At 44.3% G+C, this 72,089-nt stretch overlaps 4 protein-coding genes across 7 annotated transcripts in view; 2 read left to right on the forward strand and 2 right to left on the reverse strand.

Moving 5' to 3' along the window:
- LOC124045469 (solute carrier family 25 member 33) overlaps window positions 1–57 on the forward strand; it is a 21,237-nt gene extending 21,180 nt beyond the window's left edge. Inside the window, exon 7 of the mRNA XM_046364774.1 lies at window positions 1–57. This exon is cut by the window's left edge and continues 1,171 nt beyond it. The gene's annotated coding sequence lies outside the window, so the exon portion shown is untranslated.
- Window positions 58–19,230: 19,173 nt separating this feature from the next.
- si:ch211-150o23.3 lies at window positions 19,231–26,301 on the forward strand. 3 transcript variants are annotated; one of them, XM_046364777.1, is made up of 7 exons: window positions 19,231–19,896; window positions 20,127–20,513; window positions 20,779–21,087; window positions 21,409–21,525; window positions 21,729–21,926; window positions 25,196–25,385; window positions 25,745–26,301. In XM_046364777.1, exons 1-7 carry the CDS (start codon window positions 19,863–19,865, stop codon window positions 25,848–25,850), a joined length of 1,341 nt encoding a protein of 446 aa, XP_046220733.1. In that variant the 5' UTR covers window positions 19,231–19,862; the 3' UTR covers window positions 25,851–26,301. The 3 variants fall into 3 exon arrangements, with proteins under 3 accessions (XP_046220733.1, XP_046220734.1, XP_046220735.1); XM_046364778.1 differs by having other exon boundaries at window positions 19,231–19,887; XM_046364779.1 differs by having other exon boundaries at window positions 19,233–19,896; window positions 25,233–25,385.
- Window positions 26,302–31,463: 5,162 nt separating this feature from the next.
- Window positions 31,464–43,591, reverse strand: LOC124044981 (emerin-like). Of its 2 annotated transcripts, none has more exons than XM_046364186.1 (7): window positions 43,385–43,591; window positions 42,781–42,885; window positions 42,391–42,425; window positions 42,015–42,091; window positions 41,846–41,893; window positions 41,147–41,203; window positions 31,464–32,244 (listed from the first exon to the last, which is right to left on the reverse strand). In XM_046364186.1, exons 1-7 carry the CDS (start codon window positions 43,578–43,580, stop codon window positions 32,022–32,024), a joined length of 741 nt encoding a protein of 246 aa, XP_046220142.1. In that variant the 5' UTR covers window positions 43,581–43,591; the 3' UTR covers window positions 31,464–32,021. The 2 variants fall into 2 exon arrangements, with proteins under 2 accessions (XP_046220142.1, XP_046220141.1); XM_046364185.1 differs by having other exon boundaries at window positions 31,464–32,256.
- Window positions 43,592–64,603: 21,012 nt separating this feature from the next.
- LOC124044982 (trichohyalin-like) overlaps window positions 64,604–72,089 on the reverse strand; it is a 19,089-nt gene continuing 11,603 nt past the window's right edge. Inside the window, exons 8-12 of the mRNA XM_046364187.1 lie at window positions 68,288–68,425; window positions 67,875–68,010; window positions 66,997–67,595; window positions 66,229–66,345; window positions 64,604–65,836 (exon numbers count right to left, since the gene is read on the reverse strand). Of these exons, the coding sequence (XP_046220143.1) occupies window positions 65,636–65,836; window positions 66,229–66,345; window positions 66,997–67,595; window positions 67,875–68,010; window positions 68,288–68,425 (1,191 nt within the window). The 3' untranslated portion in view covers window positions 64,604–65,635. The remainder of the gene's footprint in view (window positions 65,837–66,228; window positions 66,346–66,996; window positions 67,596–67,874; window positions 68,011–68,287; window positions 68,426–72,089) is intronic.

The raw sequence follows: 72,089 nt of genomic DNA on the forward strand, positions 1-72,089 counted from the left end.
AACGACAACGTGAATGCTTATTTGACCAGTGGCTCAATAAAATTGCATCAATAAGTGGTTTGGTTCATTTGTTTTTGAATGGTGTCATACTACAGTAACCTGGTTGGAAAATATAGACTTGTGGCGTTATGGATTTCACTTGGTGGTCTACAGTAAAAGATGGACTGGATTTTTTTGGTGTTATGGATTTCACTTGGTGGTCTACAGTAAAAGATGCTGAATGTCAACTGGATTTTCTCACTTCACAACCCCGTACCAAACTACACTTTTACATAGTGGTTCAATCAAAAGTGAAAACCTTATGCAAAGACTGAGAAGGGTATATATATATATATATATATATATATATATATATATATATATATATATATATATATATATAATATGCCCAACTCTTATCAAATGTAGTTTGATCTGATTTACTAGAACATCCTCATAACAAGTTGCATCAACTTTTTGTTTGGAATGGACCGTGGACACTAGAATTCTGTGAATACTGTGGACACTAGAATACCGTGAACACTAGAATCCCGTAGACACTAGAATACCGTGGACACTAGAATACCGTGGACACTAGAATACCGTGGACACTAGAATACCGTGAACACTAGAATACCATGGGCACTAGAATACCGTGAACACAAGAATACCATGAGCACTAGAATACATTTACATTTAAGAATACCGTGAACACTAGAATACCGTGGACACTAGAATACCGGGAACACTAGAATCCCGTGGACACTAGAATACTGTGAAGACTAGAATCCTGTGGACACTAGAATACTGTGAAGACTAGAATCCTGTGGACACTGTAAAATACTGTGGACACTAGAATCCTGTGGACACTAGAATCCTGTGGACACTAGAATCCTGTGGACACTAGAATCCTGTGGACACTAGAATCCTGTGGACACTAGAATATTGTGAACATTAAAATACTGTGGGAGCGGCCTCCCGTCACCACAGACCCAGGTTTGATCCCAGTCTGTATCACAACTGGCCGTGACCGGGAGTTGCATAGGGTGGCGCACAATTGGCCCAGCGTTGTCTGGGTTTAGGGGAGGGTTTGGCCGGGTGGCCTTTACTTGGCTCATTGCGCTCTAGCGGCTCCTTGTGGCGGGCCGGGCACCTGCAGGATGACCTCAGTCATCAGTTGAACGGTGTTTTCTCTGACACATTGGTGCGGCTGGCTTCCTGGTTAAGCGGGCTGGTGATTAAAAAGCACAGTTTGGCAAGTCATGTTTCGCCTCTCCCGAACCCGTTGGGGAGTTGAAGCGATGAGACGATCGCTATTGGTTATCACGTAAAGGGGGGAAAATACAACAACAAAAATATATATTACGGTGGAGACTAAAATACTCTAGACACGGTAAAATACTGTGGAGACTAAAATACTCTAGACACGGTAAAATACTGTGGACACTGTAGAATACTGTGGACACTGTAGAATACTCTAGACACGGTAAAATACTGTGGACACTGTAGAATACTGTGGAGACTAAAATACTCTAGACACGGTAAAATACTGTGGAGACTAAAATACTCTAGACACGGTAAAATACTGTGGAGACTGTAGAATACTGTGGACACTGTAGAATACTGTGGACACTGTAGAATACTGTGGACACTGTAGAATACTGTGGACACTGTAGAATACTGTGGACACGGTAGAATACTGTGGTCACTGTAGAATACTGTGGTCACTGTAGAATACTGTGGACACTAAAATACTCTAGACACGGTAAAATACTGTGGACACTGTAGAATACTCTAGACAAGGTAAAATACTGTGGACACTGTAGAATACTGTGGACACTAAAATACTCTAGACACGGTAAAATACTGTGGAGACTAAAATACTCTAGACACGGTAAAATACTGTGGAGACTGTAGAATACTGTGGAGACTGTAGAATACTGTGGACACGGTAAAATACTGTGGTCACTGTAGAATACTGTGGTCACTGTAGAATACTGTGGAGACTAAAATACTCTAGACACGGTAAAATACTGTGGAGACTGTAGAATACTGTGGACACTGTAGAATACTGTGGACACTGTAGAATACTGTGGACACTGTAGAATACTGTGGACACTGTAGAATACTGTGGACACGGTAAAATACTGTGGTCACTGTAGAATACTGTGGACACTAAAATACTCTAGACACGGTAAAATACTGTGGACACTAAAATACTCTAGACACGGTAAAATACTGTGGACACTGTAGAATACTCTAGACACGGTAAAATACTGTGGACACTGTAGAATACTGTGGACACTAAAATACTCTAGACACGGTAAAATACTGTGGACACTGTAGAATACTGTGGACACTAAAATACTCTAGACACGGTAAAATACTGTGGACACTGTAGAATACTGTGGACACGGTAAAATACCATCTTAATGTTGTTTTTTTTTTACACTATAATTACTTACCAAGAAGATCATCAGAGTCTTTTACACCAGTTCCAGTCTGGCATGGGTTTGCTCACGCATGTCACATAACCTACCGCAAAGAGACAGAAACATTGCTGATTCCAAGAGACAACTTAAATGTGTGAAAATATATGCATCATCATTTACAAGTGATGAAATGATACAACTATCAACAATAGTAATATTTGAAAACTTGAACTATTATCACAGTGTAGACTTAAATAAATACGCAGAGTGGACAAAACATTAGGAACACTGTCCTAATATTGAGTTTGCGCCCCCTTTTGTCCTCAGAACAGACTCCATTTGTCACGGGCATGGACTCTACAAGCAGGGCCAGGTTAATGCATCACCTTACCGGGGCTGAAGCCCCTGGCCCCAGGCCCGTGGGGGCAAGGGGTTTTCGAAAGCAGTCCACAGGGATACTGGCCCATGTTGACTCAAATTGACTAGAGCTCAGCGTTCAACACCATAGTGCTCACAAAGCTCAAACTGGTGCGGCTGGCAACTACTACCCTGGTCAAAGGAACTGAAATATTTTTGTCTTGCCAATTCACCCTCTGTATGGCAACACACACACAATCCATGTCTCAATTGACTCGAGGCTTTAAAAATCATTCTTTAAACCTGTATCTTCCTCTTCATCTACACTGATTGAAGTGGATTTAACAATAAGGGATCATAGCTTTCACCTGGATTCACCTGGTCAGTCTGTGTCATGGAAAGAGCAGGTGTTCCTAATGTTTTGTACACTCAGTGTAGACTTAAAATAATACGGTCCATTACAAAGAATGTCATTTTACTTACGTAACATATTGTCTTTCATCTCTCTCTCTCTGCCCTTTTTTCTGTTGGGAAAAAAAAGAGTATGAATTGGTGGGAGAATTGGTGGAGTACACAGTCGTTTTACAATCAGACAGAAACTAATCTAAAATTTAAACATTTTTTAACCAGGCAAGTCAGTTAAAAACAAAGTCTTATTTTCAATGACGGCCTCGGAATAGTGGGTTAACTGCCTGTTCAGGGGCAGAACGACAGATTTGACTGACAAGATTTGTACCTTGTCAGCTCGGGGATTTGAACATGAAACCTTTCGGTTACTAGTCCAACGCTCTAACCACTAGGCTACCCTGCCTCCTCTACACTCTAACCACTAGGCTACTCTGCCGCCTCTACACTCTAACCACTAGGCTATCCTGCCGCCTCTACACTCTAGCCACTAGGCTACCCTGCCGCCTCTACACTCTAACCACTAGGCTACCCTGCCGCCTCTACACTCTAACCACTAGGCTACCCTGCCACCTCTACACTCTAGCCACTAGGCTACCCTGCCTCCTCTACACTCTAACCACTAGGCTACCCTGCCGCCTCTACACTCTAACCACTAGGCTACCCCTGCCGCCTCTACACTCTAGCCACTAGGCTACCCTGCCGCCTCTACACTCTAACCACTAGGCTACCCTGCCGCCTCTACACTCTAACCACTAGGCTACCCTGCCGCCTCTACACTCTAACCACTAGGCTACCCTGCCGCCTCTACACTCTAACCACTAGGCTACCCTGCCGCCTCTACACTCTAACCACTAGGCTACCCTGCCGCCTCTACACTCTAACCACTAGGCTACCCTGCCGCCTCTACACTCTAACCACTAGGCTACCCTGCCGCCTCTACACTCTAACCACTAGGCTACCCTGCCGCCTCTACACTCTAACCACTAGGCTACCCTGCCGCCTCTACACTCTAGCCACTAGGCTACCCTGCCTCCTCTACACTCTAACCACTAGGCTACCCTGCCGCCTCTACACTCTAACCACTAGGCTACCCTGCCGCCTCTACACTCTAACCACTAGGCTACCCTGCCACCCCTAAATTCAATAGAAGAGTCAAACAATCCAGGGGAATCTACAGCGCCTTCAGAATGTATTCACACTGTCACACCCTGACCTTTAGTATTCTTTGTTTTCTTTATTATTTTGGTTAGGTCAGGGTGTGACGAGGGTGGTTGGTTTAGTTTTTGTATTGTCTAGGTGTTTTTCCCTGTCTAGGGTTTTTGTATATCTATGGGGTTTTAGTATGTCTAGGTATATGTAGGTCTATGATTGCCTGAATTGGTTCCCAATCAGAGACAGCTGTTTATCGTTGTCTCTGATCGGGGATCATATTTAGGTAGCCATTTACCATTTTTGGTTTTGTGGGTTATTGTCTATGTGTAGTTGCATGTCAGCACTTGTGTTATAGCTTCACATTAGTTTTGTTATTTTGTTAGTTTGTTTTAGTGTTCTTCTTGTAAATAAAGAATGTATTCATAGCACGCTGCGCCCTGGTCTTCTCGTTATGACGAACGTGACACATACCCCTCGGCTTTTCCCACATTTTAATATGTTACAGCCTGAATATAAAATGAATTCAATTGAGATGTTGTGTCACTGGCCTCCACACATCACATTATGTTAAAGTGGAATGATTTCAATATTATTTCGTGATTTTTTTCTCGATATTTTTACAAATTCATTGAACATTTTAAGCTGTGATATCTTGAGCCAATAAGTATTCAACCCCTTTGTTATGGCAAGCCTACATAAGTTCAGGAGTAAAAATGTGCTTAACAAGTCACAAGTTACATGAACTCAATAATATTAATGGTGTTTAGCATGATTTTTGAATGACTACCTCATCTCTGTACCCCACAAATACAATTATCTACTGTATAAAGACCCTCATTCGAGCATGAGAATTTCAAACACAGATTCAACCACAAAGACCAGGGAGGTTTTCCAGTGCCTCTTAAAGAAAGGAAACCATTGGTAGATAGGTATAAAAAAGCAGACAATGAATATCCCTTTGAGCATGGTGAAGTTATTAATTACACTTTGATGGTGTATCAATACACCCAGTCACTACAAAGATACAGGCAGTCACTACACACATACAGGCGTCCTTCCTAACTCAGTTGCCAGAGAGGAAGGAAACCACTCAGGGATTTCACCAATGGTGATTTTAAAACAGTTACAGAGTTTAATGGCTGTAATAGAGGAGAAAACTGAGGATGGATCAACAACGTTGTAGTTACTCCATAACACTAACCTAATTGACAGAGTGAAAAGGAAGCCTGTACAGAATAAAAATATTCCTTAGCATGCATTCTGTTTGCAACAAGGCACTAAAGTAATACTGCAAAAACTGTGGCAAAGCAATTCACTTTTTGCCTTGAATACAAAGTGATATGTTTGGGTCAAATCCAACACAACACATTACTGAGTACCACTCTCCATATTTTCAAGCATAGTGGTAGCTGCATCAAGTTATGGGTATGCTTGCAATAATTAAGCACAGGCAAAATCTTAGAGGAACATCTGATTCAGTCTGCTTTCCACCAGACACTGGGAGATTAATTCACCTTTGAGCAGGATAATAACCTAAAACACTCGAGTTGCTTACCAAGAATACAGTGAATGTTCCTGAGTGGCCAAGTTACCGTTTTTGACTTAAATCTACTTGAAAATCTATGGCAGAGACCTGAAAAGGGTCTATAAATGATCAACAACAAATTTGACAAAGCTTGAAGAATTTTGAAAAGAATAATGGGCAACTGTTTCACAATCCAGGTGTGGAAAGCTCTTAGAGACTTAACCAGGAAGACTCACAGCTGTAATCACTGCCGAAAGGTGCGTCTACAACGTTTTAAACAATTAAAAAAATATATGTAATCCATTTTGAATTCAGGCTGTAACAACAACAAAATGTGGAATAAGTCAAGGGGTATGAATACTTTCTGAAGGCACTGTACATGAACATTTCGTATGTGTACATTTATGTAAACATTTTTAAATACAATTGTGTAATGATATAAATTATATGATATCTGCCTTACTCAGTTCCTTGATGAAGTTGTCATCTAGCTGACCATAGCAGCTTACCATTCCTTTCAAAGTATGGTAGAGCCAACAGCTCACAGCAACTGAAAATATGGAATATATAGCAATCAGATTTAACTGATATGAAAATTAGAGAATATCGTGTTGTCTAAGTACTTACAGAATATATTGCTGTCCAAGTACTTATAGAATACCTTGTTTTCTAAGTATTCATAGAATATCTTGTTGTCTAAGTACTTGTATAAAATACTGCTGTCTAAATACTTATAGAATACCTTGTTGTCAAGGTACTTATAGAATACCTTGTTGTCTAAGTACTTATATAATACCTTGTTTTCAAAGTACTTATAGAATACTTTGTCTAAGTACCCCCAGAATACCTTGTCTAAGTACCCCCAGAATACCTTGTTATCTCAGTACTTATAGAATACCCTGTTGTCTAAGTACTCATAGAATACCTTGTTATCGAAGTACCTGCAGAATGCCTTGTTATCTAAGTACTTATATAATACCTTGTTGTCTAAGTACTTATTGAATAGCTTGTTGTCTATGTACTTATAGAATAGCTTGTTGTCTATGTACTTATAGAATAGTTTGTTGTCTAAGTACTTATAGAATAGCTTGTTGTCTCAGGACTCATAGAATACCTTGTTGTCTAGGTACTAATTTTCACATTTCTCTTCAGCAACTTGATAAATAGCAGGCGGATTGGACTTCAGAACTGTAGGGATGAATCAACACCACACCACTCCAGGAGGTAAAACTTCAAAATGCGATAATATGTCTGACCTGGATCATCAAAGATCAACGCAAACAACGACGTAATGAACGTCTGAGCCTTTATCAATGAGCCTTATCAATGAGCCTTTATTAATGAGCCTTTATCAATGAGCCTTATCAATGAGCCTTATCAATGAGCCTTATCAATGAGCCTTATCAATGAGCCTTTATTAATGAGCCTTTATCAATGAGCCTTATCAATGAGCCGTATCAATGAGCCTTTATTAATGAGCCTTATCAATGAGCCTTATCAATGAGCCTTTATCAATGAGTCTGCCCATAAAACAACCTGCAAGAGAAAGACTGACTTAAATCAATGATCACCTCGGCGAATATAGAGTACACAAACACACTTAACAACAGGTACAGTATACTGTATACAAACAGACCATCACTTAAAAGCAGATACAGTGTATATATATATATATATATACACACAAAGACCATTACATAACAACAGATACAGTATACTTTATACAAACAGACCATCACTTAAAAACAGATACAGTATATATATATATATATACAGTGGGGCAAAAAAGTATTTAGTCAGCCACCAATTGTGCAAGTTCTCCTACTTAAAAAGATGAGAGAGGCCTGTAATTGGCTCGTGGCTCGTGGCTCGATGACTCATTGCGAGCTCACAGAACAGGGCTCCGGGCAGCCGAGCGGAAATGGAGGAAAACTCGCCTCCCTGCGGACCTGGCATCCTTTCACTCCCTCCTCTCTACATTTTCCTCCTCTGTCTCTGCTGCTAAAGCCACTTTCTACCACGCTAAATTCCAAGCATCTGCCTCTAACCCTAGGAAGCTCTTTGCCACCTTCTCCTCCCTCCTGAATCCTCCTCCCCCCCCCTCCTCCCTCTCTGCAGATGACTTCGTCAACCATTTTGAAAAGAAGGTCGACGACATCCGATCCTCGTTTGCTAAGTCAAACGACACCACTGGTTCTGCTCACACTGCCCTACCCTGTGCTCTGACCTCTTTCTCCCCTCTTTCCAGATGAAATCTCGCGTCTTGTGACGGCCGGCCGCCCAACAACCTGCCCGCTTGACCCTATCCCCTCCTCTCTTCTCCAGACCATTTCCGGAGACCTTCTCCCTTACCTCACCTCGCTCATCAACTCATCCCTGACTGCTGGCTACGTCCCTTCCGTCTTCAAGAGAGCGAGAGTTGCACCCCTTCTGAAAAAACCTACACTCGATCCCTCCGATGTCAACAATTACAGACCAGTATCCCTTCTTTCTTTTCTCTCCAAAACTCTTGAACGTGCCGTCCTTGGCCAGCTCTCCCGCTATCTCTCTCTGAATGTCCTTCTTGATCCAAATCAGTCAGGTTTCAAGACTAGTCATTCAACTGAGACTGCTCTCCTCTGTATCACGGAGGCGCTCCGCACTGCTAAAGCTAACTCTCTCTCCTCTGCTCTCATCCTTCTAGATCTATCGGCTGCCTTCGATACTGTGAACCATCAGATCCTCCTCTCCACCCTCTCCGAGTTGGGCATCTCCGGCGCGGCCCACGCTTGGATTGCGTCCTACCTGACAGGTCGCTCCTACCAGGTGGCGTGGCGAGAATCTGTCTCCTCACCACGCGCTCTCACCACTGGTGTCCCCCAGGGCTCTGTTCTTGGCCCTCTCCTATTCTCGCTATACACCAAGTCACTTGGCTCTGTCATAACCTCACATGGTCTCTCTTATCATTGCTATGCAGACGACACACAATTAATCTTCTCCTTTCCCCTTCTGATGACCAGGTGGCGAATCGCATCTCTGCATGTCTGGCAGACATATCAGTGTGGATGACGGATCACCACCTCAAGCTGAACCTCGGCAAGACAGAGCTGCTCTTCCTCCCGGGGAAGGACTGCCCGTTCCATGATCTCGCCATCACGGTTGACAACTCCATTGTGTCCTCCTCCCAGAGCGCCAAGAACCTTGGCGTGATCCTGGACAACACCCTGTCGTTCTCAACCAACATCAAGGCGGTGGCCCGTTCCTGTAGGTTCATGCTCTACAACATCCGCAGAGTACGACCCTGCCTCACACAGGAAGCGGCGCAGGTCCTAATCCAGGCACTTGTCATCTCCCGTCTGGATTACTGCAACTCGCTGTTGGCTGGGCTCCCTGCCTGTGCCATTAAACCCCTTCAACTCATCCAGAACGCCGCAGCCCGTCTGGTGTTCAACCTTCCCAAGTTCTCTCACGTCACCCCGCTCCTCCGTTCTCTCCACTGGCTTCCAGTTGAAGCTCGCATCCGCTACAAGACCATGGTGCTTGCCTACGGAGCTGTGAGGGGAACGGCACCTCAGTACCTCCAGGCTCTGATCAGGCCCTACACCCAAACAAGGGCACTGCGTTCATCCACCTCTGGCCTGCTCGCCTCCCTACCACTGAGGAAGTACAGCTCCCGCTCAGCCCAGTCAAAACTGTTCGCTGCCCTGGCCCCCCAATGGTGGAACAAACTCCCTCACGACGCCAGGACAGCGGAGTCAATCACCACCTTCCGGAGACACCTGAAACCCCACCTCTTTAAGGAATACCTAGGATAGGATAAGTAATCCCTCTCACCCCCCCTTGAGATTTAGATGCACTATTGTAAAGTGACTGTTCCACTGGACACTGGATGTCATAAGGTGAATGCACCAATTTGTAAGTCGCTCTGGATAAGAGCGTCTGCTAAATGACTTAAATGTAAATGTAAATGTAATTTTCATCATAGGTACACTTCAACTATGACAGACAAAATGAGGGAAAAAAATCCAGAAAATCACATTGTAGGATTTTTAATGAATTTATTTGCAAATTATGGTGGAAAATAAGTATTGTTTTGATTTTTGGGGAGAAAAAAATGTAATAAAATAAAATAAAATAAATATAGCATTATTATATCGTTGTTTTGATAATGCATGATGAAAAGACTTTGAGGCTAACGTATATACTTTAGGATATATATACAACCTCAAGATGATCTAATCCATGATGTATAAATGTATTATAACCAAGACATCTGCCATTTTGTCCTCCTCACCTTTGAGCTGTTCTGTGGGGGCCTGTCCATGTGTGTCCACACAGGCATTGATACTCCTGGCACATGTCATTTTCATACAGCCTGAAATATATATGTATATATAAATATATCAACAGGTTGATGACAACACAATTGAATTAAACTAGCATATGCTTTAGTGTACACGGGGAATAAAATGAATAGCCTGGTCCCACATTAGAAACAGACTGGCACTCATCCAATAAGGATGCATTGTCGTTCACCCGTAATATCAGAATGGAGTACGGGAAACTCTATTACTCCACAGTCACCTGGAAGCCCAGCTAGAGAAGGAAGGAAATAGTGAGTTTGTTATATGTGGAACATGGTAATAACATTCATGATCATTTTCTCTTTAACTTTTGAGTGACAGTAAGAAAGATTTAGTGCTGTTTGAGATGGCAAAGTAACACTGTTCAAAACCTCAACCACATACCAGTTAATGTTTCTCCATGTTTAGTATAATTCAGATACAATAGATAAAGCCGTTATGCCCAATGTTACATTGTAATCACTGTAATAGCCTTATTCACAATACTATTAAAGTGAAAGGAGAATTACCACAGAGTAAAAGGAGAATTACCACAGAGTTAAAGGAGAATTACCACAGAGTAAAAGTGGAATTACCACAGAGTAAAAGGAGAATTAACTCAGAGTAAAAGTGGAATTACCACAGAGTAAAAGGAGAATTACCACAGAGTAAAAGGAGAATTACCACAGAGTAAAAGGAGAATTACCACAGAGTAAAAGGAGAATTACCACAGAGTAAAAGTTTAATTACCACAGAGTTAAAGGAGAATTACCACAGAGTAAAAGGAGAATTACATTACCACAGAGTAAAAGGAGAATTACATTACCACAGAGTAAAAGGAGAATTACATTACCACAGAGTAAAGGGAGAATTACCACAGAGTAAAAGGAGAATTACCACAGAGTAAAAGGAGAATTACCACAGAGTAAAAGGAGAATTACCACAGAGTAAAAGGAGAATTACCACAGAGTAAAAGGAGAATTACCACAGAGTAAAGGGAGAATTACCACAGAGTAAAAGGAGAATTACCACAGAGTAAAAGGAGAATTACCACAGAGTAAAAGTTGAATTACCACAGAGTTAAAGGAGAATTACCACAGAGTAAAAGGAGAATTACATTACCACAGAGTAAAATGAGAATTACATTACCACAGAGTAAAAGGAGAATTACATTACCACAGAGTAAAGGGAGAATTACCACAGAGTAAAAGGAGAATTACCACAGAGTAAAAGGAGAATTACCACAGAGGAAAAATTACCACAGAGTAAAAGGAGAATTACATTACCACAGAGTAAAAGGAGAATTACATTACCACAGAGTAAAAGTGTTTTATCTTCTTCAGATGCTGCGTATGAGCAGGTGTCTTAGTCTGCTACGGTCGGTGCCTTCCCGAAGCAACCTGCAGTCTATGGTCGAGTCTCCAGTCAGTCCTCGCTACTACGAGTGGATTTAAGTTTTTCCTGTTTTGTTTTCTCCTTGATATTTCCAGGATTATTACTTTTGTCATTTACTGGAATAAAGACTCTGTTTTCGTTAAGTCGCTTTTGGGTCCTCATTCACCAGCATAACAGAAGGATCCGACCAAGAATGGACCCAGCGACTACGGATTCTCGTAACACTGCCGTCGAGATCCAGGGAGCAATGCTCGGCAGACACGAGCAGGAATTGTCTGCTGCTCGTCATGCCGTTGAGACCCTGGCCGCTCAGGTTTCCGACCTCTCAGGACAGTTTCAGAGTCTTCGTCTCGTGCCACCAGCTACTTCCTGGTCTTCCGAGTCTCCGGAACCTAGGGTTAATAACCCACCATGTTACTCTGGGCAGCCCACTGAGTGCCGCTCCTTTCTCACCCAGTGTGATATTGTGTTCTCTCTCCAACCCAACACATACTCAAGAGAGAGAGCTCGGATTGCTTACGTCATTTCACTCCTTACTGGTCGGGCCGAGAGTGGGGCACAGCTATCTGGGAGGCAAGGGCTGAGTGTTCTAACAATTACCTGAACTTTAAAGAGGAGATGATACGGGTTTTTGATCGTTCAGTTTTTGGTAGGGAGGCTTCTAGGGCCCTGGCTTCCCTATGTCAAGGTGATCGATCCATAACGGATTACTCTATAGAGTTTCGCACTCTTGCTGCCTCTAGTGACTGGAACGAGCCGGCGTTGCTCGCTCGTTTTCTGGAGGGACTCCACGCTGAGGTTAAGGATGAGATTCTCTCCCGGGAGGTTCCTTCCAGTGTGGACTCTTTGATTGCACTCGCCATCCGCATAGAACGACGGGTAGATCTTCGTCACCGAGCTCGTGGAAGAGAGCTCGCGTTAACGGTGTTCCCCCTCTCCGCATCGCAACCATCTCCTCCCTCCGGCTCAGAGACTGAGCCCATGCAGCTGGGAGGTATTCGCATCTCGACTAAGGAGAGGGAACGGAGGATTACCAACCGCTTTTGCCTCTATTGCGGTTCTGCTGGACATTTTGTCAATTCATGTCCAGTAAAAGCCAGAGCTCATCAGTAAGCGGAGGGCTACTGGTGAGCGCTACTACTCAGGTCTCTCCATCTAGATCCTGTACTACCATGTCGGTCCATCTACGCTGGACCGGTTCGGCTGCTTCATGCAGTGCCTTGATAGACTCTGGGGCTGAGGGTTGTTTTATGGACGAAGCATGGGCTCGGAAACATGACATTCCTCTCAGACAGTTAGGGAAGCCCACGCCCATGTTCGCCTTAGATGGTAGTCTTCTCCCCAGTATCAGATATGAGACACTACCTTTAACCCTCACAGTATCTGGTAACCACAGTGAGACCATTTCCTTTTTGATTTTTCGTTCACCTTTTACACCTGTTGTTTTGGGTCATCCCTGGCTAGTATATCATAATCCTTCTATTAATTGGTCTAGTAATTCTATCCTATCCTGGAACGTTTCTTGTCATGTGAAGTGTTTAATGTCTGCTATCCCTCCTGTTTCTTCTGTCCCCTCTTCTCAGGAGGAACCTGGTGATTTGACAGGAGTGCCGGAGGAATATCATGATCTGCGCACGGTCTTCAGTCGGTCCAGAGCCAACTCCCTTCCTCCTCACCGGTCGTATGATTGTAGTATTGATCTCCTTCCGGGGACCACTCCTCCTCGGGGTAGACTATACTCTCTGTCGGCTCCCGAACGTAAGGCTCTCGAGGATTATTTGTCTGTTTCTCTCGACGCCGGCACCGTAGTGCCTTCTTCCTCTCCCGCCGGAGCGGGGTTTTTTTTGTTAAGAAGAAGGACGGTACTCTGCGCCCCTGCGTGGATTATCGAGGGCTGAATGACATAACGGTTAAGAATCGTTATCCACTTCCCCTTATGTCGTCAGCCTTCGAGATTCTGCAGGGAGCCAGGTTCTTTACTAAGTTGGACCTTCGTAACGCTTACCATCTCGTGCGCATCAGAGAGGGGGACGAGTGGAAAACGGCGTTTAACACTCCGTTAGGGCATTTTGAGTACCGGGTTCTGCCGTTCGGTCTCGCTAATGCTCCAGCTGTTTTTCAGGCATTAGTTAATGATGTACTGAGAGACATGCTGAACATCTTTGTTTTTGTCTACCTTGACGATATCCTGATTTTTTCACCGTCACTCGAGATTCATGTTCAGCACGTTCGACGTGTACTCCAACGCCTTTTAGAGAATTGTCTCTACGTGAAGGCTGAAAAGTGCGCCTTTCATGTCTCCTCTGTCACATTTCTCGGTTCTGTTATTTCCGCTGAAGGCATTCAGATGGATCCCGCTAAAGTCCAGGCTGTCAGTGATTGGCCCGTTCCAAGGTCACGTGTCGAGTTGCAGCGCTTTCTAGGTTTCGCTAATTTCTATCTGCGTTTCATTCGTAATTTCGGTCAAGTTGCTGCCCCTCTCACAGCTCTTACTTCTGTCAAGACGTGCTTTAAGTGGTCCGGTTCCGCCCAGGGAGCTTTTGATCTCCTCAAGAAGCGTTTTACGTCCGCTCCTATCCTTGTTACTCCTGACGTCACTAAACAATTCATTGTCGAGGTTGACGCTTCAGAGGTGGGCGTGGGAGCCATTCTATCCCAGCGCTTCCAGTCTGACGATAAGGTCCATCCTTGCGCTTATTTTTCTCATCGCCTGTCGCCATCGGAACGCAACTATGATGTGGGTAACCGCGAACTGCTCGCCATCCGCTTAGCCCTAGGCGAATGGCGACAGTGGTTGGAGGGGGCGACCGTTCCTTTGTCGTTTGGACTGACCATAAGAACCTTGAGTACATCCGTTCTGCCAAACGACTTAATGCACGTCAAGCTCGTTGGGCGTTGTTTTTCGCTCGTTTCGAGTTCGTGATTTCTTATCGCCCGGGTAATAAGAACACCAAGCCTGATGCCTTATCCCGTCTCTTTAGTTCTTCTGTGGCTTCTACCGATCCCGAGGGGATTCTTCCTGATGGGCGTGTTGTCGGGTTGACTGTCTGGGGAATTGAGAGACAGGTTAAGCAAGCACTCACTCACACTGCGTCGCCGCTCGCTTGTCCTAGTAACCTTCTTTTCGTTCCTGTTTCCACTCGTCTGGCTGATCTTCAGTGGGCTCACTCTGCCAAGTTAGCTGGCCACCCCGGCGTTCGGGGTACACTTGCTTCTATTCGCCAGCGGTTTTGGTGGCCTACTCAGGAGCGTGACACGCGCCGTTTCGTGGCTGCTTGTTCGGACTGCGCGCAGACTAAGTCAGGTAACTCTCCTCCTGCCGGTCGTCTCAGACCGCTTCCCATTCCTTCTCGACCATGGTCTCACATCGCCTTAGACTTCATTACCGGTCTGCCTTCGTCTGCGGGGAAGACTGTGATTCTTACGGTTGTCGATAGGTTCTCTAAGGCGGCACATTTCATTCCCCTCGCTAAGCTTCCTTCCGCTAAGGAGACGGCACAAATCATCATTGAGAATGTGTTCAGAATTCATGGCCTCCCGTTAGACGCCGTTTCAGACAGAGGTCCGCAATTCACGTCACAGTTTTGGAGGGAATTCTGTCGTTTGATTGGTGCTTCCGTCAGTCTCTCTTCCGGTTTTCATCTCCAGTCTAACGGTCAAGCAGAAAGGGCCAATCAGACGATTGGTCGCATATTACGCAGCCTTTCTTTAGAAACCCTGCGTCTTGGGCAGAACAGCTCCCTGGGCAGAATACGCTCACAACTCGCTTCCTTCGTCTGCTACCGGGCTATCTCCGTTTCAGAGTAGTCTGGGGTACCAGCCTCCTCTGTTCTCGTCCCAGCTCGCCGAGTCCAGCGTTCCCTCCACTCAGGCGTTTGTCCAACGTTGTGAGCGCACCTGGAGGAGGGTGAGGTCTGCACTTTGCCGTTACAGGGCGCAGACTGTGAGAGCCGCCAATAAACGTAGGATTAAGAGTCCTAGGTATTGTCGCGGCCGGAGAGTGTGGCTTTCCACTCGTAACCTTCCCCTTACGACAGCTTCTCGCAAGTTGACTCCGCGGTTCATTGGTCCGTTCCGTGTCTCCCAGGTCGTCAATCCTGTCGCTGTGCGACTGCTTCTTCCGCGACATCTTCGTCGCGTCCACCCTGTCTTCCATGTCTCCTGTGTCAAGCCCTTTCTTCGCGCCCCCGTTCGTCTTCCCTCCCCCCCCGTCCTTGTCGAGGGCGCACCTATTTACAAGGTACGAAAGATCATGGACATGCGTTCTCGGGGACGTGGTCACCAGTACTTAGTGGATTGGGAGGGTTACGGTCCTGAGGAGAGGAGTTGGGTTCCATCTCGGGACGTGCTGGACCGTTCGCTGATTGATGATTTCCTCCGTTGCCGCCAGGGTTCCTCCTCGAGTGCGCCAGGAGGCGCTCGGTGAGTGGGGGGGTACTGTCATGTTTTGTCATTGGTTATCATGTCTTGTCTCTGTGCTTCCCTTCTATTCGTTTCCCTCTGCTGGTCTTATTAGGTTCTTTCCCTCTTTCTATCCCTCTCTTCCCCTCCCTCTCTCCCTCTCTCGCTCTCTCTCCTTATCGTTCCGTTCCTGCTCCCAGCTGTTCCTCATTTACTCTTTTCACACCTGTCCCCTATTTTGCCCTCTGATTAGAGCCACTATTTCTCCCTCTGTTTTCCGCTTCTGTCCTTGTCGGATCCTTGTATGATGTTCGCTGTTCTGTGTCCTTGTCTCGCCCTGTCGTGTTTTATCTTCTTCAGATGCTGCGTATGAGCAGGTGTCTTAGTCTGCTACGGTCGGTGCCTTCCCGAAGCAACCTGCAGTCTATGGTCGAGTCTCCAGTCAGTCCTCGCTACTACGAGTGGATTTCAGTTTTTCCTGTTTTGTTTTCTCCTTGATATATCCAGGATTATTACTTTTGTCATTTACTGGAATAAAGACTCTGTTTTCGTTAAGTCGCTTTTGGGTCCTCATTCACCAGCATAACAGTAAAAGGAGAATTACATTACCACAGAGTAAAGGGAGAATTAGCACAGAGTAAAAGGAGAATTACCACAGAGTAAAAGGAGAATTACCACAGAGTAAAAGGAGAATTACCACAGAGTAAAAGGAGAATTACCACAGAGTAAAAGGAGAATTACCACAGAGTAAAAGGAGAATGATCGTCAGAGTCTCTCTCTGCATGGTTTCACTCAAGTCTGCTCTCAATCTGTTCACATTTAACATAAATAAATAGATGATTATTAAATATGAGAATATCTCCAAAAACCTTGATAAAATGCAGAGACATTTTAAGAAACGAATACCTAATTCAGCCTCTAAAAGTCAGTGTGGTGCGTTGAAAGCTGATAACGCCTATGAGACTTTTGGTTTCAGTTATGAACTTACGAACGCGAATGCTGTGGTCATTTGACTAGCTGTATAACATTTTTTACAACCCGTTATCTGCAATTGACAGTCAGATGATTTAGTGGGATGACAAAGCTCTTTCAGTGATTGGTGGGGGACTGTCTGTATCAAAGGAGCATCAAGAATGTTTGTTCTCCTAAGATATTTTTCATCCATCAATATGGCTACCCTTACCTACAGTACCTGCACACGGGTCATTACTTTCTACCAAAGATGGGCTACTTTCCTGTGCAATGGTTCGTCCCACTGAGGTATACACTGAGTATACTAAACATTAGGAACACCTCCCCCCTTTCGCCCTGAGAACAGCCTCAATTCATAAGGGCATGGGCTCTACAAGGTGTTCAAATCAAATCGTATTGGTCACATACACATATTTATCAGATGTTATTGCGGGTGTAACGAAATGGGTTGTAAGCGTTCCACAGGGATGCTGACAAATGTTGACCCCAATGCTTCCCACAGTTGGCTGTATGTCCTTTGGGTGGTGGACCATTCTTGATACACACAGGAAGCAATTGAGTGTAAAAAAAAACAGCAATGTTGCAGTTATTGACACAAACCGGTACCTACTACCATACCCTGTTCAAAGGCACTGAAATAGTTGGTCTTGCCCATTCACCCTCTGAATGGCTCACATACACAATCCAAGTCTCAGTTGTCTCAAGGCTTAAAACCCCTTCTTTTACCCGTCTCCTCCACTTCATCTCTACACTGATTTGAAGTGGATTTAACAACAATAAGGGATCGTAGCGTTCACCTGAATTCACCTGGTCTGTCTGTGTCATTGGAAGAGCAGGTGTTCTTAATGTTTTGTATACTCAGTGTTGACCTGTAGCTTCATCCTCGACATACAGTATGACATGGATACGTTGTAGCAGAGTAGCTAGTGGTGAATGAGTGACCTCTGTCTGTGGGATGGGAGGATGATCACACTTAAAAAAAAAAAAAAAAAAATTTGTGGGATGGTCATTGGGTGTATTCATTACGCTTTATGCAACAGAAAACAATTACAGTTTGAGAACCAAACGGAAGTGAACAGAGCAAACAGAACTAAACAGGGAGGGACCTACATGGATTTGTCCAATAGAAAATCTTGTTTTTTCATTGAGAAACACTTCCATTTGGCAACAGACGAAACGTTTCGCTACATAATCGGTGTAATGAATAGACCCATCGTCACAAGCCAGAGGAAAACATTCAGTTCAATTCAAAAGGGGCTTTTATTGGCATGGAAAACATATGTTTACATTTGCCAAAGCAAAAATAAATAGATTAATAAAGAAAAGTGAAATAAACAATCTGAAATGAACAATAAACATTACACTCACAAAAGTTTAAAAGGAATAGAGTAATTCCTTCTGTAGCTCAGTTGGTAGAGCATGGCGCTTGTAACGCCAGGGTAGTGAGTTCAATCCCCGGGACCACCCATACGTAGAATGTATGCACACATGACTGTAAGTCGCTTTGGATAAAAGCGTCTGCTAAATGGCATATATATTTTAATTCAAATGTCATATCAAGGCTATGTAGTTTTTAAACAATGTGATAATAATAGAAGCACTAAAGGGGATGTGTATTAACATAAATATGGGTTGTATTTACAGTGGTGTTTGTTCTTCACCGGTTGCCCTTTTCTTGTGGCAACAGGTCACAAAATCTTGCTGCTGTGATGACACACTGTGGTATTTGACCTAATATATATGGGAGTTTATCAAAATTCAATTTGTTTTCAAATTCTTTGTGTGTCTGTGTAATCTGAGGGAAATATGTGTCTTTAATACAGTCGTATATTTGGCAGGTTAGGAAGTGAAGATTAGTTTCCACCTCATTTTGTGGGCAGTGTGCATTTTGTGGGCAGTGTGCACATGGCCTGTCTTATCTTGAGAGCCAGGTCTGCCTACAGAGGCCTCTCTCAATAGCAAGACTATGCTCGCTGACTGGCTCACTGGGTCACTTTGTGGAAAGTCACAAGTTTTCCTTAATTTTCGGTCAGGTGACAGTGGCCAGGTATTTTGCCACTTGTGTACTTTCTCTCTATTTTAGGGCCAAATAGCATTCCAGTTTGCTCGTTTTTTTTGTTTTTGTTAAATTGTTTCCAATGTGTCAATTAATTATTTGTTTTCTTATGCTTTAATTGTGTTGCTGTCCTGGGGCTCCGGAGGTGTGTTTGTGAACAGAGTCCCCAGGGCCAGCATGCTCAGGGGACTCTTCTCCAGGTTCCTCTCTGCGTGTGATGGAAGGTTTGGGAATCGCTTCCGTACGTGATGACGTAGAATACAACGCGTCACGGACATGTGTCTAGCTAGTTTTCGTAAACAAAAAAAATAATGTCTGAAAGGATTTGCGCCTTGAAGTGATTATATATGGATGATAAAGAATACTGTATCTATAATGTTAACTATAGCTACGCCATCCACCCCATTAGCTAACTAGAGTAACTATATGCTAGCTAGTTAGCTAGCATGCTAGCTAGCTCGTTTTTAACCATCATCTTCGCCTTCTCTCTCAAAAAAAAAGTTTGATATTAAATGGACATTTATTTTAACGACAGGGGGTAGTGCTCTCCGTTTAAAATGTTAAATATCCGTGATTAAATGTGAAAAGAAGGACCGCGACGGACTAAACACGTATGAAGGAATATAGCTAGTTAGCCGACGCCAGTAGGTATGCTATAGCCAGTTGTACGAGCTGAGCACACCGAAACCATTCGGCTAGTATTTGCGCCGCGATACTTTGACTTGTTAACCAGCCAGCTATAGTGGTGTCAAGTTGAAGGACTCCATTGTCCGGTGCATTTTGAGTAGTCTGTTCCCCAGAAAATCGCATCGAGCCGTCATCATCATCATCATCATCATCTCTCGAATGGAACGGTGACAAAGATGCTGAAGATTCTCCTTGTCCTTTGTACGCTCGGTCAGAGATTATTTAAATGTTTTTGTTCTGTGCCTGATGATTATATGGTGTAATTTGTTCATTCTGGAACTAGCTTTAGTATTTCAATGTGCTCTTTTGATGTAATGAGCAAGTGTCATAACCATTACTGTAAAGGTAATTGCTTTGTACTGTAGCAATGACTCTTCTGCAGTATTTTCACGGTTATAGTTCTAATGTTTTCCTCTCTTCGTTATGCTGTTCCCATACAGGCTGTGCTCTTGCTACTTGGGATGGAGTCGATGCAGACGGTGAATTGCTCAAAATGATACCCTCTGCAGATGGCGTGTCGTTCATCCGGCTCGTCAACGGGGACAGTGAGTGTTCGGGGCGTGTGGAGGTGCTCCAGAGAAACCAGTGGGGGACGGTGTGTGACCACGGCTGGGACCTGAGGGAGGCTGACGTGGTGTGCCTGGAGCTGGGCTGTGGGCTGGCCGAGAACGCCCTCCGTGGAGCTGCGTTTGGCAGGGGCTCCAGAGAGATCTGGCTGAGGCACGTCCAGTGCTCTGGCCACGAGGCGAGCCTGACGCGATGTCCCAGGGTCCTCCACAGTTACCTCACCTGCACCCATAATAATGACGCTGGGGTGAAATGCTCAGGTGAGACTGAGGCCCAGGAGGATAGCCTGGTACCAGATCTGTTTAAACAGATCCCCAGGCTACAGGAGACAAGGACACCTATAATAGTGAGGATTGGTTATGGGACAGAAAACATTTCCATGTTGGAATACATATGAACAAACAACGATTAACAATTGATAATATACGTGTGGTGTGATTGTGTTTTTTTTGTTTGTTGTTGAGACAATGTATGTGGCTAGGAACTATCCTAATGGATATATAACATACCTTTTGTCCCTGACAGGTACACTGTTGATGCCCACCCTGTCCCTGCTCTCCCCTCACACTGTCTTCTCTGCCGGGGAGGCGGTTCGCTTCAGCTGTACTGTGCTACTGGGCCACCACCTGAATGACTTCCACCTGTATAAGAGGGGCATAGCCACCCCGTTGGTGACTCAGAGGGTGGACTCTGCCCAGACCAGGGTGGAGCTGACTCTGTCAGACCTGGAGGCTACCCACCAGGGCAGCTACAGCTGTCTGTACAGGATCAAGGGCAGCTCTCCCTCCTCCCTGCTTAGCTCTCCACCCAGCAACTCTATCAACATCACTGTGGGTGAGTTATCTGGGGCCTGTTCAGTTCGATATATAATGGAAGAAAACAAAGCGGTTTGCTACGTAATGCGCTAAAGTTCAGTGTTCATATGTGCAGGATAGATAGTAGTACTGCCCCATTTCACTCCATTTTCAAAACATGTTCTCCTTACTAAACACTTAACCAAAACGACAAAAGGTATTGTCTGAAGTCCTGACATCTTTTCCAGAATCCAAAAAAATGACTCGACTGTGACTTGTTTTTGTAATTTGGATCTATTCTGTAACTCAATGACGGGGTCAAATTGATCCCCGACCCCTTGTTTCTCTCGCATCTCACCAGTGGAGCTGCACACCCCTCGGCACTGGCACAACACGTCCATCGAGGCTCCCACAGGCTCTGTCATCAAAGGCCACAGCTTCAACATCACCTGCTCCACCGAGCAGCAGTACCCTGGAGGTAACTTGATTCATTTATTTGATTCATTTTACAATTTGCCTAGTCCTGGAGTAATTTCAATTTAGAATCTCCTGTTGGCAAGCTTTTTTAGTCTTTGGGCTAAGCTGTGCACGGGAAAACCGGTCCGTAGAGCCAAGAACAAGCAGTACATAGTTTTTTGTAAATGTAGCTATTTAGTCATATTATCTTATTTCCTTACTAAGGTTCTTTCCAGCTGCGTCTGATCCGTTCCAACGGCACGGTGCGACAGTCGCTGCCCGCCCTCTCTCCCTTCGTCACCTTCACCTTTTCAAACGCACAGCGCTCCAACGAGGGCTACTATTACTGCCTCTACAAGGTCCAGCTGGGCGGGAGAACCTTCATGTCCCGGGAGAGCCAACCGCTCCCTATCTCCATCAGAGGTGAGGGCATACTAGTCAGCATCTAGGGCAGTAGCCTGGTCCATCGGAGGTGAGGCCGTGCTAGTCAACATCTAGGGCAGTAGCCTGGTCCATCGGAGGTGAGGCCATGCTAGTCAACATCTAGGGCAGTAGCCTGGTCCATCGGAGGTGAGGCCGTGCTAGTCAACATCTAGGGCAGTAGCCTGGTCCATCGGAGGTGAGGCCATGCTAGTCAAGCATCTAGGGCAGTAGCCTGGTCCATCTGAGGTGAGGCCATGCTAGTCAACATCTAGGGCAGTAGCCTGGTCCATCGGAGGTGAGGCCGTGCTAGTCAACATCTAGGGCAGTAGCCTGGTCCATCGGAGGTGAGGCCGTGCTAGTCAACATCTAGGGCAGTAGCCTGGTCCATCTGAGGTGAGGCCATGCTAGTCAAAATCTAGGGCAGTAGCCTGGTCCATCGGAGGTGAGGCCATGCTAGTCAACATCTAGGGCAGTAGCCTGGTCCATCTGAGGTGAGGCCATGCTAGTCAAAATCTAGGGCAGTAGCCTGGTCCATCTGAGGTGAGGCCATGCTAGTCAACATCTAGGGCAGTAGCCTGGTCCATCTGAGGTGAGGCCATGCTAGTCAACATCTAGGGCAGTAGCCTGGTCCATCTGAGGTGAGGCCATGCTAGTCAACATCTAGGGCAGTAGCCTGGTCCATCGGAGGTGAGGCCGTGCTAGTCAACATCTAGGGCAGTAGCCTGGTCCATCTGAGGTGAGGCCATGCTAGTCAACATCTAGGGCAGTAGCCTGGTCCATCGGAGGTGAGGCCATGCTAGTCAACATCTAGGGCAGTAGCCTGGTCCATCGGAGGTGAGGCCATGCTAGTCAACATCTAGGGCAGTAGCCTGGTCCATCTGAGGTGAGGCCATGCTAGTCAACATCTAGGGCAGTAGCCTGGTCCATCTGAGGTGAGGCCATGCTAGTCAACATCTAGGGCAGTAGCCTGGTCCATCTGAGGTGAGGCCATGCTAGTCAACATCTAGGGCAGTAGCCTGGTCCATCTGAGGTGAGGCCATGCTAGTCAACATCTAGGGCAGTAGCCTGGTCCATCTGAGGTGAGGCCATGCTAGTCAACATCTAGGGCAGTAGCCTGGTCCATCGGAGGTGAGGCCATGCTAGTCAACATCTAGGGCAGTAGCCTGGTCCATCAGAGGCCATGTAGTTTGGGCAGTGCCTGGTCCATCGGAGGTGAGGCCATGCTAGTAGGCCTACTCCTATGGTTGTTGAGTAGCCTGCCATCGGAGACAACACAAACATAGCCTGGTTGAGGCCAGTCTCAACATCTAGGGCAGTAGCCTGGTCCATCCCATGCAGTCAACCTTGTGGTCCATCGGAGGTGAGGCCATGAGTCAACATCTAGGGCAGTAGCCTGGTCCATCGGAGGTGAGGCACCAACATCTCAGGCCTGGTCCATCGTGGATCAACATCTAGGGCAGTAGCCTGGTCCATCTGAGGTGAGGCCATGCTAGTCAACATCTAGGGCTAGGGCATCGGAGGTGAGGCCGTGCTACAACTCTAGGCCTTGGTCCATCGGATGGGTGTCAACATGAGGCCTGGTCCATCGGTGAGGCCATGCTAGTCAACATCTAGGGCAGTAGCCTGGTCCATCTGAGGCCTTGCTGGTCAACATCTAGGGTAGCCTGGTCCATCTGAGGTGAGGCCAGGTCAACATCTAGGGCAGTAGCCTGGTCCATCCCATGCTAGTCAACATCTCAGGCCTGGTCCATCGTGGATGGGTAGTCATGAGGCCAGGTTCTACTAGCCTGGCCATCCACCATCAGGCCTGGTCCCAGATGTGGATTGGTGTCATGAGGCCAGGTTACTAGGGCACCACCTCAGGCCTTGTGGATGGGTGTCATGAGGCCAGGTTACTAGGGCACCACCTTGTGGATGGGTGTCATGAGGCCAGGTTACTAGGCCCACCTTGTGGATGGGTGTCATGAGGCCAGGTTACTAGGGCACCACCTCAGGCCTTGTGGATGGGTGTCATGAGGCCAGGTTACTAGGGCACCACCTCAGGCCTTGTGGATTGGTGTCATGAGGCCAGGTTACTAGGGCACCACCTCAGGCCTTGTGGATTGGTGTCATGAGGCCAGGTTACTAGGGCACCACCTCAGGCCTTGTGGATGGGTGTCATGAGGCCAGGTTACTAGGGCACCACCTCAGGCCTTGTGGATGGGTGTCATGAGGCCAGGTTACTAGGGCACCACCTCAGGCCTTGTGGATGGGTGTCATGAGGCCAGGTTACTAGGGCACCACCTCAGGCCTTGTGGATGGGTGTCATGAGGCCAGGTTACTAGGGCACCACCTCAGGCCTTGTGGATGGGTGTCATGAGGCCAGGCTTACTAGAGCACCACCTCAGGCCTTGTGGATGGGTGTCATGAGGCCAGGTTACTAGGGCACCACCTCAGGCCTTGTAGATTGGTGTCATGAGGCCTGGCTACTAGAGCACCACCTCAGGCCTTGTGGATGGGTGTCATGAGGCCAGGCTACTAGGGCTCCACCTCAGGCCTTGTAGATTGGTGTCATGAGGCCAGGTTACTAGAGCACCACCTCAGGCCTTGTGGATGGGTGATTGGTGTCATGAGGCCAGTCTACTAGGGCTCCACCTCAGGCCTTGTGGATGGGTGTGATGAGGCCAGTCTACTAGGGCACCACCTCAGGCCTTGTGGATGGGTGTGATGAGGCCAGTCTACTAGGGCACCACCTCAGGCCTTGTGGATGGGTGTGATGAGGCCAGTCTACTAGGGCACCACCTCAGGCCTTGTGGATGGGTGTGATGAGGCCAGTCTACTAGGGCACCACCTCAGGCCTTGTGGATGGGTGTCATGAGGCCAGTCTACTAGAGCACCACCTCAGGCCTTGTGGATGGTGTCATGAGGCCAGGTTACTAGAGCACCACCTCAGGCCTTGTGGATTGGTGTCATGAGGCCAGGTTACTAGAGCACCACCTCAGGCCTTGTGGATGGGTGTCATGAGGCCAGGTTACTAGAGCACCACCTCAGGCCTTGTGGATGGGTGTCATGAGGCCAGGTTACTAGAGCACCACCTCAGGCCTTGTGGATGGGTGTCATGAGGCCAGGTTACTAGAGCACCACCTCAGGCCTTGTGGATGGGTGTCATGAGGCCAGGTTACTAGAGCACCAGAAACACAGGTGATTATATAAGTAGATGAGTTGGTGTTTAGTTGTAATGAATTATAATGATAAACTCTAATGTAAACTGTTTATACTTTCATATACTGACTGTCGGTCCATCTGGGTTGTGGCCACCCTCACCAGACCCAGACCCGATGTTGAGCCCTATGGTGATCAGCTGGCTGGCGTCTGCTCTGACCTTCCTCGTGGCTCTCCTCATCATCATCATCATCGTTGCCAGAGTGCTCTGCAAGAGGGAGAAGAAACCCTCGGAGCTAGAGAGAGAGACCAGAACCTGTGAGTCCTTGTCATATATATTTCCACTTCCCACTCCTAGCTTTAGCCTAGAATCCAAGTTTGGGGTCGGGATCCATTTCCAGTCAATTCAGAAAGTAAAACCAATTCCACATTTTCCTCATTGAAAAAGTATTGAAGAGAATAGGAATTTCATTGTTCTTCCTGAATTGAAATGGAATTGACCCTAACCCTGCTGGAATCTAAACTGATATGCATAGAAACAATGGTGAAACAAAGCATATCAGTTTGTATTCCTGGTTGTCTTCGCTCACCACTGTCAAGGTCATTTAGATGAATCCTCCTGCATATAACCATGAACACACTGACACGTCCATTTACATGTCTGATTTGACCAACAGGTGTGGAGAACACTTACGTTGCCTTGGCAATAAAATTGTGAGTTGGGCATGTTGCTATGTTTTTGAGAGAACCATTAAAGATGGAACCATGGGGAGACATTCCTGAGCTGACAAACCTTCCTGAAGGATGGCTCTGGAGCACAGGTGGAGAAGACACAAGACCAAGTTATCCGAAAGCACTACGAAGGAGACATCGACACGAAATGCCTCAATCTCTCAGCGTCTACTAGTAGTACCTGGTAGAATCCTGCATTAGAACATGACAGCAGCACTTGTAGGTAGAGTAATTGTTAGGTCATCATCTATATACCAGGTACACTGTAATAATAAACACTACAATCAACTATGAAAAGGGCGTTGACTATAATGACCCTTTCTGGACCAGTTCTCAGGTCAGCCACAACTGACAATGGTGGACATGAAATAGAACACTGTGTTCCAATGATTTAAAATATCCAATGTAGTGGTTTTTATCTCAAATCATTTCTGTGTAACAATTAAGTACTTTACTGTGATTTGTTTTCAAATAAAAAATGAAAAAAAATAAACAAAAAAAATTGCTTATTTTGCAAAGAATTTCTCAAGCAATAATTTTTCTAGGACTGTCTCGGAGTGGTCTGAAAAACGGAACTAGTTATTAGTGTTAACTAATATACCGCCTAGTGATGCCACCAGGCAGGTCAAATCTCCATCCCACCAAAAACAGGCTGAAATTTCAGGCCATCTTTTCAAACAGCACTTACACTAAAAGGGCATTATCATTTTCACAGTATTATTCCAACCTCAATGTGGAAATATATATATATAAAACACAAGAAAATCACATTTTAAATGTATGGTTGGGCCTTTAAATGATGGCTGAATAAGACTGATGGTCAACAAGAGAACAGTGGACACTTGTTGGACTGAAGAAAGATTCACTTAGGTTTGTCAGCTCTGCTCCTGAATGGAGGAGTTTGATAGCCTGGTCTCGGGTCTGTTTGTGCTGACTTGCCACTGTTGGTGAGACAATAACAACAGAAGTGGGTAAGACGACACAAACAGATCTGGGACCAGGCTAGAAGTTTGATACTGGTACTAAGACTTTAAGTTTGACTGTGAAACATAATTTAGGTTTCTTGTTAATGTGTTTACACAATTTGTCTAATTTGATTAAAAGAGCACAGTAAATTAACAGGGGACAACATCAAGGATAATGAATTCTTGCTTTTACAGATTGTGATCTATGGTTAAGAGAAATGTCTAATGTTGCAGCTATAGGAGTTGGCAAGGTTGCACGAACAGATCTGGGATCATCTTACTGATAGTTGTGACGTTGCCTCGGATGCCCAGGCTTCGCTCCATTTGGAAAGATGGCTTTGAGACCCGTGGGGATGTCCATCTCAGAGAGAGACCCGTTGGGACGTCCATCTCGGAGAGAGACCCGTTGGGACTTCCATCTCAGAGAAACCCGTTGGGACGTCCATCTCAGAGAAACCCGTTGGGACGTCCATCTCAGAGAGAGACCCGTTGGGACGTCCATCTCAGAGAGACCCGTTGGGACGTCCATCTCAGAGAGAGACCCGTGGGGACGTTCATCTCAGAGAGAGACCCGTGGGGACGTCCATCTCGGAGAGAGACCCGTTGGGACGTCCATCTCAGAGAGAGACCCGTTGGGACGTCCATCTCAGAGAGAGACCCGTGGGGACGTCCATCTCAGAGAGAGAACCGTGGGGACGTCCATCTCAGAGAGAGACCCGTTGGGACGCCCATCTCAGAGAGAGACCCGTTGGGACTTCCATCTCAGAGAGAGACCCGTGGGGACGTCCATCTCAGAGAGAGACCTGTTGGGACGTCCATCTCAGAGAGAGACCCGTGGGGACGTCCATCTCGGAGAGAGACCCGTTGGGACGTCCATCTCGGAGAGAGACCCGTTGGGACGTCCATCTCAGAGAGAGACCCGTTGGGACGTCCATCTCAGAGAGAGACCCGTGGGGACGTTCATCTCAGAGAGAGACCCGTGGGGACGTCCATCTCGGAGAGAGACCCGTTGGGACGTCCATCTCTGAGAGAGACCCGTTGGGACGTCCATCTCAGAGAGAGACCCGTTGGGACGTCCATCTCGGAGAGAGACACGTCGGGACGTCCATCTCAGAGAGACACCCGTTGGGACGTCCATCTCAGAGAGACACCCGTGGGGACGTCCATCTCGGAGAGAGACCCGTATGCCCTCTGGAGTATCTAGAATCTATTGGGGTTTTATATTTCACCCGTTTATGAATTTCCACATTCACCGATATCTTCGGAGTTTAATTTCCACATTCACCGCAGACTGTGGAGCTGGGGACAAATGACCATTCTGTTATGCCAGTTTATATCTTCTGTAGTATCTAGAATCTAATTTTCCATTCTGGTTTTATATTTAATACACCCTCTAATTTTCCATTCTGTTAATACAGTTTATATCTTCTACATTCACTACTAACCTAATTTTCCATTCTGTTAAGTTCTATTCACTGTGGAGCTACTAACAAATGGCAAAGAAAAAATACTATTTTTTTCCATTCTGTTATCACATTTTATATCTTCTACTAGTTAATACTACTAACCTCTAATTTTCCATTCTGTTAATACAGTTTATATCTTCTACTAGTTAATACTACTAACCTCTAATTTTCCATTCTGTTAATACAGTTTATATCTTCTACTAGTTAATACTACTAACCTCTAATTTTCCATTCTGTTAATACAGTTTATATCTTCTACTAGTTAATACTACTAACCTCTAATTTTCCATTCTGTTATCACAGGTTATATCTTCTACTAGTTAATACTACTAACCTCTAATGAAATAAAGAAATAGCAGACAAATTGATATAAAAACGTTTATTTTTAAAGTTGGAGAATCCTATGAATGACTCAATGGCTGGATACAAAATAGTATATTTGAAAAGTTGCTGTCCTGCTGAAGGTATTTTCATTTGTAAACCGGGGTCTGTCCTAAATGGCATCCCATTGCCTATATAGGACACAGAAATCATTAACCTGTGCTTATAAACATTCTTGTGTGACCAAAGTGATCTCCTCTGATAAAACAGACAAGTGTCTGAAAACTTTAAAAAGTGACTTTGTTAGAAAATGATACTGCAGGTGTAGAAAACTATAAAGAACCGGTGGCATGAGTTCATCTAACAAAACCACAACTCACATTACATTTAAAAATGACGATACACCGACCACAGCAATTACAGTTCTAGAAATGTATGGATAGAAATCATTAACAGTTCAAAGATCTGTTTACAACTTTAATGTCATTTAGAATTTTGTAACGTTTTGAACTTTAAAACGTCATTTAGAATTTTGTAACATCATTTAGAACTTTAAAACGTCATTTAGAATTTTGTAAAGTCATTTAGAACTTTAAAGCGTCATTTAGAACTTTAATACGTCATTTAGAACTTTAAAGCATCATTTAGTATTTTTAACATCATTTAGAGCTTTAATAAGTAATTTAGAACTTTAAAACGTCATTTAGAATTTTGTAAAGTCATTTAGAACTTTAAAGCGTCATTTAGAATTTTGTAAAGTCATTTAGAACTTTAAAGCGTCATTTAGAATTTTGTAAAGTCATTTAGAACTTTAAAGCGTCATTTAGAATTTTGTAAAGTAATTTAGAACTTTAAAACGTCATTTAGAATTTTGTTAAGTCATTTAGAACTTTAAAGCGTCATTTAGAATTTTGTAAAGTCATTTAGAACTTTAAAGCGTCATTTAGAATTTTGTAAAGTAATTTAGAACTTTAAAACGTCATTTAGAATTTTGTAAAGTCATTTAGAACTTTAAAGCGTCATTTAGAACTTTAATACGTCATTTAGAACTTTAAAACGTCATTTAGAATTTTGTAACATCATTTAGAGCTTTAATAAGTCATTTAGAACTTTAAAACGTCATTTAGAATTTTGCAAAGTTATTTAGAACTTTAATACGTCATTTAGAACTTTAAAGCGTCATTTAGAACTTTAATACGTCATTTAGAACTTTAAAACGCCATTTAGAATTTTGTAACATCATTTATAGCTTTAATAAGTCATTTAGAACTTTAAAACGTCATTTAGAATTTTGCAAAGTTATTTAGAACTTTAAAGCGTCATTTACAACTAAGTAATTTACAACTTTAAAACGTCATTTAGAATTTTGCAAAGTTATTTAGAACTTTAAAGCGTCATTTAGAACTTTAATACGTCATTTAGAACTTTAAAACGTCATTTAGAATTTTGTAACATCATTTAGAACTTTAATACGTCATTTAGAATTTTGCAAAGTTATTTAGAACTTTAAAGCGTCATTTACAACTTTAAAACGTCATTTAGAATTTTGTAACGTCATTTAGAGTTGTGTTAGGTCATTTAGAATTGTGTAATGTCATTGTGTAACGTCATTTAGAGTTTTGTAAAGTCATTTAGAGTTTTGTAAAGTCATTTAGAACTTTAGCGCCAGGTGGGCCGGGGTTCTCCTGAGGGGTATACCGGTACTACAATGCAGGATCCATGAGTTAGCCAGCTAACTTCCAGAAATAACTAGAGATTATCCAGTTAAACTTAGATGTGTTTTTCTACATGCTCTCTACATTTACTGGTGGGCCGCGGGCTCTCTACATTTACTGGTGGGCCGCGGGCTCTCTACATTTACTGGTGGACCGCGGGCTCTCTGCATTTACTGGTGGGCCGCGGGCTCTCTGCATTTACTGTGGGCCGCGGGCTCTCTACATTTACTGGTGGACAGCGGGCTCTCTACATTTACTGGTGGGCCGCGGGCTCTCTACATTTACTGGTGGGCCGCGGGCTCTCTACATTTACTGGTGGGCCGCGGGCTCTCTACATTTACTGGTGGGCCGCGGGCTCTCTGCATTTACTGGTGGGCCGCGGGCTCTCTACATTTACTGGTGGGCCGCGGGCTCTCTACATTTACTGGTGGGCCGCGGGCTCTCTACATTTACTGGTGGGCCGCTGGCTCTCTACATTTACTGGTGGGCCGCGGGCTCTCTACATTTACTGGTGGACAGCGGGCTCTCTGCATTTACTGGTGGGCCGCTGGCTCTCTACATTTACTGGTGGGCCGCTGGCTCTCTACATTTACTGGTGGGCCGCGGGCTCTCTACATTTACTGGTGGGCCGCGGGCTCTCTACATTTACTGGTGGGCCGCGGGCTCTCTACATTTACTGGTGGGCCGCGGGCTCTCTACATTTACTGGTGGGCCGCGGGCTCTCTACATTTACTGGTGGGCCGCGGGCTCTCTACATTTACTGGTGGGCCGCTGGCTCTCTACATTTACTGGTGGACAGCGGGCTCTCTACATTTACTGGTGGGCCGCGGGCTCTCTACATTTACTGGTGGGCCGCGGGCTCTCTACATTTACTGGTGGGCCGCGGGCTCTCTACATTTACTGGTGGGCCGCGGGCTCTCTACATTTACTGGTGGGCCGCTGGCTCTCTACATTTACTGGTGGGCCGCGGGCTCTCTACATTTACTGGTGGACAGCGGGCTCTCTACATTTACTGGTGGACAGCGGGCTCTCTGCATTTACTGGTGGGCCGCTGGCTCTCTACATTTACTGGTGGGCCGCTGGCTCTCTACATTTACTGGTGGGCCGCGGGCTCTCTACATTTACTGGTGGACAGCGGGCTCTCTACATTTACTGGTGGGCCGCTGGCTCTCTACATTTACTGGTGGGCCGCGGGCTCTCTACATTTACTGGTGGGCCGCGGGCTCTCTACATTTACTGGTGGGCCGCGGGCTCTCTACATTTACTGGTGGGCCGCGGGCTCTCTACATTTACTGGTGGGCCGCGGGCTCTCTACATTTACTGGTGGGCCGCGGGCTCTCTACATTTGTGAAGATGAAGACAGTACTGTTACCCCACAGTAGAAGCACCCCAAGGTAGTTCTGATAAACAAAACACTATTACATCACCGTCTAGTCATTACATAGGAGTTGAGACAGGAGGAAATGTTACAGCTTTCCTTTCACCAATAGTAAAGTTCCCAGAACCCAGTCACCTTAAAGAACATGCAAAAAGAGTTAAAAGATAAAAAAAAAAACAGACATAGGAAGTGTCATTATATATAACTGGGTCATATTCATTCGGACACACGTAATGAAACATTTAAAAAATAAACATTGTCCATCAGAAAACGAGTGATTCTTATAGCTCAAGAACAAATAGTACTTCCCCATTTTTGGACCGTTTCGTGCCTAAAAGAACATATCCCAGATTGACATTTATTTGTAAATGTTTTGATCATTGGATTCTGTTAAAGGGGCTACTCTCTGCAGACTCCATGTTAGTGAATATGAAGTAGAGCAACCCGGCTAGGACCAGGAAGACCAGGAACTGGACCCAGAGAGGGATCAGTCTCCCAGAACTCGTTGTGTTTTCCTTCTTCACAACGCCACCTCCAGACTTCACCACAGGCGTTGGTTTGGAGTAGGATGATGACGACGGTGTGTTGTAGACATGGGGCCTGAAAACAGGTCTCAAACATGACCAACATAGTAAAAACAGGCTCTTTAGTTAAGAGGGAATAGGTCTGTTTGACTATCCATGTGATCAACCAACATAGCAGGCTCTTTAGTTAAGAGGGAATAGGTCTGTTTGTATACAAAGCCTTCTGTAAGTAACATGACTACATTCATCCATGTGATCAGACCAACATAGTAAAAACAGGCTCTTTAGTTAAGAGGGAATAGGTCTGTTTGTATACAAAACCTTCTGTAAGTAACATGACTACATTCATCCATGTGATCAGACCAACATAGTAAAAACAGGCTCTTTAGTTAAGAGGGAATAGGTCTGTTTGTATACAAAGCCTTCTGTAAGAATTCATACACCTTGGACGCATTACACATTTTGTTGTGTTACAGCCTGAATTCAAAATGGATTCCTTTTTCCTCTCACCCATCTACACACACACAATACCCCATAATGACAAGATATTAGATACTTGTTTTAAATGTTTTTTTTTTTTTTTTTTACACGTTTGCAAATGTATTGAAAATGAAACGCAAATCTCATTTACGTATGAATTCACACCCGAGTCAATACTTGTTAGAATCACCTTTGGCAGCGGTTACAGCCGTGAGTCATTCTGGGTAAGTCTAAGAGCTTTGCAAACCTTGAATTGTACAAAATTTGCTTACTTAAATACATTTAAAAAATGTTAAAGCTCTGTGAAGTTGGTAGTTAATCGTTGCTAGGCAACCATTTCAGGACCTGCCATTGGATTTCAAGCAGATTTAAGTCACGACTCGGCCACTCAGGAACATTCAATATCGTCTTGGTAACCAACTCCAGTGTAGATTTGGCCTTGTGTTTCAGGTTATTGTCCTGCTGAAAAGGTGAATGTCTCCCAGTGTCTGGTGGAAAGCAGACTGAACCAGGTTATTGTCCTGCTGAATGGTGAATTCATCTCCCAGTGTCTGGTGGAAAGCAGACTGAACCAGGTTATTGTCCTGCTGAAAGGTGAATTCATCTCCCAGTGTCTGGTGGAAAGCAGACTGAACCAGGTTATTGTCCTGCTGAAAGGTGAATTCATCTCCCAGTGTCTGGTGGAAAGCAGACTGAACCAGGTTATTGTCCTGCTGAAAGGTGAATTCATCTCCCAGTGTCTGGTGGAAAGCAGACTGAACCAGGTTATTGTCCTGCTGAAAGGTGAATGTCTCCCAGTGTCTGGTGGAAAGCAGACTGAACCAGGTTATTGTCCTGATGAAAGGTGAATGTCTCCCAGTGTCTGGTGGAAAGCAGACTGAACCAGGTTATTGTCCTGATGAAAGGTGAATTCATCTCCCAGGGTCTGGTGGAAAGCAGACTGAACCAGGTTATTGTCCCGCTGAAAGGTGAATGTCTCCCAGTGTCTGGTGGAAAGCAGACTGAACCAGGTTATTGTCCTGCTGAAAGGTGAATGTCTCCCAGTGTCTGGTGGAAAGCAGACTGAACCAGGTTATTGTCCTGCTGAAAGGTGAATGTCTCCCAGTGTCTGGTGGAAGACTGAACCAGGTTACCTGAAAGGTGTCTCTCCCAGTGTCTGGTGGAAAGCAGACTGAACCAGGTTATTGTCCTGCTGAAAAGGTGAATGTCTCCCAGTGTCTGGTGGAAAGCAGACTGAACCAGGGTTTCCTCTAGGATAATCCCTGTGCTTAGCTCTTTATCCTGTTTCTTTTTATCCTTAAAAAAAACTCCCATGTCCTTGCCAATGACAAGCATACCCATAATATGATGCAGTTACCACCATGCTTAAAAATATAAAAGTGGTACTCTGACGTGTTGGATTTGCCCCAAACATAACACTTTGTATTCAGGACATGAAGTAAAATTCTTTGTTACTTTTTTTGTTGCAGTTTTACTTTAGTGCCTTTTGTTGCAAACACAATGTATGTTTTGGGAATAGTGTTATTCTGTACAGGCGGTCTTCTTTTCACTCGTCATTTTAGGTTCGACGCCTTTCTTTACGAGGCATTGGAAAACCTCCCTGGTCTTTGTGGTTGAATCTGTGTTTCAAAATGTACTCCTCGATTGAGAGGCCTTACAGATAAGTGTGTGTGTGAGGTGTTTCAAATGTACTCCTCGATTGAGAGGCCTTACAGATAAGTGTGTGTGTGAGGTGTTTCAAATGTACTCCTCGATTGATAAGATAACGTGTGTGTGAGGTGTTTCAAATGTACTCCTCGATTGAGAGGCCTTACAGATAAGTGTGTGTGAGGTGTTTCAAATGTACTCCTCGATTGAGAGGCCTTACAGATAAGTGTGTGTGTGAGGTGTTTCAAATGTACTCCTCGATTGAGAGGCCTTACAGATAAGTGTGTGTGTGAGGTGTTTCAAATGTACTCCTCGATTGAGAGGCCTTACAGATAATTGTATGTGTGAGGTGTTTCAAATGTACTACTCGATTCAATATCGAGTAGTACATTTGTTTAGTAGTACATTTGTACTCCTCGATTGAGAGGCCTTACAGATAATTGTGTGTGTGTGAGGTGTTTCAAATGTACTCCTCGATTGAGAGGCCTTACAGATAATTGTATGTGTGAGGTGTTTCAAATGTACTACTCGATTCAATAAGTGTGTAGTAAATGTACTTGTTTAAGTGTGTGTGAGGTGTTTCAAATTTGTACTACTCGATTGAGAGGCCTTACAGATAATTGTATGTGTGTGAGGTACAGGGATGAGAGGCATTCAAAATCAAAAAGAAGGTGTTTCAAATGTACTCCTCGATTGAGAGGCCTTACAGATAAGTGTGTGTGTGTGTGAGAGGTGTTTCAAATGTACTACTCGATTCAATATCGTAGTACATTTGTTTAGTAGTACATTTGTACTCATTCCTGGACGATAATTGTGTTTGAGGTGTTTCAAATGTACTATAACAATATTGGGTTGTTTAATACTTTGTATATTGAGAGGCCTTACAGATACATTTCAGGGATGAAGTAGTCATTCAAAATCAAAAAGAATGTCAAACTCTATTATTACAGGAGTCCATGCAACATTTTGTTAAGCACAAATCATTCCTGGATTTTTGACATAACAGGGTTGAATACTATATTGACTCAAGACATTTCAGCTTTATTTTGTATTCATTCGTAAACATTTCTACAAACATAATTCCATTTTTACATTATGGAGTATTGTGATGTCATTATGGAGTATTGTGTGTAGATTGAGGGAAAAACAATTGCATACATTTTAGAATAAGGCTGTAACGTAACAAAATGTGGAAAAGGTCAAAGGGTCTGAATACTTTCCAAATGCCTTCCGAAAGTATCCCCACCCCTTGACTCTTTTTACAGCCTTCATTTTAAAATAGATTCCATGGAGTCGTCGTAGTGTGTGTAGGCCAGAGACGACGACTCCATGGAATCTATTTTAATCTACACACAATACTCCATAATGACGTCACAATACTCCATAATGACGTCACAATACTCCATAATGACGTCACAATACTGCATAATGACAAAGCAAAAACAGGTTTAGAAATATTTGCAAAAATATATATTAAAAAGAAAAGGAAATATCACATTTCCATAAGTATTCAGACCCTTTACTCTGTTGAAACACTTTTGGAAGCGATTACAGCCTTGAGTCTTCTTGGGTACGTCGCTACAAGCTTGGCACACCTGTATTTGGGGAGTTTCTCACATTCTTCTCTGCAGATCCTCTCAAGCTCTGTCAGGTTGGATAGGGAGCGTCACTGCACAGCTATTTTCAGGCCTCCAGAGGTTTTGGCTCTGGCTGGGCCACTCATTTTCAGGTTTCCTCCAGGAGTGACGCTTGGCATTCAGGCCAAAGAGTTCAATCTTGGGTTCATCAGACCAGAGAATCTTGTTTCTCTTTCGGTGCCTTTTGGCAAACTCCAAGCGGGCTCACATTTGCCTTTTACTGAGGAGTGGTAGTTCCAAACTTCTTCCATTTAAGAATGATGGAGCCCCTGTGTTCTCGGGGACCTTCAATGGCAGCCTAGTGGTTGGACTGTTGACTGGAGGGTTGCAGGTTCAAACCCCGAGCTGACAAGGTACAAAACTGTCATTCTGCCCCTGAACAGGCAGTTAACCCACTGTTCCTAGGCAGTCATTGAAAATAAGAATTTGTTCTTAACTGACTTGCGTAGTTAAATAAAGTTTTTTTTATTTTTAAATGCTGCGGAAATGTTTTGCTACCCTTCCCCAGATCTGTGCCTCGATACCATCCTGTCTCGGAGCTCTACGGACAATTCATTCAACCTCATGGCTTGGTTTTTACTCCGACATGAAGTGTCAACTGTGGGACCTTATATAGACAGGTGTTTGCCTTTCCAAATCGTGTCCAATCAATTGATTTTACCACAGGTGGACTCCAATCAAGTTGTAGAAACATCAAGAATTCTCAATGGAAACAAGATGCACCTGAGCTCAATTTCCAGTCATATAGCACAGGGTCTGAATACTTATGTAAATAAGTTTATTTTTTATTTTTATGAATTTGCAATAGATTCTGAAAAACCTGTTTACTTTGTCATTATGGGGTATTGTGTGTAGATGTGAAGAGAAATAGTTTATTTAATCCATTTTAGTAGAAGGCTGTAACGTAACATAATGTGGGAAAAGGAAGGGGGTCTGAATACGTCAGGAATGCTCTGTACCAAAGGTACATTCAAGTGGAACAGTGGACTACAGACTGAATGCTCTGTACCAAAGGTCAAGTGGAACAGTGGACTACAGACTGAATGCTCTGTACCAAAGGTCAAGTGGAACAGTGGACTACAGACTGAATGCTCTGTACCAAAGGTCAAGTGGAACAGTGGACTACAGACTGAATGCTCTGTACCAAAGGTCAAGTGGAACAGTGGACTACAGACTGAATGCTCTGTACCAAAGGTCAAGTGGAACAGTGGACTACAGACTGAATGCTCTGTACCAAAGGTCAAGTGGAACAGTGGACTACAGACTGAATGCTCTGTACCAAAGGTCAAGTGGAACAGTGGACTACAGACTGAATGCTCTGTACCAAAGGTCAAGTGGAACAGTGGACTACAGACTGAATGCTCTGTACCAAAGGTCAAGTGGAACAGTGGACTACAGACTGAATGCTCTGTACCAAAGGTCAAGTGGAACAGTGGACTACAGACTGAATGCTCTGTACCAAAGGTCAAGTGGAACAGTGGACTACAGACTGAATGCTCTGTACCAAAGGTCAAGTGGAACAGTGGACTACAGACTGAATGCTCTGTACCAAAGGTCAAGTGGAACAGTGGACTACAGACTGAATGCTCTGTACCAAAGGTCAAGTGGAACAGTGGACTACAGACTGAATGCTCTGTACCAAAGGTCAAGTGGAACAGTGGACTACAGACTGAATGCTCTGGTCACAACTAGGTCAAGTGGAACAGTGGACTACAGACTGAATGCTCTGTACCAAAGGTCAAGTGGAACAGTGGACTACAGACTGAATGCTCTGTACCAAAGGTCAAGTGGAACAGTGGACTACAGACTGAATGCTCTGTACCAAAGGTCAAGTGGAACAGTGGACTACAGACTGAATGCTCTGTACCAAAGGTCAAGTGGAACAGTGGACTACAGACTGAATGCTCTGTACCAAAGGTCAAGTGGAACAGTGGACTACAGACTGAATGCTCTGTACCAAAGGTCAAGTGGAACAGTGGACTACAGACTGAATGCTCTGTACCAAAGGTCCATTCAAGTGGAACAGTGGACTACAGACTGAATGCTCTGTACCAAAGGTCCATTCAAGTGGAACAGTGGACTACAGACTGAATGCTCTGTACCAAAGGTCCATTCAAGTGGAACAGTGGACTACAGACTGAATGCTCTGTACCAAAGGTCCATTCAGTGGAACAGTGGACTACAGACTGAATGCTCTGTACCAAAGGTCCATTCAAGTGGAACAGTGGACTACAGACTGAATGCTCTGTACCAAAGGTCCATTCAAGTGGAACAGTGGACTACAGACTGAATGCTCTGTACCAAAGGTCCATTCAAGTGGAACAGTGGACTACAGACTGAATGCTCTGTACCAAAGGTCCATTCAAGTGGAACAGTGGACTACAGACTGAATGCTCTGTACCAAAGGTCCATTCAAGTGGAACAGTGGACTACAGACTGAATGCTCTGTACCAAAGGTACATTCAAGTGGAACAGTGGACTACAGACTGAATGCTCTGTACCAAAGGTACATTCAAGTGGAACAGTGGACTACAGACTGAATGCTCTGTACCAAAGGTCATTCAAGTGGAACAGTGGACTACAGACTGAATGCTCTGTACCAAAGGTCATTCAAGTGGAACAGTGGACTACAGACTGAATGCTCTGTACCAAAGGTACATTCAAGTGGAACAGTGGACTACAGACTGAATGCTCTGTACCAAAGGTACATTCAAGTGGAACAGTGGACTACAGACTGAATGCTCTGTACCAAAGGTCATTCAAGTGGAACAGTGGACTACAGACTGAATGCTCTGTACCAAAGGTCCATTCAAGTGGAACAGTGGACTACAGACTGAATGCTCTGTACCAAAGGTCCATTCAAGTGGAACAGTGGACTACAGACTGAATGCTCTGTACCAAAGGTCCATTCAAGTGGAACAGTGGACTACAGACTGAATGCTCTGTACCAAAGGTCCATTCAAGTGGAACAGTGGACTACAGACTGAATGCTCTGTACCAAAGGTCCATTCAAGTGGAACAGTGGACTGAATGCAGACTGAATGCTCTGTACCAAAGGTCCATTCAAGTGGAACAGTGGACTACAGACTGAATGCTCTGTGCTCTGTACCAAAGGTCCATTCAAGTGGAACAGTGGACCATTCAAGTGGAACAGACTGAATGCTCTGTACCAAAGGTCCATTCAAGTGGAACAGTGGACTACAGACTGAATGCTCTGTACCAAAGGTACATTCAAGTGGAACAGTGGACTACAGACTGAATGCTCTGTACCAAAGGTACATTCAAGTGGAACAGTGGACTACAGACTGAATGCTCTGTACCAAAGGTACATTCATTGGACTACAGACTGAATGCTCTGTAAAAGGTACATTCAAGTGGAACAGTGGACTATAGACTGAATGCTCTGTACCAAAGGTACATTCAAGTGGAACAGTGGACTACAGACTGAATGCTCTGTACCAAAGGTACATTCAAGTGGAACAGTGGACTACAGACTGAATGCTCTGTACCAAAGGTCCATTCAAGTGGAACAGTGGACTACAGACTGAATGCTCTGTACCAAAGGTCCATTCAAGTGGAACAGTGGACTACAGACTGAATGCTCTGTACCAAAGGTCCATTCAAGTGGAACAGTGGACTACAGACTGAATGCTCTGTACCAAAGGTCCATTCAAGTGGAACAGTGGACTACAGACTGAATGCTCTGTACAAAGGTCCATTCAAGTGAACAGTGGACTGACTCTGTACCAAAGGTCCATTCAAGTGGAACAGTGGACTACAGACTGAATGCTCTGTACCAAAGGTCCATTCAAGTGGAACAGTGGACTACAGACTGAATGCTCTGTACCAAAGGTCCATTCAAGTGGAACAGTGGACTACAGACTGAATGCTCTGTACCAAAGGTACATTCAAGTGGAACAGTGGACTACAGACTGAATGCTCTGTACCAAAGGTACATTCAAGTGGAACAGTGGACTACAGACTGAATGCTCTGTACCAAAGGTACATTCAAGTGGAACAGTGGACTACAGACTGAATGCTCTGTACCAAAGGTACATTCAAGAACAGTGGACTACAGACTGAATGCTCTGTACCAAAGGTGTGGAACAGTGGACTATAGACTGAATGCTCTGTACCAAAGGTACATTCAAGTGGAACAGTGGACTACAGACTGAATGCTCTGTACCAAAGGTACATTCAAGTGGAACAGTGGACTACAGACTGAATGCTCTGTACCAAAGGTACATTCAAGTGGAACAGTGGACTACAGACTGAATGCTCTGTACCAAAGGTACATTCAAGTGGAACAGTGGACTACAGACTGAATGCTCTGTACCAAAGGTACATTCAAGTGGAACAGTGGACTACAGACTGAATGCTCTGTACCAAAGGTACATTCAAGTGGAACAGTGGACTACAGACGGAATGCTCTGTACCAAAGGTACATTCAAGTGGAACAGTGGACTACAGACTGAATGCTCTGTACCAAAGGTACATTCAAGTGGAACAGTGGACTACAGACTGAATGCTCTGTACCAAAGGTACATTCAAGTGGAACAGTGGACTACAGACTGAATGCTCTGTACCAAAGGTACATTCAAGTGGAACAGTGGACTACAGACTGAATGCTCTGTACCAAAGGTACATTCAAGTGGAACAGTGGACTACAGACTGAATGCTCTGTACCAAAGGTACATTCAAGTGGAACAGTGGACTACAGACTGAATGCTCTGTACCAAAGGTACATTCAAGTGGAACAGTGGACTACAGACAAGTGGAACAGTGGAACTACAGACTGAATGCTCTGTACCAAAGGTACATTCAAGTGGAACAGTGGACTACAGACTGAATGCTCTGTACCAAAGGTACATTCAAGTGGAACAGTGGACTACAGACTGAATGCTCTGTACCAAAGGTACATTCAAGTGGAACAGTGGACTACAGACTGAATGCTCTGTACCAAAGGTACATTCAAGTGGAACAGTAGACTACAGACTGTATGAATGAAGGATACATGTCAGAGAAGCAGAAATCACATCTCTGAACAATTAGCCTGGTTTCAGATTGGTTTACGTTGCATTGCCAGCTCCTATTGGTTGTTTTCGGCACAATAATGACCATAGGACTTGGCAAGACCGGAAACAGATCTGGGACCAGGCTATTAAAACATTTATTATACATGAACAATGTGAAATCTGTCTAAACTAGACTTACTCATCAATGTACGGTCTTCCACTGCTGTACTCTGGTCTTGATCTCGAATAGAGTTTACTGGAGAGAGACAGACGGAGAGAGAGAGATGGAGAGACACAGAGACAGACGGAGAGAGAGAGATGGAGAGACACAGAGACAGACGGAGAGAGAGAGAGATGGAGAGACACAGAGACAGACAGAGAGAGAGAGAGATGGAGAGACACAGAGACAGACGGAGAGAGAGAGGGATAGACACAGAGACAGAGTGAGAGAGAGAGATGGAGACACAGAGACAGAGTGAGAGAGAGAGATGGAGAGACACAGAGACAGAGTGAGAGAGAGAGAGAGATGGAGAGACACAGAGACAGAGTGAGAGAGAGAGATGGAGAGACACAGAGACAGAGTGAGAGAGAGAGATGGAGAGACACAGAGACAGACGGAGAGAGAGAGATGGAGAGACACAGAGACAGACGGAGAGAGAGAGATGGAGAGACACAGAGACAGACGGAGAGATGGAGAGACACAGAGACAGACGGAGAGAGAGAGATGGAGAGACACAGAGACAGATGGAGAGAGAGAGATGGAGAGACAGAGTTAGAGAGACAGAGAAGCTTTGATACATTTTATTGGTCCACTTTAAATCAACTGACCACACAAACACTGAATAACAAACACTGAATAATATGACATTTACTAATGCAAAGCTATCTGTAAACATACTCATCCACCCGGTGCCTCTCGCTGTACTCTGGTCTTGAATAGGGTTTACTGCAAAGAAGAGAGAGAAAGAGACGCTTTGATTAGTTGTATTGGTCCACTTTAAATCAACTGACCACAAAAACACTGAATAACATGACATTTGCTAATGCAAAGCTATCTGTAAACATACTCATCCACCCTCTCGCTGTACTCTGGTCTTGACCTCATGTAGGGTTTCCCATCTCCAGAAGGACCCTCACTTCTAACCTGCAAATATGAGAAACAGAAGAATATTGATGGTTATAAACTGGGTGGTTCAAGCCCCGAATGCTGATTGGCTGAAAAATAATGTATTTTTTACTGTCCTAATTGTGTCGTTAACCAGTTTATAATAGCAATAAGGCAATTCAGAGGATTGTGGTATATGGTCAATATACCACGGCTAAGGGCTGTGTCCAGGTGCCTAAGAACAATACCCCCCCCCCTATCTCATTGCTTAATTAGACATTCTGTCAACAAAAGGACATGTTCTAGAAGCAACTGCAAACAAAATAATCAATACCTACTGGTGTCTGGTAGGTGACATAGGTGACTTCTTCCTCTGAAATTAAGAAACAAAAGTAAACCAATATTACAGAGTTCCACTTTCTTATTTACATTATTATTCAATCTTTATTTAACTAGGCAAGTCAGTTAGGAACAAATTCTTATTTACAATGGCGGCCTAAAACCAGCCAAACCCTATCCAGGGCGACGCTGGGCCAATTGTGTGCCGCCTTCTGGGACTCGTTATCACGGCCGGTTGTGATACAGCCCGGGATCGAACCAGGGTCTGTAGTGACACCTCTAGCACTGCGATGCAGTTCCTTAGACCGCTGCGCCTGTCGGGAGCTTAGTTCAGTCTAATGGTTGATATGCATAAAGTAGCCTTGTGTTATCATGCATGTCTAACTTACGGTCCTCTCTGTAGAAGGTTCTGTCTGGGGATGGTTTTGTCACAGTGACCTTGGCTTTGACCATGGCTTCTGTCAGCTTCTTCTCATACAGTGGTCTTGTAGTGTCTACAACGCAGAAATGTTAGGTGTGGCTCAGTAAATGCAATTTAAAACTATAGTTACACGACTATTAGAATATCATCAGTACATTTGAGACTGTCTGGTCATAGACATCTAAGTTAGTCTATTAAGCAGGCCTACTCAGACTAGGAAATTGTAACTAAAATAACTAGCAAACGTTAGCTAAACTAAGCATACCCAGCCCATTTATTGTAACTTTAAAACATAGGCTGGCCTCGCCAACTACACGCCATGATTAACGATGGCTGTCGCGGCAATAAAAACACATGTATAATAAAACTAGTGTGGGAGGACTGGGGAGCTCCGATGTCACATAAAAGTACGTTTTTATACAACAACAACAAACTAGGGATTTCAACTGTGTAAATGCGTGTTATTCTTTCATTGTCTGTGAAGTCGGAGCTGCAGTCCGCCCACACTAGTCAACGCTCAACTCCATAGTAAAATCGTGGAGCAAATTGAAACAACTCCAAGCTTGACTTACCAACGACAGGACCATGCTTAATTCCATACTCATCCAGCAGCTCCTTGATTTCTTGGTCAGATTTATTGCGCAGTGCGGCCATACTGTCGGCGATATATTTGTAGCTACTCTGATTGAAACAGACAATTTCTCGTGTTGACTTACAGTTTAATTTCCAAAAATCAAGCTTCTGTCCCCACCCACTTCCACACAACATTCCTGTGTTACTTCCGGGTCCTCTTTGAACATCGCATTTAAACTGTGACAGCGCCCTCCTCTGAATTTCCTGCGCGTTGGCAACAGTCACATCGTAACGTTACCAGATAATTTATACAATAAGATGTACACTTGTGTGCAAAATCCAAGACTTTTTCTGTATCCGTGATGGTAACAACAACAAAAACGACCGACGCTTAAAGTCGAATGGGACTTTAAATATACCCCTTTATTATCCTCAAAACAGATAGACATGATAAATATACCCCTTTATTATCCTCAAAACAGATAGACATGATAAATATACCCCTTTATTATCCTCAAAACAGATAGACATGATAAATATACCCCTTTATTATCCTCAAAACAGATAGACATGATAAATATACCCCTTTATTATCCTCAAAACAGATAGACATGATAAATATACCCCTTTATTATCCTCAAAACAGATAGACATGATAAATATACCCCTTTATTATCCTCAAAACAGATAGACATGATAAATATACCCCTTTATTATCCTCAAAACAGATAGACATGATAAATATACCCCTTTATTATCCTCAAAACAGATAAAGACATGATATAGATGATGCCATGATAAATATACCCCTTTATTATCCTCAAAACAGATAAAGACATGATATAGATGATGCATGATAAATATACCCCTTTATTATCCTCAAAACAGATAAAGACATGATATAGATGATGCCATGATAAATATACCCCTTTATTATCCTCAAAACAGATAAAGACATGATATAGATGATGCCATGATAAATATACCCCTTTATTATCCTCAAAACAGATAAAGACATGATATAGATGATGCCATGATAAATATACCCCTTTATTATCCTCAAAACAGATAAAGACATGATATAGATGATGCCATGATAAATATACCCCTTTATTATCCTCAAAACAGATAAAGACATGATATAGATGATGCCATGATAAATATACCCCTTTATTATCCTCAAAACAGATAAAGACATGATATAGATGATGCCATGATAAATATACCCCTTTATTATCCTCAAAACAGATAAAGACATGATATAGATGATGCCATGATAAATATACCCCTTTATTATCCTCAAAACAGATAAAGACATGATATAGATGATGCCATGATAAATATACCCCTTTATTATCCTCAAAACAGATAAAGACATGATATAGATGATGCCATGATAAATATACCCCTTTATTATCCTCAAAACAGATAAAGACATGATATAGATGATGCCATGATAAATATACCCCTTTATTATCCTCAAAACAGATAAAGACATGATATAGATGATGCCATGATAAATATACCCCTTTATTATCCTCAAAACAGATAGACATGATAAATATACCCCTTTATTATCCTCAAAACAGATAAAGACATGATATATGTCATGTTTTGTCTTATATTGTCTTGTCATTTTGCTTTCCCTTCTGTTCGTTTCCCCCTGCTGGTCTTATTAGGTTCGTTCCCTTTTTCTCTCTCCCTCCCTCTCTCTCCTCTCTCTATCGTTCCGTTCCTGCTCCCAGCTGTTCCTATTCTCCTACTCAATCATCTAGTCTTTTCACACCTGTTCCCTATCTTGCCCTCTGATTTGAGTCCCTATTTCTCCCCTTGTTTTCCGTTTCTGTCCTGTCGGATCCTTGTATGATGTTCGCCGTGCTGTGTCTTTGTCTCGCCCTGTCGTGTCTTGTTTCCCTCAGATGCTGCGTGTGAGCAGGTGTCTGAGTCTGCTACGGTCGGTGCCTTCCCGAGGCAACCTACAGTTAATGGTCGAGTCTCCAGTCTGTCCTCGTCACTACGAGTGGAATTAAGTTTTTTATGTTTTGTTTTCTACTCTGATTGTCCAGGAGTATTGCCTATATCCTTTACTGGAATAAAGACTCTGTTTTCGCCAAGTCGCTTTTGGGTCCTCATTCACCTGCATAACAATATAGATGATGCCATGATAAATATACCCCTTTATTATCCTCAAAACAGATAAAGACATGATATAGATGATGCCATGATAAATATACCCCTTTATTATCCTCAAAACAGATAGACATGATAAATATACCCCTTTATTATCCTCAAAACAGATAAAGACATGATATAGATGATGCCATGATAAATATACCCCTTTATTATCCTCAAAACAGATAAAGACATGATATAGATGATGCCATGATAAATATACCCCTTTATTATCCTCAAAACAGATAAAGACATGATATAGATGATGCCATGATACAAATAAGTGACAGCAACTACAGCATATAAGGAGATAGCATTTGCCTTACGAGTAAGCCTTTTTTTTAAACTTAAAACTACTGCTACTTTTTACGTTCTAATTATATTCAGACACATTGGCAATACAGTACAGTCATTAGGCAAGACAATTTTAGCCAAATCACCATTCCAAGTCCAGTTGGTATCTTGTCCACCAAAATGTCAGAAGTCCAATCACTGTCAACAGGGTTATCTTCACCAGTAACTTTAGCACCCTCAGACACTACAGAATCACAGTGTGTTAGAGCAATGAATCAATCAATGAAGCACCTTTTTTATAGCAAGTTGTGGGTTAAAGACTTACCTGGTCTCTCTTGATGTGGGTCTGAGGCATTTTGCTGAGATCTTGTAGTTCTCCATGTGGCTCCCGAGTGTCTGGTAAACTCATTCTCTGTCTCTCAGGCTCACTCTGCTCCTGAAATAGTCACAACATCGTCATATGCTGGTAAAGTGTGCTGGCTAAAGGAAAGAGACAAAGAGACAAAGAGAGAGAGAGAGACAAAGAGAGAGAGACAGAGAGAGAGAGAGAGAGAGAGAGAGAGAGAGAGAGAGAGAGAGAGAGAGAGAGAGAGAGAGAGAGAGAGAGAGTGTGTGTGTGTGTGTGTGTGTGTGTTTGGGCTTGTGTGTGTGTGTGTGTGTGTGTGTGTGTGTGTGTGTGTGTGTGTGTGTGTGTGTGTGTGTGTGTGTGTGTGTGTGTGTGTGTGTGTGTGTGTGTGTGTGTGTGTGTGTGTGTGTGTGTGTGTGTTTGGGCTTGTGTGTGTGTGTGTGCTCACTTCAAGTCTTTCTGTAGAATCCAGGTCCTCGTCTCCATCAGATAAGTTGTCGACCAAATCAACATCACTGCTGCTGAGAACGTAGTAGACAGACAGTGACATGGTAACTCATTTCACTCATCTATACCACAGTGACAGTGACATGGTAACTCATTTCACTCATCTATACCACAGTGACAGTGACAGTATTTATGCTGCAGTAGTTTATGTGTCGGGGGGCTAGGGTCAGTTTGTTTATCTGGAGTACTTCTCCTGTCCTATTCGGTGTCCTGTGTAAATCTAAGTGTGCGTTCTCTAATTCTCTCCTTCTCTCTTTCTTTCTCTCTCTCGGAGGACCTGAGCCCTAGAACCATGCCCCAGGACTACCTGACATGATGACTCCTTGCTGTCCCCAGTCCACCTGGCCATGCTGCTGCTCCAGTTTCAACTGGCCTGGGCCCTAGGACCATGTCCCAGGACTACCTGACATGAGGACTCCTTGCTGTCCCCAGTCCACCTGGCCATGCTCCTGCTCCAGTTTCAACTGTTCTGCCTTACTATTATTCAACCATGCTGGTCATTTATGAACATTTGAACATCTTGGCCACGTTCTGTTATAATCTCCACCCGGCACAGCCAGAAGAGGACTGGCCACCCCACATATGCTCTCTCTAATTCTCTCTTTCTTTCTCTCTCTCGGAGGACCTGAGCCCTAGGACCGTGCCCCAGGACTACCTGACATGATGGCTCCTTGCTGTCCCCAGTCCACCTGACTGTGCTGCTGCTCCAGTTTCAACTGTTCTGCCTTATTATTATTTGACCATGCTGGTCATTTATGAACATTTGAACATCTTGGTCATGTTCTGTTATAATCTCTACCCGGCACAGCCAGAAGAGGACTGGCCACCCCACATAGCCCGGTTCCTCTCTAGGTTTCTTCCTAGGTTTTGGCCTTTCTAGGGAGTTTTTCCTAGCCACCGTGCTTTTACACCTGCATTGTTTGCTGTTTGGGGTTTTAGGCTGGGTTTCTGTACAGCACTTTGAGATATCAGCTGATGTACGAAGGGCTATATAAATAAATTTGATTTGATTTGATTTGACATGGTAACTCATTTCACTCATCTATACCACAGTGACAGTGACATGGTAACTCATTTCACTCATCTATACCACAGTGACAGTGACATGGTAAATCATTTCACTCATCTATACCACAGTGACAGTGACATAGTAAATCATTTCACTCATCTATACCACAGTGACAGTGACATAGTAAATCATTTCACTCATCTATACCACAGTGACAGTGACATAGTAAATCATTTCACTCATCTATACCACAGTGACAGTGACATAGTAAATCATTTCACTCATCTATACCACAGTGACAGTGACATAGTAAATCATTTCACTCATCTATACCACAGTGACAGTGACATAGTAAATCATTTCACTCATCTATACCACAGTGACAGTGACATAGTAAATCATTTCACTCATCTATACCACAGTGACAGTGACATAGTAAATCATTTCACTCATCTATACCACAGTGACAGTGACATAGTAAATCATTTCACTCATCTATACCACAGTGACAGTGACATAGTAAATCATTTCACTCATCTATACCACAGTGACAGTGACATAGTAAATCATTTCACTCATCTATACCACAGTGACAGTGACATAGTAAATCATTTCACTCATCTATACCACAGTGACAGTGACATAGTAAATCATTTCACTCATCTATACCACAGTGACAGTGACATAGTAAATCATTTCACTCATCTATACCACAGTGACAGTGACATAGTAAATCATTTCACTCATCTATACCACAGTGACAGTGACATAGTAAATCATTTCACTCATCTATACCACAGTGACAGTGACATAGTAAATCATTTCACTCATCTATACCACAGTGACAGTGACATAGTAAATCATTTCACTCATCTATACCACAGTGACAGTGACATAGTAAATCATTTCACTCATCTATACCACAGTGACAGTGACATAGTAAATCATTTCACTCATCTATACCACAGTGACAGTGACATAGTAAATCATTTCACTCATCTATACCACAGTGACAGTGACATAGTAAATCATTTCACTCATCTATACCACAGTGACAGTGACATAGTAAATCATTTCACTCATCTATACCACAGTGACAGTGACATAGTAAATCATTTCACTCATCTATACCACAGTGACAGTGACATAGTAAATCATTTCACTCATCTATACCACAGTGACAGTGACATAGTAAATCATTTCACTCATCTATACCACAGTGACAGTGACATAGTAAATCATTTCACTCATCTATACCACAGTGACAGTGACATAGTAAATCATTTCACTCATCTATACCACAGTGACAGTGACATAGTAAATCATTTCACTCATCTATACCACAGTGACAGTGACATAGTAAATCATTTCACTCATCTATACCACAGTGACAGTGACATAGTAAATCATTTCACTCATCTATACCACAGTGACAGTGACATAGTAAATCATTTCACTCATCTATACCACAGTGACAGTGACATAGTAAATCATTTCACTCATCTATACCACAGTGACAGTGACATAGTAAATCATTTCACTCATCTATACCACAGTGACAGTGACATAGTAAATCATTTCACTCATCTATACCACAGTGACAGTGACATAGTAAATCATTTCACTCATCTATACCACCAGTGACATAGTGACAGTGACATAGTAAATCATTTCACTCATCTATACCACAGTGACAGTGACATAAATCATTTCACTAAATCATTTCACTCATCTATACCACAGTGACAGTGACATAGTAAATCATTTCACTCATCTATACCACAGTGACAGTGACATAGTAAATCATTTCACTCATCTATACCACAGTGACAGTGACATAGTAAATCATTTCACTCATCTATACCACAGTGACAGTGACATAGTAAATCATTTCACTCATCTATACCACAGTGACAGTGACATAGTAAATCATTTCACTCATCTATACCACAGTGACAGTGACATAGTAAATCATTTCACTCATCTATACCACAGTGACAGTGACATAGTAAATCATTTCACTCATCTATACCACAGTGACAGTGACATAGTAAATCATTTCACTCATCTATACCACAGTGACAGTGACATAGTAAATCATTTCACTCATCTATACCACATTTCACTCATCTATACCACAGTGACAGTGACATAGTAAATCATTTCACTCATCTATACCACAGTGACAGTGACATAGTAAATCATTTCACTCATCTATACCACAGTGACAGTGACATAGTAAATCATTTCACTCATCTATACCACAGTGACAGTGACATAGTAAATCATTTCACTCATCTATACCACAGTGACAGTGACATAGTAAATCATTTCACTCATCTATACCACAGTGACAGTGACATAGTAAATCATTTCACTCATCTATACCACAGTGACAGTGACATAGTAAATCATTTCACTCATCTATACCACAGTGACAGTGACATAGTAAATCATTTCACTCATCTATACCACAGTGACAGTGACATAGTAAATCATTTCACTCATCTATACCACAGTGACAGTGACATAGTAAATCATTTCACTCATCTATACCACAGTGACAGTGACATAGTAAATCATTTCACTCATCTATACCACAGTGACAGTGACATAGTAAATCATTTCACTCATCTATACCACAGTGACAGTGACATAGTAAATCATTTCACTCATCTATACCACAGTGACAGTGACATAGTAAATCATTTCACTCATCTATACCACAGTGACAGTGACATAGTAAATCATTTCACTCATCTATACCACAGTGACAGTGACATAGTAAATCATTTCACTCATCTATACCACAGTGACAGTGACATAGTAAATCATTTCACTCATCTATACCACAGTGACAGTGACATAGTAAATCATTTCACTCATCTATACCACAGTGACAGTGACATAGTAAATCATTTCACTCATCTATACCACAGTGACAGTGACATAGTAAATCATTTCACTCATCTATACCACAGTGACAGTGACATAGTAAATCATTTCACTCATCTATACCACAGTGACAGTGACATAGTAAATCATTTCACTCATCTATACCACAGTGACAGTGACATAGTAAATCATTTCACTCATCTATACCACAGTGACATGTCTTGTTCAAGTAGAAATAGGCATTTCCTGGTTGGCGGTTGTCGTAACTATTTTTTAATGTTTGTTATTTCACTTACCTGTCTGTGTATTCAATGACTTGAGGCAGGGGATCCATGCAGAACTGAACTGAACTCTTCCTCCCTGAAAAATCACATTCTGTTCCAGTGGCATTCTCCCCCTCTTCCTCTTCATCATTATAAAACTTGTAGAATGCCTTGATTCTCTCTTTCTCTTGTTCCCAACTCCTATTATTCTCTTCGTCATCCTCTTCGTCTGCAAGTTCTCCACTCTCTGTGATTCCAGACGCGTCATATTGGTAATCTTGAATTAAACCACCACATTCCACATTATTTTTTCCCTGTGTCCCAGCTTATATCAGTGTGAATGTGGCTCTTCAACCTTCCTGCTAGTTCCAGTTGAACTTTGCAAAGATTTTCCTCTTCTAAAGCGCCTGGCCCAGCCTCACCCCAAAGCCAAGTCTCCCGTTTATCCTCTCTTTGTTCAGCCTCCGATGTCCAAAACGCTCCGGGCAAACTTTCTTCAGAGCCAGATGGTGACATGTTGCCGGTACCTCTGGATATAGTTATAGCTGCTCTACCTCTGGATATAGTTATAGCTGCTCTACCTCTGGATATAGTTATAGCTGCTCTACCTCTGGATATAGTTATAGCTGCTCTACCTCTGGATATAGTTATAGCTGCTCTACCTCTGGATATAGTTATAGCTGCTCTACCTCTGGATATAGTTATAGCTGCTCTACCTCTGGATATAGTTATAGCTGCTCTACCTCTGGATATAGTTATAGCTGCTCTACCTCTGGATATAGTTATAGCTGCTCTACCTCTGGATATAGTTATAGCTGCTCTACCTCTGGATATAGTTATAGCTGCTCTACCTCTGGATATAGTTATAGCTGCTCTACCTCTGGATATAGTTATAGCTGCCCTACCTCTGGATATAGTTATAGCTGCTCTACCTCTGGATATAGTTATAGCTGCTCTACCTCTGGATATAGTTATAGCTGCTCTACCTCTGGATATAGTTATAGCTGCTCTACCTCTGGATATAGTTATAGCTGCTCTACCTCTGGATATAGTTATAGCTGCTCTACCTCGTCTGGCCTCACTGTGAAGGGTAAAAGTGGAGACATCGGAGATGGTTTCTGAAAGATGCAGGTCAGCAGCAACGCTCTGCTTGGAGCCGTTCTCCTCTCCACCTCCCCACTGAACTTGAAGAGGAGAATCCTCAGACCCCCGCTCTCTCCGAGGAAGACCCTGGTATCTTGGCAGCGCTTGGTGTTCTTCCTTATACTTCTGTTGTTCCTCCTCTCCACCTCCCCACTGAACTTGAAGAGGAGAATCCTCAGACCCCCGCTCTCTCCGAGGAAGACCCTGGTATCTTGGCAGCGCTTGGTGTTCTTCCTTATACTTCTGTTGTTCCTCCTCTCCACCTCCCCACTGAACTTGAAGAGGAGAATCCTCAGACCCCCGCTCTCTCCGAGGAAGACCTTGGTATCTTGGCAGCGCTTGGTGTTCTTCCTTATACTTCTGTTGTTCCTCCTCTCCACCTCCCCTGACTGAACTTGAAAGACCCTGGTAGAATCCTCAGACCCCCGCTCTCTCCGAGGAAGACCTTGGTATCTTGGCAGCGCTTGGTGTTCTTCCTTATACTTCTGTTGTTCCTCCTCTCCACCTCCCCACTGAACTTGAAGAGGAGAATCCTCAGACCCCCGCTCTCTCCGAGGAAGACCCTGGTATCTTGGCAGTGCTTTGTTTTCTTCCTTATACTTCTGTTGTTCCTCCTCTCCACCTCCCCACTGAACTTGAAGAGGAGAATCCTCAGACCCCCGGTCTCTCCGAGGAAGACCCTGGTATCTTGGCAGCGCTTGGTGTTCTTCCTTATACTTCTGTTGTTCCTCCTCTCCACCTCCCCACTGAACTTGAAGAGGAGAATCCTCAGACCCCCGCTCTCTCCGTGGAAGACCCTGGTATCTTGGCAGCGCTTGGTGTTCTTCCTTATGTAACGGATGTGAAACGGCTAGCTTAGTTAGCGGTGCGCGCTAAATAGCGTTTCAATCGGTTACGTCACTTGCTCTGAGACCTTGAAGTAGTAGTTCCCCTTTGCTCTGCAAGGGCCGCGGCTTTTGTGGAGCGATGGGTAACGATGCTTTGTGGGTGACTGTTGTCGATGTGTGCAGAAGGTCCCTGGTTCGCGCCCGGGTATGGGCGAGGGGACGGACGTAAAGTTATTCTGTTACACTTATACTTCTGCTGTTCCTCCACATCCTCACTAGAACAGCCACTGGAACTATTGCTGTCACTCTGAGGTTCAAGATGGGATTCAATACACTTCCTCATGCTAGTGTCTATATTGGTATTGAACATCGCACAATCTGCTAAATCTTGCTCACCTTCTACGCGTGGAGAGATTAGAGGCTGTTGCCTCTTCCATGACGTCTACTTTCTCCTCTGTATTCCAGATACCCTCCAAGGGACGAGACAGTTTTCCTCCATCCTTTCTGTATTTACACGGAGAGCAGACAGAGGGGTAATCTGGTGGTCGTCCAATTGGAACTCCTTCATTTTCTTCTGAAGCGAGTGTTCCACAAAGGCGTTGACCATAAGAGCTTGCACATTCTGTGTTGCTGCAGGATCTGGCCAATCATAAACAACCTCTGGAGCTCCATCTTCTTCTTGCTCATCTTCCTCTTCATTCTCCCGAGGAGCAGTCTGCTGGGAGAGGAAGTTCGCTACTTTATTTCCCTCTTTTCTCAGTTTTTTGGTGATGGAGCTAGTCAGAACCTCCAGGTCTGAATCAGATGATTCCTCTTGGTTTTCTTCATCCGTCTGTCTTTCCTCTTCTTCACATATATCTGCTGTGATCTCCATGGTGACGTCTTCAGTGACGCCCACAAAACACCTCACATCACTGTTCTCGAAAGCACCTTGCTCTGCGTTTCTGACTTCATGGTTTTCACTGTCTTGTTCGGCAAAAGGTTGTCCTGTGGTTACAATCTTCTCTATGTCCTGGAGTGCACCATCCCAGCTTTCTTCATCATAGTGAACAACCACAGACCAACCCCCTGGCGAGCCAAGGTTCTTTATTCCTGTGTCCTCTTCTTCTCCCGAGTCCATCATCTCTGCCTCTTCCTCATCAACAGGTTGAGTATCCTCATGTCCTGAACCTATCTCTTCCTCATCAATATGTTGAGTTCTCCACCAGGCTCTCCCTCTATCTCTTCCTGTCCTACATCTTCCTCTTCCTCTCTCAGCACCGGTAACGTTCCAGGAGACATGTCTGGCTTTGCTTCGTAAAAAATAGAGAGACACAAAGTGTAACTCTCCTTCAGGGAAAGATGGGAGGGATGAGTCTGCAACAACAACATCACAGACAGAAAAATATCACATGAGATGGAAAATAATAACAAAGACAGTAAAACAAAAACAAACACTTTCAGGAAGTAACTTTCAGGAAGTAACTTTCAGGAAGTAACTTTCAGGAAGTAACTGCACTAAATGTCAGTGAAGGTGCAGTGTTCTAACTACAACCTGCATAACGCTTACCTGAAAATGAATCCGCTAACAAATCAGCAAAGTTTTGTTCTAATAATAATAATAATAATAATATATGCTATTTAGCAGACGCTTTTATCCAAAGCGACTTACAGTCATGTGTGCATACATTCTATGTATGGGTGGTCCCGGGGATCGAACCCACTACCCTGGCGTTACAAGCGCCATGCTCTACCAACTGAGCTACAGAAGGACCACTATCTTCTAGGTAGAATAGGATAGGTACATTCAAACTATATATGTCATTGCATTTTTTGTGCATTTAGTTTTTCAGTTTTACCAAGAGACAAGCAGGCAAGAGACATGTCATGATTTCATGTTTGACAGCATTTCATTTCCTATTTAAGCTCTTCTGATTTCTGACAGGAAGAGAGTGAGTTTAGTTTTACATCTGTTATTGCATCATGAAGCTTCCTGTCAAAATGGGGATACAGAAATAGAACAAAACACATTGACAAGTAGTGACAGACAGACAGCACACAAAGAGAACGACAAAATAGTTTAAACTCATATGTTAATTAACATGGCAGAAAATCACAGTATGTTAAAAGCATTTGCTTTGTCATAAAAAAAAGTCACACATAAGAAGAAGGTGTTTATGTCGATGTACTCACCGTAGATTCAACATGTCAGCCGTGCTGTGGTTTTACTTTCAGATGTAGAACACAAGCCCCAGCCCTACCTCCATCCCTTAGAGATGTAGGCTACCATTTCCACCCTGTCTATCTGTCTCTGTCTGTCTCTGGCAAATGAAGGTGCATCAACTGTCTAGGCCCTACCTACATATCCATCAACTGTCTAGGCCCTACCTACATATGCATCAACTGTCTAGGCCCTAGCTACATATCCATCAACTGTCTAGGCCCTAGCTACATATCCATCAACTGTCTAGGCCCTACCTACATATCCATCAACTGTCTAGGCCCTACCTACATATCCATCAACTGTCTAGGCCCTAGCTACATATCCATCAACTGTCTAGGCCCTAGCTACATATCCATCAACTGTCTAGGCCCTAGCTACATATCCATCAACTGTCTAGGCCCTAGCTACATATCCATCAACTGTCTAGGCCCTACCTACATATCCATCAATTGTCTAGGCCCTAGCTACATATCCATCAACTGTCTAGGCCCTAGCTACATATCCATCAACTGTCTAGGCCCTAGCTACATATCCATCAACTGTCTAGGCCCTACCTACATATCCATCAACTGTCTAGGCCCTAGCTACATATCCATCAACTGTCTAGGCCCTACCTTCATATCCATCAACTGTCTAGGCCCTAGCTACATATCCATCAACTGTCTAGGCCCTAGCTACATATCCATCAACTGTCTAGGCCCTACCTACATATGCATCAACTGTCTAGGCCCTAGCTACATATCCATCAACTGTCTAGGCCCTACCTACATATCCATCAACTGTCTAGGCCCTAGCTACATATCCATCAACTGTCTAGGCCCTACCTATATATACATCAACTGTCTAGGCCCTACCTACATATCCATCAACTGTCTAGGCCCTAGCTACATATCCATCAACTGTCTAGGCCCTACCTACATATCCATCAACTGTCTAGGCCCTAGCTACATATCCATCAACTGTCTAGGCCCTAGCTACATATCCATCAACTGTCTAGGCCCTAGCTACATATCCATCAACTGTCTAGGCCCTACCTACATATCCATCAACTGTCTAGGCCCTAGCTACATATCCATCAACTGTCTAGGCCCTAGCTACATATCCATCAACTGTCTAGGCCCTAGCTACATATCCATCAACTGTCTAGGCCCTACCTACATATCCATCAACTGTCTAGGCCCTAGCTACATATCCATCAACTGTCTAGGCCCTAGCTACATATCCATCAACTGTCTAGGCCCTAGCTACATATCCATCAACTGTCTAGGCCCTACCTACATATCCATCAACTGTCTAGGCCCTAGCTACATATCCATCAACTGTCTAGGCCCTACCTACATATCCATCAACTGTCTAGGCCCTAGCTACATATCCATCAACTGTCTAGGCCCTAGCTACATATCCATCAACTGTCTAGGCCCTACCTACATATCCATCAACTGTCTAGGCCCTAGCTACATATCCATCAACTGTCTAGGCCCTACCTACATATCCATCAACTGTCTAGGCCCTACCTACATATCCATCAACTGTCTAGGCCCTACCTACATATCCATCAACTGTCTAGGCCCTACCTACATATCCATCAACTGTCTAGGCCCTAGCTACATATCCATCAACTGTCTAGGCCCTACCTACATATCCATCAACTGTCTAGGCCCTACCTACATATCCATCAACTGTCTAGGCCCTACCTACATATCCATCAACTGTCTAGGCCCTAGCTATATATCCATCAACTGTCTAGGCCCTACCATCACATATCCATCAACTGTCTAGGCCCTAGCTACATATCCATCAACTGTCTAGGCCCTACCTACATATCCATCAACTGTCTAGGCCCTACCTACATATCCATCAACTGTCTAGGCCCTAGCTACATATCCATCAACTGTCTAGGCCCTAGCTACATATCCATCAACTGTCTAGGCCCTAGCTACATATCCATCAACTGTCTAGGCCCTAGCTACATATCCATCAACTGTCTAGGCCCTAGCTACATATCCATCAACTGTCTAGGCCCTAGCTACATATCCATCAACTGTCTAGGCCCTAGCTACATATCCATCAACTGTCTAGGCCCTAGCTACATATCCATCAACTGTCTAGGCCCTAGCTACATATCCATCAACTGTCTAGGCCCTAGCTACATATCCATCAACTGTCTAGGCCCTAGCTACATATCCATCAACTGTCTAGGCCCTACCTACATATCCATCAACTGTCTAGGCCCTACCTACATATCCATCAACTGTCTAGGCCCTAGCTACATATCCATCAACTGTCTAGGCCCTAGCTACATATCCATCAACTGTCTAGGCCCTAGCTACATATCCATCAACTGTCTAGGCCCTAGCTACATATCCATCAACTGTCTAGGCCCTAGCTACATATAACTTACTGGTGAACATATAAACCATCTCCATTCTTGTATAATATGTCATCAGGGATCAATCCAAAATAGACGTCAGTCTGCTGATATCCAATACATATAATGTCTTTGTGCTGACTGAAATAATATATTTTATCAGACTCCATCTCATGTGATATTTTTTCTGTCTGTGATGTTGTTGTTGCAGACTCATCCCTCCCATCTTTCCCTGAAGGAGAGTTACACTTTGTGCATTTTTGACGAAGCAAAGCCAGACATGTCTCTTGGAACGTTACCGGTGCTGAGAGAGGAAGAGGAAGATGTAGGACAGGAAGAGGGAGAGCCTGGTGGAGAAACTGAAACTGTATCTGACCATATCTCAGTGGAGATATACGATGACGAAGAGGAGACTCAATATATTGATGAGGAAGAGATGGGTTCAGAAGAAGAGGAGACTCAACATATTGATGAGGTTCAGAAGAAGAGGAGACAACATATTGATGAGGTTCAGGAGAAGAGGAGACAACATATTGATGAGGTTCAGAAGAAGAGGAGACAACATATTGATGAGGTTCAGAAGAAGAGGAGACAACATATTGATGAGGTTCAGGAGAAGAGGAGACAACATATTGATGAGGAAGAGATAGGTTTAGGAGAAGAGGAGACAACATATTGACGAGGTTCAGGAGAAGAGGAGACAACATATTGACGCGGTTCAGGAGAAGAGGAGACAACATATTGATGAGGTTCAGGAGAAGAGGAGACAACATATTGACGAGGTTCAGGAGAAGAGGAGACAACATATTGATGAGGTTTAGGATAAGAGGAGACAACATATTGATGAGGTTCAGGAGAAGAGGAGACAACATATTGATGAGGTTCAGGAGAAGAGGAGACAACATATTGATGAGGTTCAGGAGAAGAGGAGACAACATATTGATGAGGTTCAGGAGAAGAGGAGACAACATATTGATGAGGTTTAGGAGAAGAGGAGACAACATATTGATGAGGAAGAGATAGGTTTAGGAGAAGAGGAGACAACATATTGATGAGGTTTAGGATAAGAGGAGACAACATATTGAGGAGGTTCAGGAGAAGAGGAGACAACATATTGATGAGGTTTAGGATAAGAGGAGACAACATATTGATGAGGTTCAGGAGAAGAGGAGACAACATATTGATGAGGTTTAGGAGAAGAGGAGACAACATATTGATGAGGTTCAGGAGAAGAGGAGACAACATATTGATGAGGTTCAGGAGAAGAGGAGACAACATATTGACGAGGTTTAGGAGAAGAGGAGACAACGTATTGATGAGGTTCAGGAGAAGAGGAGACAACGTATTGATGAGGTTTAGGAGAAGAGGAGACAACATATTGATGAGGTTCAGGAGAAGAGGAGACAACGTATTGATGAGGTTTAGGAGAAGAGGAGACAACATATTGATGAGGTTCAGGAGAAGAGGAGACAACATATTGATGAGGTTCAGGAGAAGAGGAGACAACATATTGATGAGGTTTAGGAGAAGAGGAGACAACATATTGATGAGGTTCAGGAGAAGAGGAGACAACATATTGATGAGAGAGAGGAGACAACATATTGATGAGGTTCAGGAGAAGAGGAGACAACATGATGAGGTTCAGGAGAAGAGGAGACAACATATTGATGAGGTTTAGGAGAAGAGGAGACAACGTATTGATGAGGTTCAGGAGAAGAGGAGACAACATATTGATGAGGTTTAGGAGAAGAGGAGACAACGTATTGATGAGGTTCAGGAGAAGAGGAGACAACATATTGATGAGGTTTAGGAGAAGAGGAGACAACATATTGATGAGGTTCAGGAGAAGAGAGACAACATATTGATGAGAGGAGAAGAGGAGACAACATATTGATGAGGTTCAGGAGAAGAGGAGACAACATATTGATGAGGAAGAGATTTCAGGAGAAGAGGAGACAACATATTGATGAGGTTCAGGAGAAGAGGAGACAACATATTGATGAGGTTCAGGAGAAGAGGAGACAACATATTGATGAGGAGAAGATAGATGTTCAGGAGAAGAGGAGACAACATATTGATGAGGTTCATAGAAGAGGAGACAACATATTGATGAGGTTCAGGAGAAGAGGAGACAACATATTGATGAGGTTTAGGAGAAGAGAGACAACATATTGATGAGGTTCAGGAGAAGAGGAGACAACATATTGATGAGGTTTAGGAGAAGAGGAGACAACATATTGATGAGGTTCAGGAGAAGAGGAGACAACATATTGATGAGGTTCAGGAGAAGAGGAGACAACATATTGATGAGGTTCAGGAGAAGAGGAGACAACATATTGATGAGGAAGAGATAGGTTCAGGAGAAGAGGAGACAACATATTGATGAGGTTCAGGAGAAGAGGAGACAACATATTGATGAGGTTCAGGAGAAGAGGAGACAACATATTGATGAGGTTTGATGAGGTTCAGGAGAAGAGGAGACAACATATTGATGAGGTTCAGGAGAAGAGGAGACAACATATTGATGAGGAAGAGATAGGTTCAGGAGAAGAGGAGAAACATATTGATGAGGAGACAACATATTGATGAGGTTCAGGAGAAGAGGAGACAACATATTGATGAGGTTCAGGAGAAGAGGAGACAACATATTGATGAGGTTTAGGAGAAGAGGAGACAACATATTGATGAGGTTCAGGAGGAGACAACATATTGATGAGAGGAGAAGAAGACATATTGATGAGGTTTAGGAGAAGAGGAGACAACATATTGATGAGGTTCAGGAGAAGAGGAGACAACATATTGATGAGGTTCAGGAGAAGAGGAGACAACATATTGATGAGGTTTAGGAGAAGAGGAGACAACATATTGATGAGGTTCAGGAGAAGAGGAGACAACATATTGATGAGGTTCAGGAGGAGAGACAACATATTGATGAGGTTTAGGAGAAGAGGAGACAACATATTGATGAGGTTCAGGAGAAGAGGAGACAACATATTGATGAGGTTTAGGAGAAGAGGAGACAACATATTGATGAGGTTCAGGAGAAGAGGAGACAACATATTGATGAGGTTTAGGAGAAGAGGAGACAACATATTGATGAGGTTCAGGAGAAGAGGAGACAACATATTGATGAGGAAGAGATTCAGGAGAAGAGGAGACAACATATTGATGAGGTTTTGAGGAGAAAGAGGAGACAACATATTGATGAGGTTCAGGAGAAGAGGAGACAACATATTGATGAGGTTTAGGAGAAGAGGAGACAACATATTGATGAGGTTCAGGAGAAGAGGAGACAACATATTGATGAGGTTCAGGAGAAGAGGAGACAACATATTGATGAGGTTCAGGAGAAGAGATGAGACAACATATTGATGAGGTTCAGAGGTTCAGAGAACAACATATTGATGAGGTTCAGACAACATATTGATGAGGTTCAGGAGAAGAGGAGACAACATATTGATGAGGTTCAGGAGAAGAGGAGACAACATATTGATGAGGTTCAGGAGAAGAGGAGACAACATATTGATGAGGTTCAGGAGAAGAGGAGACAACATATTGATGAGGTTCAGGAGAAGAGGAGACAACATATTGATGAGGTTCAGGAGAAGAGGAGACAACATATTGATGAGGTTCAGGAGAAGAGGAGACAACATATTGATGAGGTTCAGGAGAAGAGGAGACAACATATTGATGAGGTTCAGGAGAAGAGGAGACAACATATTGATGAGGAAGAGATAGGTTTAGGAGAAGAGGAGACAACATATTGATGAGGTTCAGGAGAAGAGGAGACAACATATTGATGAGGTTTAGGAGAAGAGGAGACAACATATTGATGAGGTTCAGGAGAAGAGGAGACAACATATTGATGAGGTTTGATGAGGAGAAGAGGAGACAACATATTGATGAGGTTCAGGAGAAGAGAAGATGAGGTTTAGAGAAGAGGAGAAACATATTGATGAGGTTCAGGAGAAGAGGAGACAACATATTGATGAGGTTCAGGAGAAGAGGAGACAACATATTGATGAGGTTCAGAGAAGAGGAGACAACATATTGATGAGGTTCAGGAGAAGAGGAGACAACATATTGATGAGGTTCAGGAGAAGAGGAGACAACATATTGATGAGGTTCAGGAGAAGAGGAGACAACATATTGATGAGGTTCAGGAGAAGAGGAGACAACATATTGATGAGGAAGAGATAGGTTCAGGAGAAGAGGAGACAACATATTGATGAGGTTCAGGAGAAGAGGAGACAACATAGGAGAAGAGAGAGACAACATATTGATGAGGTTCAGGAGAAGAGGAGACAACATATTGATGAGGTTCAGGAGAAGAGGAGACAACATATTGATGAGGTTCAGGAGAAGAGGAGACAACATATTGATGAGGTTCAGGAGAAGAGGAGACAACATATTGATGAGGTTCAGGAGAAGAGGAGACAACATATTGATGAGGAGAGAAAGAGGAGACAACATATTGATGAGGTTCAGGAGAAGAGGAGACAACATATTGATGAGGAAGAGATAGGTTTAGGAGAAGAGGAGACAACATATTGAGGAGGTTCAGGAGAAGAGGAGACAACATATTGATGAGGTTCAGGAGAAGAGGAGACAACATATTGATGAGGAAGAGATAGGTTTAGGAGAAGAGGAGACAACATATTGAGGAGGTTCAGGAGAAGAGGAGACAACATATTGAGGAGGTTCAGGAGAAGAGGAGACAACATATTGATGAGGTTCAGGAGAAGAGGAGACAACATATTGAGGAGGTTCAGGAGAAGAGGAGACAACATATTGATGAGGTTCAGGAGAAGAGGAGACAACATATTGATGAGGTTCAGGAGAAGAGGAGACAACATATTGATGAGGTTCAGGAGAAGAGGAGACAACATATTGAGGAGGTTCAGGAGAAGAGGAGACAACATATTGATGAGGTTCAGGAGAAGAGGAGACAACATATTGATGAGGTTCAGGAGAAGAGGAGACAACATATTGATGAGGAAGAGGTAGGTTTAGGAGAAGAGGAGACAACATATTGATGAGGTTCAGGAGAAGAGGAGACAACATATTGATGAGGTTCAGGAGAAGAGGAGACAACATATTGATGAGGTTCAGGAGAAGAGGAGACAACATATTGATGAGGAAGAGGTAGGTTCAGGAGAAGAGGAGACAACATATTGATGAGGTTCAGGAGAAGAGGAGACAACATATTGATGAGGAAGAGGTAGGTTTAGGAGAAGAGGAGACAACATATTGATGAGGTTCAGGAGAAGAGGAGACAACATATTGATGAGGTTTAGGAGAAGAGGAGACAACATATTGATGAGGAAGAGGTAGGAGACAACATATTGATGTGGTTTAGGAGAAGAGGAGACAACATATTGATGAGGTTCAGGAGAAGAGGAGACAACATATTGATGAGGAAGAGGTAAGCACAGTGTGTCTTTGTCTTTCTTAATTCCATTCGTTTGGTTTTAGTTGTGTGTATTGTTGTGAATTGTTAGATACTACAGCACTGTTGGTGCTTGGAACACAAGTATTTCACTACACCTGCAATAACAGCTGCTAAATATACAGTATGATGTGACCAATATCATTTGATTTGATGGCTTCCCCTTTAGAGTCTCAAACCTCCTGAATCACACACAGGTCACAGCAAGCCAGAATCTAGAGAGGGAAAAACAGAATCTAGAGAGGGAAAAACAGAATCTAGAGAGGGAAAAAACAGAATCTAGAGAGGGAAAAACAGAATCTAGAGAGGGAAAAAACAGAATCTAGAGAGGGAAAAACAGAATCTAGAGAGGGGAAATCAGAATCTAGAGAGGGAAAAACAGAATTTAGAGAGGGAAAAACAGAATCTAGAGAGGGAAAAACAGAATCTAGAGAGGGGAAATCAGAATCTAGGGAGGGGAAATCAGAATCTCGAGAGGGAAAAACAGAATCTAGAGAGGGAAAAACAGAATCTAGAGAAGGAGAAAACAGAATCTAGGGAGGGGAAAACAGAATCTAGAGAGGGAAAAACAGAATCTAGAGAGGGGAAATTAGAATCTAGAGAGGGGAAATCAGAATCTCGAGAGGGAAAAACAGAATCTAGAGAAGGAGAAAACAGAATCTAGGGAGGGGAAAACAGAATCTAGAGAGGGGAAATCAGAATCTAGAGAGGGAAAAACAGAATCTAGGGCCCCAGAAGGATAAGGCCCCAGATGGATAAGGCCCCAGAAGGATAGGGCCCCATAAGGATAGGGCCCCAGATGGATAGGGCCCCAGAAGGCTAGGGCCCCAGAAGGATAGGGCCCCAGAAGGATAGGGCCCCAGAAGGCTAGGGCCCCAGAAGGACATGGCCAGCCCTGCAGGCTGAATGCAGTTGTACATACCCTCTCGTTCTTTAACCATAGGTGTATTGGAAGAAGAAACTGTGAAATCCCTGCTTAAACCTCTGTTTTCGTGGACCCATTTTCCGGAAGTATAATTGCTACCTTCCGTGTCTGCTCATTTAGCAGTTGGTGAAATTCAAACCATTTCAGTGAGTGTCATTGTTTCATAAATCCGTTATCTTTAAACATAGCCTGCTGCAGGTCATCAAATGGGATCAGGCGTGTTGACACAGCTTTGGCAATTTACAAGCCCACATACTCAATGATAATTTGACAAATATATAGCAGAATATGAACCTGAACAAGCAGTCACCCCTCCAGGACAGTCACTCCTCCAGGTCAGTCACTCCTCCAGGACAGTCACCCCTCCAGGACAGTCACCCCTCCAGGACAGTCACCCCTCCAGGACAGTCACCCCTCCAGGACAGTCACTCCTCCAGGACAGTCACCCCTCCAGGACAGTCACTCCTCCAGGACAGTCACTCCTCCAGGACAGTCCCCCCTCCAGGACAGTCCCCCCTCCAGGACAGTCATCCCTCCAGGACAGTCACCCCTCCAGGACAGTTCCCCCTCCAGGACAGTCCCCCCTCCAGGACAGTCACCCCTCCAAGACAGTCCCCCCTCCAGGACAGTCCCCCCTCCAAGACAGTCCCCCTCCAGGACAGTCACCCCTCCAAGACAGTCCCCCTCCAGGAAAGTCACCCCTCCAAGACAGTCCCCCCTCCAGGACAGTCACCCCTCCAGGACAGTCACCCCTCCAGGACAGTCACCCCTCCAGGACAGTCCCCTCTCCAGGACAGTCACCCTTCCAGAACAATCATTGGACCTTCTACAGTCATTTTATTACAGTTGATTTCAACAAAAATGGACAGCACTTGTGACAATAATGTAAACACAATCATTAACATTATGGCCGAGTTCTGATCCGATCGTGCCTTGCACCTTTTAAAGGCAATGTTTACACACTCACACTGCATTCACGGTAAACTCTGCATATGTCACCTCGGGAGTGACCTATAAATGTCAAACGCGCTACAACGCTGATCTACAGCTGATCAGATTGAATCCCGGTCTCTGTTTCTCAAACAAAATAACACAAAACAGAATGCTTATTGTGATACTCATCTAACGATTTTCATGATCTGCACGATTTTTTTGTGTCCAACTAAAATATGAGGTGCATTAGTCAAATATAATCATTTCAAACACAGATATTGAACAATCTTTACATAATGATGCTTATGCAGCATTGGTGGCTGCTGAGAGGAGGACGGTTCATAGTAAAGGCTGGAATGGAGTCAATGGAATGGAATCAAACATGTGGTTTCCATGTGGGTTGATTCCATTCCATTGACTCCATTCCAGACTTTTACTATGAACCGTCCTCCTCTCAGCAGCCTCCACTGATAGGCAGTAAATTGTTATTTGTATCCCAAAGTTTGTGTCTTGTGTAACATTGTAAACATTCATGTTAAAGTCAATCAAACTACATCTGCAGAGAGACTACTTCAAAGTTGAAAATCAAAAGCAACTTAATTCTTAGTTGTCATTCTCAATTCATCTATAAAGGCACACAAAGGTTCTGAGTTATAAATATAAATTAAATTAATAGATTGTTTTGTCTTTTATCATTTGGATTGTTTTTGCTAGATTTTTTTGTTAAAAAAATACATGCATAATACCTTAACAAAAATGTCTAATATACACAAAACAAACTCAATCAAACTATAAATCATAAACCTGAGCTGTGGTAGCCTGAGTCCCAGATCTCTTTGTACTGTCTTGTCAAGTCCAATGTCTTAGAGTTGGCAAGAGAGCCCCAACCGATGTGGGACTCAGGCTAGTGCTGTGGTCAGACAGGCCTGATGCAGCCAACGTGTTGTGGAGAGGCGGCCTGCATTAGATAGTCCTCTATGTGTTCCTCTACAGCTGAGTACAGGTCCTTGACTTGGTCCTTGAAGGGAGGATGCCACGCCCACAAGATGGCCACCGCCACCATGGACAGGAGCAGTGGTAGTAGAACACAGAGCCATATCCACGAGACACAGGGCTTCTAGAAACAGAAGGAAAAGTACATACAATTCTGGTCTTTAAAAAGTGAACCTGTACTGAAGCGCAGTAAAAAACAACATTTCCTTCAAAGTGGATGTAACTGCACCGCCAGGGGCATATTTCAGAGATGTGTTTCATTACATGGGTTTATGGTGGGGGGACAACAGAGAGAGCTACACACACACACACACACACACACACACACACACACACACACACACACACACACACACACACACACACACACACACATACACGCGCACGCACACGCACACGCACACACACACACACACACACACACACACACACGCACACGCACACGCACACACACACACACACACACACACACACACACACACACACACACACACACACACACACACACACACACACCCTGCTGCTGCGTCGGTGGCTGAGCTGTCGGAGTTCGTCCCTGCACTGCGTCAGACGGACCTGGCACGACTGGCACTCTGCCTCCACGGCTTCCAGATCGTTCTGCAGCTCCTCACACTGCACACACACACACACACACACACACACACACACACACACACACACACACACACACACACACACACACACACACACACACACACACACACACACACACACACACACACACACACACACACACACACACACACACACACACACACACACACACAGACACTATGAAATAAAAAATATTTCTCCACCATTGTGTATGAAATAGAATTTGGGGACTGAATTGAAACATCTTTACATTTAGCTGAGAATTAAATATTCCTGTTCCACTTATTGGTCCAATTCAGGAGGGCGGAGCTCCGTTAATTCCATTCCTAATTATTGGCAACGTTTCAATGAACATGTAATAACTGACATTATTCTCCTGTAATCACTACGAGGTCTGGGTTTATGAACCCCCTCCTTCCTCATCTCCCTCTCCTTCAGCTGTAATCACTACGAGGTCTGGGTTTATGAACCCCTCCTTCCTCACCTCCCTCTCCTTCAGCTGTAATCACTACGAGGTCTGGGTTTATGAAAACCCTCCTTCCTCATCTCCCTCTCCTTCAGCTGTAATCACTACGAGGTCTGGGTTTATGAAACCCCTCCTTCCTCATCTCCCTCTCCTTCAGCTGTAATCACTACGAGGTCTGGGTTTATGAACCCCTCCTTCCTCACCTCCCTCTCCTTCAGCTGTAATCGGTCCAGAGCGTGACGGAGTTGCTCCAGAACCTGATCTCCATCTCCCCATGATAGCTGCTTCTGCTGTGACGATACAATCAGCTCCTCCTCCTCCGACTGCTCCAGAGACACGTCCAACTGGGCCAGGGTCCGCTCCAGCTGGGCCAGGGTCTCCTCCTCCTCCTCCGACTGCTCCAGCGACACATCCAGCTGGGCCAGGGTCTCCTCCTCCTCCGACTGCTCCAGAGACACATCCAGCTTGGCCAAGGTCTCCTCCTCCTCCGACTGCTCCAGCGACACATCCAGCTGGGCCAGGGTCTCCTCCTCCTCCGACTGCTCCAGAGACACATCCAGCTTGGCCAAGGTCTCCTCCTCCTCCGACTGCTCCAGAGACACATCCAACTGGGCCAAGGTCTCCTCCTCCTCCGACTTCTCCAGAGACACATCCAACTGGGCCAGGGTCTCCTCCTCCTCCGACTGCTCCAGCGACACATCCAGCTGGGCCAAGGTCTCCTCCTCATCCGACTGCTCCAGAGACACATCCAACTGGGCCAAGGATTCATCCAGGGACACCTCCCGAGTGTCAGCTCTGGCATCTAGGAGTCAGGCAAGGCAAGATGAGAATGCCATTAATTAATTAATTAATTCCTTTAGTTTCTACTTCACTACTAAAAATATATTCAGATGCAGAACCCCATTAAAATTGGTGTGTGTGTGTGTGTGTGTGTGTGTGTGTGTGTGTGTGTGTGTGTGTGTGTGTGTGTGTGTGTGTGTGTGTGTGTGTGTGTGTGTGTGTGTGTGTGTGTGTGTGTGTGTGTGTGTGTGTGTGTGTGTGTGTGTATCAAACTACATGTGTTATTTGTATGACCTCTAACCTCTCATCTCATGGATCTGGTCCCTCAGGTTCTGGTTCTGTTCTTCCAGCAGAACAATGTTGGACTGTAACTCCTCCTCCACTCGCTGTACTGCCCCCAGCTCCTCCCTCAGCCCCGCCTCCTGACCTCTGGCCAGCTGCACACAACAGCTTCTTGAGCATTAATATACACAGCTATGTCTATACAAACATCTTTTCCCCCCAGAATTAAATCTATTGTAGATCCACATTTTATCCAACTCCAGTTAGTTAAATGACAGTAACCCAATGGATCATACAATATGTAGCGGTCTCTCTGATCATGATGTAGTCTCACTTCGCCAGAGGCAAACTGATTATGATGGCATCCTTCAGTGCCTCACAGAACACTCCACTCTGCGATGACTGCTGACTGTACAGCAGTGACTACTGTACCTCCAGTTGGTTCTGCAGTTGTAGAACCTGTTCAGAGCTGATCTCCTGTTTCTTCTTCAGCTGTTCTGAGCTCTCCTTCATTTCCTCACACAGACCCTGCCACTGCGCTGCTTCCACCCTGGCTGCCTGCAGCAACATCTAGTGGACAGGAGGAAGAAGTACACCTACATTATACAGAGAGGCAGCACCAAGTGGACAGAGAAGTACACCTACATTATACAGAGAGACAGCACCTAGTGGACAGAGAAGTACACCTACATGATACAGAGAACAGCACCTAGTGGAAAGAGAAGTACACCTACATTATACAGAGAGACAGCACCTAGTGGACAGAGAAGTACACCTACATTATACAGAGAAACAGCACCTAGTGGACAGAGAAGTACACCTACATTATACAGAGAGACAGCACCTAGTGGACAGAGAAGTACACCTACATTATACAAGACAAGCCACTACAAGTGTTATCAAGGTAGGGCTTCATAGTATTCAATACACTATCTCGACAGTAGAAACCTGGTGAAATGGTATGAGCATTTCATTATAGCCAAAACGTAACATCAGTTTAGTATAGCTGCAAAGTGCCGGCCTGTACATGAACAGGGTGTCTGCATGTGCCAGAGAGAGAGACAGAGAGAGAGAGAGAGAGAGAGAGAGAGAGAGAGAGAGAGAGAGAGAGAGAGAGAGAGAGAGAGAGAGAGAGAGAGAGAGAGAGAGAGACCCCAACCTCAAGTGTCTCGGCCTGACTGAGAGTTTGTTATGTGAGGTAGGTATGAACAGGGTGTCTGTATGTGCCAGAGACAGAGAGAGACAGAGAGAGACAGAGAGACTTGTCACCAACCAAGGAGGGCCTACAGCAGCACCTAGATCTTATGCACAGATTCTGTCAGACCTGGGCCCTGACAGTAAATCTCAGTAAGACCAAAATAATGGTGTTCCAAAAAAGGTCCAGTCACCAGGACCACAAATACAAATTCCATCTAGACACTGTTGCCCTAGAGCACACAAAAAACTATACATACCTTGGCCTAAACATCAGCGCCACAGGTAACTTCCACAAAGCTGTGAACGATCTGAGAGACAAGGCAAGAAGGGCATTCTATGCCATCAAAAGAAACATAAATTTCAACATACCAATTAGGATTTGGCTAAAAATACTTGAATCAGTCATAGAGCCCATTGCCCTTTATGGTTGTGAGGTCTGGGGTCCGCTCACCAACCAAGACTTCACAAAATGGGACAAACACTAAATTGAGACTCTGCACGCAGAATTCTGCAAAAATATCCTCCGTGTACAACGTAAAACACCAAATAATGCATGCAGAGCAGAATTAGGCCGATACCCACTAATTATCCAAATCCAGAAAAGAGCCGTTAAATTCTACAACCACCTAAAAGGAAGCGATTCACAAACCTTCCATAACAAAGCCATCACCTACAGAGAGATGAACCTGGAGAAGAGTCCCCTAAGCAAGCTGGTCCTGGGGCTCTGTTTGTCATGTTTTGTCATAGATTGTCATGTCTTGTCCCTGTGCTTCCTCTTCTATTCGTTTCCCCCTGCTGGTCTTATTAGGTTCTTTCCCTCTCTCTATCCCTCTCTCTCTCTCTCTCTCTCTCTATCGTTCCGTTCCTGCTCCCAGCTGTTCCTCATTCTCCTAACTACCTCGTTTACTCTTTCACACCTGTCCCCTATTTTGCCCTCTGATTAGAGTCCCTATTTCTCCCTCTGTTTCCGCTTCTGTCCTTGTCGGATCCTTGTTTGCTGTACTGTGTTCTTGTTCCGTCCTGTCGTGTTTTTGCCTTTATCAGATGCTGCGTGTGAGCAGGTGTCTCTATCAGCTACGGCCTGCGCCTACCCGAAGCGACCTGCAGTCTGTGGCCGCTTCTCCTGTTATTCCCCTCTACTGACTAGAGGATTTCTGTTATTCCCCGTTTGGACATTTCCTGTTAAGGATTCAGGATTAGTCGTTTTCTGTTTGGACTGGAATAAACTCTGTTTCTGTTAAGTCGCTTTTGGGTCCTCATTCACCTGCATAACAGAAGGATCCGACCAAGAATCGACCCAGCGACTACGGATCCTCGCAACTCAACCGTCGAGATCCAGGGAGCGATGCTCGGCAGATACGAGCAGGAATTGTCTGCTGCTCGTCATGCCGTTGAGACCCTGGCCGCTCAGGTCTCCGACCTCTCAAGACAGTTTCACAATCTCCGTCTCGAGCCACCAGCTACTTCCTGGTCTTCCGAGTCTCCGGAACCAAGAATTAATAACCCACCGTGTTACTCTGGGCAGCCCACTGAATGCCGCTCCTTTCTCACCCAGTGTGATATTGTGTTCTCTCTCCAGCCCAACACATACTCAAGGGATAGAGCTCGTATCGCCTACGTCATATCTCTCCTTACTGGACGGGCTCGTGAGTGGGGCACAGCTATCTGGGAGGCAAGGGCTGAGTGTACTAACGAGTATCAGAACTTTAAAGAGGAGATGATACGGGTTTTTGATCGTTCAGTTTTTGGGAAGGAGGCTTCCAGGGCTTCCCTATGTCAAGGTGATCGATCCATAACGGATTACTCTATAGAGTTTCGCACTCTTGCTGCCTCCAGTGACTGGAACGAGCCGGCGTTGCTCGCTCGTTTTCTGGAGGGACTCCACGCTGAGGTTAAGGATGAGATTCTCTCCCGGGAGGTCCCTTCCAGCGTGGATTCTTTGATTGAACTCGCCATCCGCATAGAACGACGGGTAGATCTTCGTCACCGAGCTTGTGGAAGAGAGCTCGCGTTAACGGTGTCCCCCCTCTCCGCATCTCAACCATCTCCCCCCACTGGCTCAGGTGTTGAGCCCATGCAGCTGGGAGGTATTCGCATCTCGACTAAGGAGAGGGAACGGAGAATCACCAACCGCCTCTGTCTCTATTGCGGCTCTGCTGGACATTTTGTCATTTCATGTCCAGTAAAAGCCAGAGCTCATCAGTAAGCGGAGGGCTACTGGTGAGCGCTACTACTCAGGTCTCTCCATCAAGATCCTGTACTACCTTGTCGGTCCATCTACGCTGGACCGGTTCGGCAGCTTCCTGCAGTGCCTTGATAGACTCTGGGGCTGAGGGCTGTTTTATGGACGAAGCATGGGCTCAGAAACATGACATTCCTCTCAGACAGTTAGGGGAGCCCACGCCCATGTTCGCCTTGGATGGTAGTCTCCTCCCCAGTATCATATGTGAGACACTACCTTTAACCCTCACAGTATCTGGTAACCACAGTGAGACCATTTCTTTTTTGATTTTTCGTTCACCTTTTACACCTGTTGTTTTGGGTCATCCCTGGCTAGTATGTCATAATCCTTCTATTAATTGGTCTAGTAATTCTATCCTATCCTGGAACGTTTCTTGTCATGTGAAATGTTTAATGTCTGCTATCCCTCCTGTTTCTTCTGTCCCCTCTTCACAGGAGGAAGCTGGTGATTTGACAGGGGTGCCGGAGGAATATCATGATCTGCGCACGGTCTTCAGTCGGTCCAGATCCACCTCCCTTCCTCCTCACCGGTCGTATGATTGTTGTATTGATCTCCTTCCGGGGACCACTCCCCCCCGGGGTAGACTATACTCTCTGTCGGCTCCCGAACGTAAGGCTCTCGAAGATTATCTGTCTGTTTCTCTCGACGCCGGTACCGTTGTGCCTTCTTCCTCTCCCGCCGGAGCGGGGTTTTTGTTAAGAAGAAGGACGGTACCCTGCGCCCCTGCGTGGATTATCGAGGGCTGAATGACATAACGGTTAAGAATCGTTATCCGCTTCCCCTTATGTCGTCAGC

Source organism: Oncorhynchus gorbuscha, linkage group LG10 (genome assembly GCF_021184085.1).
Source record: "Oncorhynchus gorbuscha isolate QuinsamMale2020 ecotype Even-year linkage group LG10, OgorEven_v1.0, whole genome shotgun sequence".
Lineage (NCBI taxonomy): Eukaryota > Metazoa > Chordata > Actinopteri > Salmoniformes > Salmonidae > Oncorhynchus > Oncorhynchus gorbuscha.

Bases quoted from the DNA above. Each gene is read 5' to 3' on its own strand.
- LOC124044981 (XM_046364185.1), bottom strand. From the start codon at position 43,580: ATGTTGTGTGGAAGTGGGTGGGGACAGAAGCTTGATTTTTGGAAATTA. The intron at 42,426-42,780 runs GTAAGTTAGACA...TCTTAATTTCAG, and splicing joins AACCTTCTACAGAGAGGACC to AGGAAGAAGTCACCTATGTC. The intron at 42,092-42,390 runs GTAGGTATTGAT...TCATATTTGCAG, and splicing joins ATGTCACCTACCAGACACCA to GTTAGAAGTGAGGGTCCTTC.
- si:ch211-150o23.3 (XM_046364777.1), top strand. From the start codon at position 19,863: ATGCTGAAGATTCTCCTTGTCCTTTGTACGCTCG. The intron at 21,088-21,408 runs GTGAGTTATCTG...GCATCTCACCAG, and splicing joins CTCTATCAACATCACTGTGG to TGGAGCTGCACACCCCTCGG. The intron at 25,386-25,744 runs GTGAGTCCTTGT...TTTGACCAACAG, and splicing joins AGAGAGAGAGACCAGAACCT to GTGTGGAGAACACTTACGTT.